This window comes from Pelecanus crispus, chromosome 1 (genome assembly GCF_030463565.1).
Source record: "Pelecanus crispus isolate bPelCri1 chromosome 1, bPelCri1.pri, whole genome shotgun sequence".
Lineage (NCBI taxonomy): Eukaryota > Metazoa > Chordata > Aves > Pelecaniformes > Pelecanidae > Pelecanus > Pelecanus crispus.
In genome coordinates, this window is record NC_134643.1 from 59702581 (window position 1) to 59774669 (window position 72089).

Consider the following 72089-nt stretch of genomic DNA (forward strand, 5'->3'; position numbering starts at 1 on the left):
GCGGGGATTTTGGGGAATGGCTGGGTGGTGCAGACTCTGGATACCAAATTTCAGTTTGGTTGCTAAGCCGTTATATGAGGCTATTAAAGGACCCAGAGAAATTCTAGAACAGACACCAGAATGCCAAAAAGGATTTGACTCTATCACACCTGAACTGATGAGGGCTCCTGCTCTGGGTTTGCTAGATTTAACCAAACCTTTTACCTTGTATGTGCATGAAAGACAACGTGTGGCACTAGGAGTTTTGACCAAGACCTTGGGAAGCAGGAAGAGACCAGTGGCTTACTTCTCTAAACAGTTAGATGAAGTAAGCAAAGGATGGCCTGCATGTTTGAGAGTGGTGGTGGTGGTAGTGTTGTTAATCAAGGAAGCCAGGAAACTAACCCTGGGGCAGCCAATCACAGGTTTGGTGCCACGCACGGTGGCAGCGGTACTTGAACAAAAGGGGCATCATTGGATTTCCCCTAGTACGTTAGCTCAATACCAAGTAGTACTAATTGAATCAGTTGATATTAGTTTAAAAGTGTCTTTGACCCTGAACCCTGCCACTTTAATGCCAATAGATGAAAAAGGAGAGCTGGAGCATGACTGTATGCAAATTATGGAACAAGTATACTCCAGCTGACCCGATTTAAAGGATGTGCCTATAATCAGTCCAGAGACTGAACTTTTCACCATCAGTAGTAGCTTTGTGATGAATGGAGAACGGAAAGCTGGATATGCTGTAGTAACCTTGCAGAAAGAAATTGAAGTACGGGCCCTGCCACCTAATACCTCTGCTCAGAAAGCAGAAATCTTAGCTTTGACTCGAGCCTTAGAGTTATCTAAAGATAGAAGAGTAAACATCTATAAAAATACTAAATATGTGTTTGGAGTGGTCCACGTGCATGGAGCTATTTGGAAAGAGCGTGGGTTACTGTCCTCTCAAGGAACCCGTATTAAATATGGATCAGAAATTTGAAAATTGTTGCAATTTCTTCTGGGGCCAGGAGAAGTTGCAAGTGTATATTGCAAACCTCATCAGAAAGGACAAACAGAAATAATTAAAGGAAATGGAAAGGCAGATGAAACGGGCAAAAGAGTTGAGCAAAGGGGATCACTAATGGGAGCACTGATCCCATCAAGAAAAGTTCAATGGGAACCTCCAAATTGTTTTAAGAAGGAGGATCAGCTTGCCAAGTATTTAAAGTGTACCAAATCAAAGGAAGGATGGTGGATAACCAAAGGTGGGCAAGTATTGATTACTACCCCAATGGTAAGGGAAATACTGAAGAAGACCCACAGTGAATCCCAAATGGGAGCAGATGTTTTGGTTGCAAGTATCAAAAGATAGGCTGTAGGACCAATAATGCAAACTTTTGCAAATTTTATTGTGAAATAGTGCCCAATATGTTGTAAGAACAACCTGAAAATACAGAAAAGACCTCCTCCCGCAGAGGTCAAGAGGGGTCAAACCCCTGGAGAATACCGGCAAATTGATTTTTCTGAGCTACCAAAATGCAATCAGTATCAATATTTGTTGGTGGGGTTAGACACCTTGTCAGGATGGCCTGAAGCTTCCCCATGTCATACCAATAAGGCTAGAGAGGTGGTAAGGATATTGTTAAGGGAGATAATTCCTACATTTGGGGTAGCTGAAGGGATGTCCTCCAATAATGGGCCACATTTTGTAGCTCAAATAGGTCATGAAGTTGTGAAATCTTTACAAATAACATAGGACCTACTTGCTGCTTGGAGACCACAATCAAGTGGCAAAGTTGGCCGGATGAACCAAACTCTGAAAAGACAAATTTCAAAACTTTGTCAGGAAACTCAAAGGAAATGGATAGAAGTGTTACCAATAGCATTGATGATCACTCCTAGAATTAGACAAGGAATTAGTCCTCTTGAGATTTTAGATGGGAAACCATACCCCATAAATAGTTTAACTGGGACAAGTGATCAAATGCGTATTACGGGAAACCAATTGTTATCCAATTAGCTGTTATCTTTGGGACAGGCTCTGTCTTCCCTTCACAGGTATGTGAACGAGAGAGCGCCAATACCCTTAGATACCCCAGCTCATCCTTTCATTGCAGGAGATGAAGTTTACATCCAAACGTGGAAAGATGAACCTTTGAAAGAGCAATGGGAAGGACCTTATCTGGTATTGTTAATTACCAACATGGCTATCAAAGTAAGAGGCATTGGCTCCTGTACTCATCATACGCGGGTAAAAAAAGCACCGGTGGCAGAACAATGGAGCTCTGAGAAGACAGGAGAAACCAAGATAAGACTTTTCAAGAACACATAAACTGGTTTTGCATCCCAAAGCGATTTTTGAACTTGATTGTAAAATATGTTTTTATGTAGAGCTTTTGATACTTTGCCACGTAGAAAGTAGCATGTGTGTGGTGAAAGTTGTGAAAGTTTTAATAATGTACTTCTACATTAATTGCAGTAACACAGAACTTATTCTGAAGCTGGTTTAAGACTCTCTTCAAAACTTGACATCAGTGGCTGCATGTTTACCTACTCCTAAGTCCGCAGAGAATCCCATTCCATGGGGGGTACTAACCAAAATGTAGGAAGACATGTGGAAAAGGGAACCTGATGGGTCCAACACATGGTACAGTAAAGAAGGAAAATACACCCTTATTTAAAAGGACTATATTTAGTCTATAATTTAAACTCTAGTCTATAACACTACATTTAAAAGGACTCTGAAAGACGGTACCATGGATAATTGTAATATCAGTAAGTCTGAAACTCCATGGGCCAAAGCACTAACATAGAGACCATCAGGAGATGAGTGTTCTGATACTCCGTGGGGCTGTCAGATACACCAACTCAGAAATTATGCAACTCCATTCAATCATACCTGGTCACACCTGATCAATAATGGCATTGCAAAACAGCCTGGCTTTAGGTTTGTTATTATTGCACGAGCATGGAGTATGTGGGTACCTGAATCTTTTAAACAATAGCTGTTGTGTCCACCTTCCAACTGTAACTAAGGATCTGGACCATCAACTAAATGATATTAAAGAAGTAGCAAAAGCAAGTAGGGAACTAAGAGCAGGCTTAGACGGAGGCTGATTAAACAAAATCCCAAACGGACTGGGATACTCATTAGCTGCTTGATTAGAAAGTTTATTTCAAAGTAGAATTGTTGTAATAATAATACTGATCATTATTTGTGTTGCTGTTAATTGCTTAAAGAAAATATTGTTACAATCAACTAAAGGACATTCCATTATGTTAACACAAATACGTGGTGAGATGCCTGAAGCTCTTAAAAACCCTTAGAGTCTCAAAGGGGGGAATTGTTGAAGGCTGACCCTGAAACGCAGCTAACATCCTATCAGGCCTAGATGGTTTTGTAAGCTGGCAAGTAAAGGACACTTAATCATCCCTAATCAGAAGAACAAACATTCAGTATCCTTTAACCAAAGACATCCCAGAGCAACTAGACCTCGAAGGAGTACCGAGAGACTGATACAAGGGAACATCCTAGCCCAGAAGGCACCGAAAAACAGTAACTGGGAGAAAGGTAATTCTGGCAGGGGGAGATGTTGCGAATGCAGATTCGTGAATCCTGCTGATTATGTTAATTTGACATGAATGAGTGACTTTACACAGTTTGATTTAGTAGCAGTTTAGAATTCACTTGTGGCAAATTGCGGGATTTGATTGTGATATTTTCATAGCACTCAATCATCAGTGATTAACAAAGTGATTAGACAAAATTAATCAAAACAACGACGTAGTTAAAGATTCGAAGATGGCAAGGTTCACTCTATTACTACGTGGAAGAAATGCACAAAGGAAAATTAAGTTACACTCGAGTTAGAATGATTTGGAGAGATCCTGGCTGCAGGGGATAAGGAGGACCCTCCCGTTGAGTCACGAGGTTCAGAATAGACCCCCTTGCTTTCTAAACTCATTTTCAGAGAGGAGTCTAGGTGCAGCTACATCCAATCTTAGTCTCAGACTTGGTCAACGGTTTATGTGAATAAGGATAATACAGATGTATATGTCTAGCAGCAGTATAAGATTCACTTTGTAATTAAATCATACACCTACAGACTACTTAAACTGATTTACACATGCATACACAGACATGAATATATATATATATTGATTTACACATGCATACACACAGACATGAATATATATATACATATTTATATACACTTATATCTAAAGGTACACCTGTTAAAAATTCCCCTCAAGTTCAGTGAAATACTCACATCGAATGTCTTGGCATTCCTCAGTGCGCAAGGGTTGAGCCTCAAGGAGTGAAGGGTTTCAGCCCAGGCTCCACAATCACTCTTCGGCAATGGACCTCTGATTTTAGCAAACTTTAAGAGTTTGCTAGCTCTGAGAAGCGTCCCACTCAGAGGGAGATGCTGGTGCAGCCTGCCACAGTCCAGGAGAGCTCACAAGGCCTCACTTAGGAGGGCTGTTTTATAGGATCATGCGATGATTGGCTTTAGTCATCAGTAAATTTCCATCCGAGCCACAATCCGGGTCAATAATTACTGGAATTCCAGTAACGATGATACCGCTCCACTCAGTTATGTTTCAAGGCTGCCAGGGGTAACTGATTGTTCTCGCTCCCTGCATCAACCATGCAGGACTTTCTGATGAGGACAGGGCCGCTCTGCGCATCAACCATGTAGGAGTTTCTGGTACAATTAAGGGGCGCCTAACTGACCACCTCACTACACAAAGGCTGCGGTCTGGCAGCAATTCCTGAGGCCATAAAGCTGTCGAAGAAAGAAAAGGGGGGAGGGGCGGGGGATGCACCACCACAGGAGATCACGACCACCCACTCAATTTAGGACCAAAAGGATTTGCCCGCCCCACACTCGTAAGGAGCATGCGTGCTGATTTACATAGCAAGCGAGGCTAATCAGAATATAGTTGACCAATAGCAGATAGGATGGTAATTACTAACCAATCATTGTAAAAAGAATGCTTACTAACTCTGTGAGTTTTGTGTATAAATAAGGCACAGAAAGTCTTGTTTGGTGTGCTAGCACCCATCTCTGCGCAGAAATGAAATAAAATCAGTACCTCGACCCAGTGTGTGAAGTGGATTGTTGCGCACCGGGTAAAGAACTCCCTTTGTGAGACAACACCTTCACGTTTCTTGCCTGTCATTTTCTGTTACCTGCCCCACTCTCACTGCACCTTACGAGTCCTTTGGTTTTCTTTCAGTCATGTATCTTCTTCCCCATGGTTCTCCACAGCCTACTTTATGTATCCTAGCAATGTTTCTTTCTTACCCTTACAATACGCTATGACATGCTGCACCTTAACATTAAGAAAGGCTTCCTGGACTTCAACTATATTTTTCTCATCTTTTGTTTACCCTTCTATTACTGTCTGGGTTTTTTTCACATTAGACAATACCTATTTCATGCCAGTAGTGGAAAGGTAGAGATATGAAAGCTCCTTGCTGACCTTTAGATCTATTTTACACACACACAAACCTTCAACAGAATTGCTCTTGAGAATATAACTTTTCTTCCCAAGGTCTCCAAGCCTGTCTTCTTCTGATAGCATTTCATGCTGTTAAGTCTGCATTTCCTGCCACAAGTTTGGCCTCGGTGTCGTGAATATGGATTTTTTTGCACGGCTTTGGTTTACCAGCAATTTAAGATTTATTAATATTTTTGAGATCAATCACAGAATTTGTGTATAATTCCTAACAGCACTTAAGCATCAGCTAATTTAGCAGAGCAATTCAATGGAATTTGTTGCAATCAAAATAGCGACTTAGTTACAGATTCGGGAATGGCAAGGGTCGCCCGAGACTTACAGCAGGGTTGCAGGCACAGATGGGGTTTAAATCAAATCACACACAGACAGAGTGACAAACAGCTCTAAATCAAATCCTGTGCACACATGCACACAGACAAACAGTTCTGAGTCAAATTGCACACACACACACATCGAGGTTAACCTGTAACTAAAATTTGCCTTTTCGTGAGTTTCATTAACTACTCGCTTTTATGTACCGGCATTCACCAACAGACAGCTGGTGAACCTCGCAAAATCAGGCCTTTGAGTCCTCATGAAATTGTCAACAGATGATCCTTCAATCCATGCAAAATCTACCCTGAGATGCATCCCAGCTCAGGGGGAATATGAGGTCACACAGTTCGCTGCAGTCCCAGAGAGACCAAAGGTCTCCCTTTTGCATCGCTGTTTATAGGATCTCGAGATGATTGACTTTGGTCAGTATTTTACATTCCGGCCACAATTTGTACGGAGTCATTCTGGTGTACAATTCAGGCAGCAGACGGCCCAGGTGTGGGCAGAGACTGCCTGATGCTGAGGCACTGCATTTGTGACCAAGGTAACAGCGCAACAGGGCTTACCCTGGGGTCTCAGGGTGGCCTGGGGGACTGCACCGCCACATTCCACCCACTGACCAAAGTCAATCTATCTCACCACAAAGTAGTGGTGTGGTCACCTCTTGCCTCTGTGCCTATAAATAGACAATACCACATTCCAGTTGTACTTTGAGGGAAATGTTTTCACATTTTGTCAACCTCCATAACTTCTAAAGCTTCATTAAATACGGTTACACGGCATTATATATGCAGTGGAAGGGTCCTTGCGATAGTATAATTTCCTAGCCATTCTCCACACTCTGATGTATAAAACAATGTTTAACAAGAAGCATAACATAGCAAGAGTCAGTAAAATCACGATGGGGTGCAGCATCAGGTTCAGTGATCCAGTTGCCATCGGAGACCATCCAAACAGGACTTCCCCCCATTGATGTTCTGCATCCCTTTTAACTCTTTCCAATACTCGACATACTTCTCTTCCCCATCGTGACGGACTGTAAGGAGAGTTTTCTGTCCCGTTTTCTGTGCTTGTTGCAGGAGATTTATTAAATCAGGATGGTGGAAGAGTCATTTGACTAAAGTCAGATTCATTCCAATAGGAGCTGGTTGCAGCTCGCGATATAGCATGTAATCAAGAGAGAAATTTTTGTGAGTAGTTACGAGTACAGAAAAATTGAAATCACAACCAATGATTACAGAAAAGTTACACACACATAGGTTAGAGTGGTTGGATACATTGTGAGCAAAATCATCTATTAACCAAGATCTACACAAAGTTCTCGTACATACACATCCCTTTCCAATATATATAACTACAGTTTTAGTAACCTGGTTGGGGTGTATTTCAAAGTGGCAAATATTTTGTTCTGTGTCCAAACAGATATCATGAGCTTTAAGAGTATTACTTTTGCAAACAAAACCTTGTGGTTCCCTTACAATGCATGCACTTACATCAATTGTTTGCCACTTTCCCTCCTTTTGATGAGCCCATACCCTGTGTTCTAAGGGATAGAGTATGGTTCCATTGTGATTTAGTCCTAGTGTAATGATTGGGTATATGGTATATACCGAAGCATCACGTATTGTGAGGACAAAGGCACCAATCTTATCACCTTCTGAATGGCAAGTAAAGTTAACTAATTGCCACCGTGATTGAAACTCTTTCTCAAACTCTGAGGCATTGTCCCAAATCCCTTTGATGAACTTCAATAGGTAGTGTTCCCCCTTCTCCTTCTCTAATAATAGCTGCTACTACAGACTGTATCCATAATTGTGCTTGGATACAACTCAAGGCAAGAGAGGTGTTACCCTGGGTTGCTCCGAGGGCATTTACAATTAGTTGATGGTCATTTTCTTCGATTCATTCCCAATGAGGTAGAATGTCTGATAGGAGCCATTGACTTGCTCCTATTGCTGATAAAGACCATTTTAGTGGATGTTCTGATTTGTTTAGGTCGACAGCGGCAGCAGTTACTTTGTTCATTAGGACCTCAGCGTCTATGCTATTCAATACTCCCAGTCCTGTTCCTTAAGATACCAGTCACATTTCTTTTTGGTCGTTTTGGAGAGGCGAGAGTTCATCCATGTAATCATGCTAGCCAGCCAGTGTAAGCTACTCCCAAAAAGGCAGAACAACCGGATCTAATTGCTGACACATTAGTGCCCAGTGTAAGTTCCACCCTTTTCAGGGACCAACTAGGGTTAAAGACAACTTGCTGCTGGCCTGTATTTTTAATTATATAAGGGCCGGTCTTATAAATGTAAGGAGAGAACTTAAGAGGAGGCCAAGTTGGTGAGGACGGTTGCTTGATATCAATTTTGAACTGGAGGCCTAAACTGGAATGAAATTTGGAGTCTGCCCAAAGACACATTATGAGTGTTGGGCAGGATACAGTAAAATTATACCAACATTCGTGTCCAAAAGGACAGCTATGTGTGTTATCAGGACCGCGTCCATGTTTTTCTCCAGCATAGTCCACAATAATGCGTGAAACTCTCTTACACTCAGTGTGGTTTTCAATTCACCATCCTATTGAAATGATGTCTCCTGTTGTTCCCCTTAAAGATGGAATCTCTTGATCCTCATCTTCATTTTTTCATAATCCACTCTTGTCTATGAAAGGTATTGTTATATGTAGTACTACTACAGATAAATTTAAAGATTTAGCGGGGTAAGTGTCAGGTGCAAGTTCATTACAACCTGTATAAGCATTAACCCACAGTCACCCTATTGTACACAAATTCCATATTTTGCACATGTCAATCTTAAATTTAATCATCAGTCCTACTCTACGGTGGGCCTATCCACAAATCACAAAACCAGGTTCCACTAAGGTGAAGTTATACCAGCAACCTAGGTTGCCATAATCGCAAAATTTTGTGTCTTTTCTAGTCCAGGTGGAATCAGCATTATAAACAGTCATTTCTGTTGGTTTCCAATGGGTAGATTCATTGATTACTCAGCATCCTACTTGAATTTCTTCTCCTGGAGTGCCTTGGAGTAGGGGAACAAAATTTTTCCTGTCCCACCTCCATTCCTTTTTAAGTATATCTCATTTCCATGCATAACCAAAGTAGAAAAGTTTAAACCTGCCCTTTCCCTCAATGTTCCCATATTTCCAGTATATCTTACTAGTGCATGATTCCATGGGTTTGTGTTTGAGTGGTGGTGATTATACCTACTCTGATTAACAGGAAAAGACAAGTTGCGGTAGGGCATATAACCATTGCTGTTGTTGCCATCGATATTGAAAGGGGTTACCCCTCTTATGCTACAGGATAAATCAGTTAATTAGACTTTAAGTTGGCCTGTCATAATCCTAAGGTGATTACATCAGTTTGGGTAAGTACAGATATTTGTGCTCCTGTATCTATTAGGAATTTAGTTGGCTTTTGGTGAGGACCTACAGAAAGCATAGTGTAAGGGCCATCATCGCTTATCCATTGATGAATATTGATTTCATCAATATTCAGCAGCAGGTGGCCCAGGTGTGGGCAGAGACTGCCTGATGCCAAGTCACTGCATTTGTGACCAAGGTAAAAGTACAACAGGGCTTACCCTGGGGTCTCAGAGTGGCCCGCGGGGCTGCACCACCACACTCAGGCAATCTGGTATTATTGCAAGATGACTGTGATCTCTCACAGGATCATGAGGAGGCTAAACTGTTCATTGCAGATAAGCCAGAAACTTTGAAAAAACACAAAGGGCAATATCTGGATTGTCTTCCATGCCAAATCTGTGAAGGCCATTGAGAAGGCTATTGAGTTACTTGAAGTCTTTCAACACATTGGACTGGAAGCTGGAAAAGGGCACTGGCGTTTATTTGTTCCTAGGTTTGAGGGTTCATTTTCATCAGATAGTTGCACACTCTTTCAGTTACCTGTAGCTTTGGTATTCATTACTATTTGCCCATTTAACAGACTTCGGTGATCCTCAGAGATTGCTGCCAGGAAAAGTAATCATCCGATTTCAGGTTTTTGAAAAGCTGAATAGCCTGCATTTTTGATACATCCTTTTCCTTGCCAGTGATGGATTCATCATCAGATACAGGCTTCCCAGCTGTTGTCTTGCCTTCAGAAGGTTTCTTGACTTGGTGGTCTTCCTGACTAGCATCCATCTTCACACTGGATTTTAGGCTGTGGAAGCAATAGTCACCAACCTGGCAAAGGAAAACTGGCTCAGTGCTGTCAGGGTTTAACACCACCAAGTTACCCTCTGACGAAGGCTGCTTTCCAGGAGGATCGTTTCCCTTCTGTGAGACAGGCAAAGAAATCTTTGTGGGTTCTGAATGTCCATGGAGACCTACAGGGACAGTAAGATAGTCTCCAAGAGTATCCAGGTGCAATTCAGGAGAAGAGGTTGGTGCTTGACCTGAAACCGGCACTGCGACACCAGTTTTCCCAGGAGAAAAGTCATGGCGAGGGTGGTCACTGGGGGACTGGGGCTCCTGCGAGTCACAAGGTAACTCCCCAGCAGTGACAAGCGGCGGATGGGTGGAGTTGCTGGCTGGTGGCAGTAACAGGCTCTCTGTGGTGATGTACTCCAAGGGGCGCTGCTGAGGAGACGTGATACAGCTAAGAGCCTTTGGAGATTTCTGCTCTTCTCTTCTGTCGTTTGTGCCTTTCCCACAGGCTGGTGGAGCTGCTGAGACTTCTTTGTCATTGTCGAGGTGCTGCATCGTTTCCTTCTGATCTGGGAGCTGGAAGGGCTGTGGAGGACCTGCTCCCGGCTGTTCTTGCTTCTGTGGAGCCTGGGGACAGTCTTCCTTTGGCAGGGTCACATACTGAAGGGAAACTGATTTCTCACGGACTCCCACTGGGTCCACTGCCAAGGTCGGATGCATATCAGGCTGGGAGGACATCACTGGGCTGTACAAGTATGGACCATTGAAAGCAAAGCAAGGGATTGCTGTCTGGGAAGCAATACTTGCACCAGCACCGTTTCTCCTTGAAACAGGAAAGGAATGACCAGCAATCTGACTTGAGCAGAGAGCTGGGGCATTCTCTGGCTCATTTAAAGCATGGTATGAGTTCTGTAGGTCCAGTGTAACACGGGAAACCTCTGCCTTTTTAGCCTGCCCTTCAGGGGACTCTGCCAAAGTCTTCGTCTGCCTGAATGTGGGAAAGTTAAAAGTTGCTCATGAGAGATATTATTGTGGTAAACATTAAATACAAAACAAGCTTAGCTGAAAATGCACATAGCTACACATAGGGTTACAAAACAATTTTCTTGGAGAAGCAGGCTAGCCCAGAGAGCAAAAAATTGTATCCCTTCCTCAAAAGCAACTTGTACAGGCTTTTTTGTGATGGAACATTTGCTTATATCCTGCCATGAGTTAGGGAGCTCTTTGAGACTATCAGCCACAATGTCACTGTAATGTGCTGTTCACTCACCTGTCCACAACTTGAAGGAAGCTCGCCTGCTCCATTTTCTCTGAAAGGTTGCATTTGTTGAAGTCCAGCTGACTGCTTGTTGGCCAGTCTCCTAAATGTACTTTCTGAAAATGAAACAGCAGACATGACAAAAGAGCAGTGTCTCACTGGCAGTGGAATCAAGAACCATACATGGACAAAGAAAACAAATAGGAGAGCCTACAGCATCTGGCAAGGAGATGGTTACTTCAAAATCATATTGCCTTACCACTGACCTAACTATACAAGTACTCAGTGAGCCAACTAGGCAAGGTGCCCTCCTAGGCCTGTTATTTGTGAATAGAGAAGGACTCGTGGGAGATGTGATGGTAGGTGCCTGTCTTGGCTGCAGGCATCACAAAATGGTTGAGTTTAAAATTTTCTGAGTAATAAGGAAACAGGGCAGCAGAGTTGCTACCCTGGATTTCAAGAGAGCAAACTTTAAGCTATTCAGGGAGCTACTTAGCAGTGTCCCCTGGGAATCTGCTCTTGAGGGCTTGGAAGTCCATGCGTGCTGGTCAGTTTTTAAGAGCCACCTTTTAAAAGCACAGGAGCAGGCAATTCCTGTGTGTCGTAAGCCAAGCAAGCGGGGCAGATGACCAGCTTGGCTGAACAGGGAACTCCTCCTGGAGCTCAAGACAAAAAGTAAATTGTATGATCTCCAGAAGCAAGGTCAGGCTTTGCAGGAAGATTACACAGCCATGGCTTGTATATGCAGGGAGAAGACATGGAAGGCCAAAGCTCAGTTAGAGTTGAAGCTGCCCAATGTTGTATCAGACAAAAAGGAGGGCTTTTTTTAAGTACATTGGTAGCAAGAGGAGGTCTAAAGAAAACATTAGAGCAGTATTTGTTGATGATAGTCACCTGACTAATAGGGATGAAGAAAAAGCAGAGGCATTCAAAGCAGAGGCGTTTTTTGCCTCAGTCTTTAATCCTGCTGATAGACCTTGGGCTGCCCAGTCCTCGGAGTCAGAGGACCATGAGCACGGGAACAGTGACTTTCCATTTGTGCACACTGAAATTGTAAGGGACCAGCTGTATCAGCTGAATGTCCATAAGTCCATGGGGCTTGATGGGATTCATCCCAGAGTACTGAAGGAACTAGAGGATGTTACAGCAGGACCCCTCTTGATCACCTGCCAAAGGTCTTGGGAGTCTGAGGAGGTCCCTGCTGCCTGGAAGCTAGTCAGTGCTATTCCAATTTACAAGAAGGGCATGAGGGAGGACCCAGGAAACTACATCCCTGTTAGTCTAACCTCAGTTCCTGGCAAAATTATGGAGAGGATCATACTGGGTGCTATTGAAAGGCATTTAAAGAACAATGCAATCATCAGGCACAGCCAACACAGGTTCACAAAGGGAAAGTCATAGAATCATAGAATCATAGAATGCTTTGGGTTGGAAGGGACCTTTAGAGATCATCTAGCCCTAACCCCCTGCAGTGAGCAGGGACATCTTTACCTAGATCAGGTTGCTCAAGTCCTGTTTAAGTAATTTGATATCCTTCTATGACAAGGTCACCTGCCTAGTGGATGAAGGGAAGGCAGTGGATGTAGGGTTTTTTTATTTTGATAAGGCTTTTGATATTGTCCCTCACAGCATCCTTCTGGACAAGTCATCCAGCTGTGAGATGAGCAGGTACACAGTGTGCTCTGTGAAGAACTGGCTGAAGGGCAGAGCTCCAAGGGTTGTAGTGAATGGGGCTACATCTGGCTGGTGACCAGTCACCAGTGGTGAACCTCAGTGCTCAGTTCTAGGGCTGGTTCAATATTTTTATCAATGATCAGGAGTTGAAGGCACCATTAGCAAGTTTGCAGACAATATCAAACTCGGAGGTGCTGTTGACTCTCTGGAGGGACAGAAGGCCTTGCAGAGGAATCTAGATAGATTGGAGCACTGGGCAATCATCAATTAAATGAAACCTAACAGTCTAAATGCTGGATTCTGCACCTGGGGCAGAGTAACACTGGGCACAAGTATAATCTGGGAGAGGAGTGGCTGGAGAGCAGCCCTGCAGAAAGGGATCTGGGGGTGCTGGTTGACAGCAGGCTCAGTATGAGTTAGCGGTGTGCCCAGGCAGCCAAGAGGGAAAAACCGCACCCTGGGGTGCACCAAATACAGCATAACCAGCAGGTCAAAAGAGGCGATTATCCCTCTGTATTCAGCAATGGTGTGGCCTCACCTTGAGTACTGTGTGCAGTTCTGGGCCCCAAATTTAAGAAGGATTTTAAGGTACTCAAATGCACCCAGAGGAGGGCAACAATGCTGCTGAAAGGGCTGGAAGGCACGTCCTATAAGGAGCAGCTAAGGACTTTGAGTTTATCTAGTTTGGAGAAAAAGAGGCTGAGGGGCGACCTCATTGCTCTCTACAGCTTCCTGAGGAGGGGAAGTGGAGAGGGAGTTGCTGATCTCTTCTCCTGGGTATCCAGTGATAGGATGTGTGGGAATGGTTCAAAGCTGCACCAGCGGAGGTTTAGGCTGGACATTAGGAAGCATTCCTTTACTGAGAGCATGGTCAAACACTGGAACAGGCTTCCTAGAGAGGTGGTCGATGCCCCATCCCTGTCAGTGTTTAAAAGGCATTTGGACAATGCCCTTAATAATACACTTTACCTTTTGGTCAGCCCTGAAGTGGTCAGGCAGTTGGACTAGATGATCATTGTAGGTCCCTTTCAACTGAACTCAGCTGAACTGAACTGTTCTGTTCTATTCTATTCCAGCTTTACATAGCATAAGGGACAGGAGAGCTTGGAGAGCTTGAAGAGCTCACAGAGATGTTGCAGGTTCCTACCACAATAAGCATCAAAGCTACTGCTTTGTGCAGTGTCTGCTCTTTTCCAGCACCATATGGGGACACTCTGGGCAGTATTTAACCTATAGAAGTATCATGACAGTCCTTCTGTACCAGCTGACATGAGAAACAGAATTACTGGGATGTTTACAAAACTTAGGATAAGGTAGTCCAGTGCAGGGATGGAATCTTTCAAAACCAGGAAAATAAGGCAGTGAGCACTTGTGGATGGAGAAACAGGTAGGAGGTAGGAGACAAAGCTATTCAGGTACAAGAGTGGGAAAAAGGTTCCAGTTTTTGCTGCAGAGAGCAGGCAAAAGAAACTCACATGAGGCTTTAGTATAAGCATAACCAGTTTGTCTTCTGGCACGAGAGAGTCTGTGCTTAGTCTTTGCCATCTATTTGAAAATGATATATTCAACCAGGTCATTACGGTGAAAGTCCATCTTACAGCAACGTAACAAATGTGCGATGGTTAACAAACATGTTCACTCCTTCACTCGCACACAAGTGTAGATACTGTAAGTGCTCATTCGCCTCACACAAAGGCCATGTTGTAAATTATACTCATTGGATTGCCCTGTATCTATACTTACTGTAACCTATCCCTTATGAACATAGAATAGAATCAACTGTTACAGAAGAATATGTCTGTGTGTGTGTGTGTGTTGGGGTGGGCACATCATTGAATCACCTATTCTTGCAAGACTGGAAAACTCTTACCACCAAAATGCCTATACCATCCTTTCCAGATGGGTTGGGGTTTTTTGGAAGGGAGGAAGAAGGGAGGGAGGTTCTACTTACACACCTTTGACCAAATGCTGTCTAAGTGTGTTCCTCAATTTCCAATAAAGAATGCTTGTCCTGGTAACAGACAGGCATGTGATAACATTTATTCCAGAAAATCCAGCTCCTTAAAATAAAAGTTTCTTTAATAGGGTTACCACCCCATTCTAAAAAGCTCTGCATTAGTGTTGATTCCTATCTGGAGATGAATGAAAGCACCAGCTGATGAAGTTTGCTAACGACACTAGATTATTTCAGTCAGTTAAAATGTTAAGGTGCTGAAAATGTTCTAGCTTGACTTCAAATCACAGTGATGCTGACAAGCACAACACAAAGAATTCTGCTAGTATGAAGATAAGATCACAGTTATGTTGAACATGACCAGGACTTCTCCGAAAAATAAGGCATAGACTAATGAAGATATCTGTTCATTGTGGACTAGGAGACAAGAAGAGCTCTTAAGACTATTGGAGGTCCTGAAAAAGAGAGAGAAATAATGAACCCTTCAAGGTACAGTTCCCTCTTACCCCCAGGTAGCTCTGGATCAGGAGACTCTTGCTGGGGTTCGGAATCTTTTCCTCCCACCTTTGCTTCTTCCTGCAACAACACCACAGACTTTTCAAGATTTGCTTCTCAACGTGGTTGCAACCAGGAAAGACTGCACCCTGTACACTATGCTGCTTTGCACAGCGAGGCACCACCAAGGCCCCGGCACGCCACCACCCAACTCTCACCCTTGCACAGACATGCACAAGGCTGCCCATTGCACACCAATGCTCATCTCCACATAGACCTCTCCCTCATGGGGGACAAGAAGTGCCTCAGCCTTTATGCCACCCACGTGGCCAACACGCTGCTAAATCTCCTAGTCACAATGCAAGCCTACCTGAGGAAATACTTATAGCTGCAATAAGCAACTATTAGCAAAGTGATGATGAGAGCTGGGAATATTGCTGGCAGAACCACTGGTGACAGAGCTGAAACAGAGAAAAGAGAAATAGGTAACTACCTGCAGAGTGGCTGCTTCCCATAACAGGTTTTCCACTCTGGTCACTCTTCATGCAAGCGGATCAGGGAAATGTAGCTGGCATGTCACGGGATAGGATCATGAGGCCTTCAGACTGCTGGGTTACCCTCCAAAGTGGGACAGACCAAACGTGGCCTGAGCAGCTTACTGATCAAAGGAGCTCATTCTTTCTTTTACTGATTCTTTTTTATTTTTTACTGACACCGGAGTAAAATAATTATGCTGATAAGAAGATGGTTAGGTACCTTACTCCACCATGAGCAACAGGCAAGCCTTCAGGCTTCTTAGGTCTGCCTTATTCAGTACAGTCCTGAAGAGATGGGGTCTCAGAGATTTTCTAAGAGTGAGCTTCCTCTGCCAATGGCCATAACTGATCATCAACAACACACCAATTTCTTCCTGAGTACACTCATCAAACTCTGCCCACGGTCTTACCACTACGAGCTTCCTCAGAACAAATCATCTACGATCATATTAGTTTGGGCACAAGACCATATCGATAGTGGACATTCTGCCTCTAAGTCCAGAAACACCAAAAAACATGTCAAGGTTCCTATCTCCAGGAGACTCTACTGCGTGCTTTATGCAACCCTAGAGTCACTCTGCAAATACAAAAGACTAATGGCTTATATTCTGCCTTCTTGCAGTCTCAGGCTCTTCAGTCACTGAGAGCGGAATGCACTACTGGAATCAGGAAACAAGGAGGATCTTCTGGGCAGGATCTTTGCTTAGTTCTCCATGTGGAAAACTTTATAGTTTGATGTACTCACCTTGTGAAGGGAAGTAGGAAAGAGCTTAAAAGGTGATCCCTGCTCACCTCCTTCATTAGCATTGCAGCTGGACTGCAAGGATGCAGGCAGGACAGCTACCTTGTTAAGCGACCGCAGCTAGCTCCTGGCTGGACTGAACTTCAACCCCAGCTTGGAGAATGTATTTTTCTATAGAGGCATTTCAGCCATTAACAGTCCACAAAATCTTACAGAACTAGCCTACATGAAAAGTACCATGTCCAGTCTTCCAGGTGAACTCCTCACTCCATTCACTCCAAGGCCCCTCATATTCCAGAGGCGTATTCACCCTTGCACGCATTTTCCCCCTGTATTCTGTAGATGGTGCCAGCATCTGCAGGGTGAAGATGAAGGGAGGTTCATCATTGCTGATATTTAGCTTCCGGAGAGTCTGGGGAGAAGAAAGAAGCACAAACGACAGAATTGAGAGGAACGGTCTTTCCCATTTGCCCAGCAAAGAGGAATCCAGGACTCTGGCACTTTCTGAGACTTACCTCTTTATCCTGGTTGGTTTTCCAGTACTTGACTTGGTATCTCTGTTTTATGAAACCATATGCCAAAGTGTGTTTTATCCACCTCAGTTCATACTCTTGGTTCTCTGTCACTGTTACTGACACATTTGCAGGTGGCTGCACCTTAACTGGAACACATGGAATGTCTCAGAGTACTTATCAACATACCAGTCCAGCACTCCCTTTCACCACTGTGAACAGCTTTCAGAGACTGAAAACAATGTTGGTTTATGCAATGTAAGAAGTCTCAGCTTTTTAACACTTCTTAATTCCCTGCATCTTCATTTTCTAGTCAAATACAATAAAACAGTAGAGTCAAATACAATAAAACACTAAACACAGTAAATAACGGAAAATCCATATCCATCAATACTGACAGCACTCCCTGTGTACAGAAAAGCAATATTTGAAACATCTGTACTGGTCCACCACATTTCCAGAGATTTTCAGCTCTCTTAGAGCTACTATCTGATATTTGGTATCAAATATCCCTGATCGCTGCTTGGGGACTGGCTGGGTGTTGGTTGGTGGGCAGTGAGCGGTTGCATCACTTGGGGTTTTTTTATCCTGGGTTTTATTTCTCTCTCTCTCGTTGTTCTCCTTTTCATTATAATTTTTATTACTAGTAGTATTATTATTATTTAATTTCAATTATTAAACAGGAGGTCTCCCAGCTTTAGTCTGTGAAAAGCAGCACCAGTACCTCCAGATACATGCAGGCAGAGGTGATCCACCTGGCGCACCTCACTCAGCAGAGGACTCCTACTGCATCCAGTGCTCCAGGGGCCACTGCACAAACCCCCTGCAAGAGCTCCACTGGCTTCTTGAGAAACCACATAGTGACACACTCCCCTCAAACACCTCTCACCACAGCTCCCTCTCACCTGGGACACTCACAGAGAAGCCAGCAGGGTGGCAATCAATCACTGAGAAGCTCTGCGTCACAACCAGAATTTCTGCACAGCACTTTCCCCGCGCTGCCACCAAGGAACTCCATACCTACAAGCCACCGCTCCCAGACCTCTGACCTGACACAGTGTACACTTCCTTTCTTCATCAGTCTCAGTTTCTTCCTCTGCCCACACACTTTTCCTCCACCACCGCTGTCCTCAGCCCCACTTGCCCAGACAGGCACCTCTCTGAGAAACAACCAGGAGAAGCAAGAAATGACACAGCAACTCACTGTTCTTGTGGGCTTCAATCCGTTTCTCCTCCATCTTGGCCCGGACAGACACATGGTACTGGCTTTGACTGCTGGGCTTGCGAACAGGGATGTCACAGCTCTGCACCACATACGGGATGTGGGGCAAAGCCTTCTCGTGCACAGGAGAGCACTCCTCTTCTCTGAGGGGAGAAAAAGAGGTTGTGCTGAGATCGGGGGAACGGGATAGAGCAGAAGCTCCATGGGAGAGGTGCAGGCACACTGCCATGGGCAGAGCACCTACGCTGATGCTGGAGTGTCCTTGAAGAACAAGCCAAAGAGGACAGAGGTGATGATCGCTTTCTTCACTTCCCAGCTGCATGTCAGACGATCTGCACCATTGAAGAGGCAGCGAAGGTTCCTGGGCTGAAGGCCACCTTCAGAGAAGATGAGAGCAAGCTAAGTGACACGAAAGGTCTGGCTTCTCAGCCAGTGCTTCCACCCCCGCACAGCCCCGCTCCGTCCCACGCTACCTTCAGGGGTCTCCCACGACACCTCCGTGCTCCACTCGCTGTACTGCCCAGGGAAGCCACTGGCCTGCTCTGGTCTGGCTCGCACACGGGCAACGTAGGTGCTCCCCGGGACAAGGTCCTCACGGCTGAGATGGCAACGTGTGGTGTTTGAGAGCAAGAGCGAGGCAGCTTTCTGTTGTTGGGGGAAAGGAAGGAGAGTGGAGAAGGAGGAAATTGGGGAGTGGGGGATATGCACACTTACAAATTAAAAAAAAAAAAAGTGCATCCTCCTGGAAGGGGAAGCCACTGCAAATGTATTTTGCCATTTTCCCACATGAACCCACAGGTTCCTGTTGGAACATGCTTTAATTCCACTTGGGAGGGATTCTGGGCAAAATCAATTCCAATTCAAAACCAAGTGCAGTGCTTTCTTCAGTGAAGAACAGATCTTTGCATTCTGTTCAGGACAAATGGTATTTCACTGGGCAAACAGGAAGAGAGCCCCTTCCACCCAACCTGAAACTACATTTGTTGCATCTCCTCCTAGTGCCTGAGAACAGAAAGGCCAGTTGTTTGCACAACATTTGGCACAGGCTCTCAACCGCCCAAAAGGGTGCTGCCCAAACCAGGGCAGCCTGGCTCCTCCGCTCTTACCTCCCAGGACTCCCACTCCCGCTTGTAAGTGACTTCATAGTCCAGTGCATTGCCCAGCCCTTGGCTTCCCTCAGCTGCTTTCCAGGTCAGCAAGAAACCTCCTGATCTCGTCAAGCTGACTGAGAAGTTTTGAGGTGGGAGGGTCTGAACTGAGAGGTTTTGAGGTGGGAGAGTCTGAACTGGAAGGTGAAGGAACAACCCATGAGAGGAGATAGTGAGGACAGGGACATGAAGAGGAGAAGAAAATGCCTAGCTGATGTTCTCTGAATGACAGAATCTGGATATTTAACAATTTCCCTGGAGTGCTACAAATAATCTATGATTCTTTTTCACCACAAAGTGCAAACTCTACAAGACCTGGGAAATATATTCATGAACAGAAGAGGAAAGCAGAAATAGCAGTGCTGTTGTGCAGCTTCATAGCAACTTTGTGAAAGAATATGTTGTAGAGCATGGTGCTGAAACAGAAGGCTTTTTTGATATCTTCCCCCAATCCCAATCAAGACGTTGGTTAGCTGGCAGGTCTACCCCGATTTATGGTGGACTCATTTTTGTCTATCCCAAATGCACTGAATTTGAAGGTGGTAGTATGGCCTTATAGCCATTTAACTTCACTCTTTCTTACGTTTCAAGTTAAGGGCTGACCTAAGTATCTTTTTAGGATTAGATATTCAATATATTAATCTGAAAAACTTTTAAATACACAAGGATAGAGACAAGAGGTAGTGGTTCATCTTTACCATTCTGAAACAAGTAGACATTTAGCTCTGCATGCAGTGTCAGGTCAAATTTGAAGTTGTAGGTTCTTTGATCGTATCCATCGATTTGACACACCCAGTGCATTGTGAAGTTCTGGCAGTCAGTGTGGTTTTCACCTTTGTGGGACCTGCAGGTCATGTTTTTGTTCCTGGTTACACAGAAAAAAAGCGTGACTATCTGAATAGGATGCCGCTAGATGGCCCAAAGTGTGGTTTCTGAAACCTTCCCCACATGCGATTTTATTCTGTTTCTAAATCAATGTTTATCACTGCATTACATTGGCATACTCCTGTAGTTCATTAAGTGACATGAATAAATTCTCTAATATCAAGGACATCTGCTTTATTCTCTCTTCCTTTCCTCAAAGGAAGATGCACTCACAATACCTATCTTGGGTTGGTAGGTGTCTGGGCTGTGAGCACAACCTCTTTCGCTCCCCGACAAGGAGTTTGGCTACCCATGCTCAAGGCTGTCTAAGATGGAATCAGCCTGACTGAGGGCCTCCCCACCTTCACTCAGAAGCTGCTTTTAATTTCAGGCCCTTGCTTTTGGTCCTTGCCTGAGCTATGACACAGCCATATCTGTGCCTGGTGACACATGTTGCTGATTGTGATCCATGGAATTGACTTCCTAGCTTGCCCTTAAGCCTGGCTGCTGGATAGGGACTTCCTTGGGGATCTGGACTGAAGGCTGATCCTCGTCACTCTCACTGTTCTGTTTTTCTTGTTACTGTGGGATTACGCCATTGTCAATGACATCAATGCCTTGCTGTCATCCTCAGCTCCTAGCTCACCTTCCCTTAGCAAGCAAAGCTTATTGCTTCTATGACAGTAGGGTTGGCAGTTTACATGTGGACATATATATGTTACGCTATGCTTACACTAGAGAAATCAAAGAGGGTAAGCCAAAGAAATGCAGCTAGCAGTTGGAACAGAAATTTTGTGAGGACTATGGTACTGTAGTCCTACTCCTCAAAAAAAAAAAAAAAAAAAAAAAAAATTCCATGCAAACTGTGTAGTCCTTTGTGCCACAGAAACACTTCTGTGGTTTGTAGACTTCAACCCACAGCAAACTGCTAACATTTGGAATGTGATTCAGTACTGCAGAGACTGTAAGGAGCACCTTCTCCATTGACTTCAACAGCTGTCAGATCAACTCATGAATGAATCCTAGAGCTCTTTCTCAAAAATAAAACCAAGGTAACTTCTTCCTATTCTTATTTTGCATGTTTTCTTTCCACCGTCCAATCTCTCTGCTGTTTAGTCCTCCATCTCCTGCTTCTACTATTATTCTCTTTTCTCCTTTCCCCTACCTCTTCCTTCTTCTCTGTCCCTTTCTCTCCCTCATACTCTCCAATTTGACTATTCTGCTTTTTTCTTGAAAGGAAGCAGAAGTAGCACAAAGATAGTGGAAGACGTAGCCTAGTATCTCTGAGAGGAAATCCAATGAGACAAACAAAATTGTACAACATCTGGTTTTCTCACAGTTTCTTTTGCAGAAATTATTTCAACATAGCTATGCTCTTACTGGCATAAGGAAGAAGCAGCCGCCTTTGCCATTCTGATTAGTTATTATTACTACTGCCTCTAGTGTAACACATCCTTCTCCATTCAAGTGCAATAATTAACATGTCCTGCCATATTTGGTGTTTGTGCTTTCACAGCAAAAGCAAGGGAGAGTGATTGGAAAGATAATGAAAATTATTTGATTAGCATGCTCTTCTTCCTGTTCTTCCTCATCCTGTACAGATCCAACATTCTCCCTAGCCTGGACATAACACTGGTGTCTGCAAGCTGGATACTACACTAGCTGCAAGCCCAGTGCACTGTCCTTTTGTCCAGCTCCATCTCTTAGGTTCAGCAGCCAAGCCCCTTCAGACCCTTCACAGAACACCAGCCAGGCACTTACTTTTCAGAGCTGTTGTCAATGTTCAGAGTCACATTCAGGAATTGATGAGCCTCTGAACACTCCATCCATGTGCAAATTGTAAGAGATATGTGGTCGTTATAACACTGTAGGGTCTGCATTGGGATGCTCTCTGAAAAGAGGAAGTAAACAGAAGATGGATGGGGCTAAAGGAAGCAGTGGAAAATGCATAAAATGAACACAAGCTCTGCTACTGTGCTGGAGAAAGCAGAGGCAGAGACAGAGAAGTGAGGAGCTGGGTGATGAGATCTGCTGGGAATATCCCCTATGTTGTTCAGCTCATATTGCATGGATTTCACAAATAAAATTTGGCCCTTTCACAAATAAAATTTCCCTTCATGGGAAAGCCTGAAGGCAAGAAGTCTCCAACAGCAGCTGCTGCTCTTAGAGTAGGCTGGACTGTCATTATGTTGCCATTTATCAGAATTTTATTGTGAGTCTTAGGACTGGGAGAGCCTCAACTTTTTGACTCTGCTTGTTTGTAAATCAAAATGGTCATGCAAGAAAAGTAAGATTCTGGTCTACAACCTCTGAAGAAAAGCTGGAATTGTTTTGTAATAGGTAAAATTAATTTTCAAGAAATATTCTAATTCAAAAGATAAGTCCAAAGGGTTAAGCTTGGTGGTTTTAAGCCTCATTGGACTTCATGCCTTTGAAGCAAAAGGGCCTCGTAGCACTGGCTAAAACCTCAAACACATCTTCCCTTTTCTGTTCCCCACCCCTAGACAGGAATCACAGTGATTCTCATACAGTGAACTATGATATAAGACTTCAGATTGTACCTCTGTTTCTCTTCCTGAACTGCAGAGACCTGATGCTCTATGAAACTCCAACACAGATGGAAGGCTGGTCAAGCAAGTGTAAGTATAACACAGAAAGCCTAAAAGAGCAGCTATCTCCAATGAGAAGCCTGTTGTCTCCTATGAATGAGCTTTTGATATTCCCAGTAGGAGGAAATGAGAGTACCATGATGAACTGGGCAATGTTGAATGGGGATTTATTTAGCTGAGCACTCAAATCAGCATCGGTGTCCTAGGATTAGCATAATTCTGAGTCCCGGTAAATCTCTGCATAGATGTACAATAAACAAGGGTCTAAGCTGAATGGGAGGACCCCCAGGACCTAGGCAGTGTAGTGTTGACTTTTGTACCCCTTAATGACAGAAAGAATCCAGGAGACATTTAGAAAAACAACTTCTAAGAACATAATTATAGATTTTAAAAAAAAAAAAAAAAACAAACCAAATGCTCTCAACAATTCACTGCTCTTCTAGCAGTCAAGAGATGTCTCAGTAGGAAGGCAGTAAGTGCAAGATATGAGTGAGTGATTTATTGTTTAAGGCAAAAAAACAGATGCCTTATTAAGCAGGACATTCAGCTTTGCCTTTGTGGGTTGCTGTCGTGGTGGTGAATACGTTCACATGCCCACCGAATAAGCCCACTTGCCTTACCAAGAGTTATGCCTCTAAGAAGTCATATGCAAAAGTGAGAGACACCCACTCTGGTTAGCTGCAATGACATTTAAGTACAGAAAGGAGAAAGCTTCTTGGCAAGGAAAACATATTAAAAAAATCCATCGTCTGAAAAATTTGTGTCCCTGTATCAGTAAACAAACATACCTTATAGCTGGATTTGCAGAGAACCTGCTTCTCCTTTTTCTTTTTGTGAAAAAGCTCTGTGCAAGAAGGAGCTGTATGAGGAAAGGTCACTGTTAACCTGGGAAAATGAATGTGCCCTTCCCTGAGAATTCAAACTCCAAGAACAGGCACTGGTGTTGTCTCTGCTGTGATGGGAACTACTGACCCAGGGTCAGCTTGGTTGAGAGCTCATTTTTTCAGAAACAGCAGCCAAGAGATGGTGAGGGATGATTTTGCCATTCCTAGCAGGCCTAGGGTAGCTGATGCCTAATCTTGCAAGAAACCCCTGTGCCCAAGTCAAGTCACTTTCAGGTCCAAAAAGTGAAATATACTGCAAAGACAAGGTTGTTGCAGTCATCATAGGGTTGTTCCTTGAGAGACCACAGAGTCCATGGCATTCAGTACTGAGAATCACGTTAGGCAAGAGAGCAGAATCCTCCCAAGTACCAGAGATATGTGTCTATCTCTGGAAAGATAAGTGTGCAACAGGTAAATTTTTCAATACCTTTTATTCAATACCTCAGAGCCTCCAACACTTATGAGTAATGACTAAGTTCCTCACTTACATAGGTGCTGTGCCTCTGCTCTGCCAGCTGTGTTATCAACCAGCTCTCAGCTCCCTGTCTCTTAGGAAGCAGCCAGCCCTCGCTCTAACTGAAGAAAAGGAGAGTATCACTTGGAGGCAGGACACGTCAACAGACATAACAAAGAAACACCTATTATTGAGGAAAAAAGGCAGGTTGGGAAAAAAATTTTCTTTTGGTATAAACCAAAATGATATCTAACAATGGGACAGGCAAAGTCACAGCTCATAGTGGTAATAGGCCTACTCAGATGCGAAACTTCATGACTAGTCAATTTAAGTAAATACACTAACAGGCTTTGAACATAGTCTAGCCCATGAAGTTTGGGGTCTTGCCTAAATACCATTCACAACTTTCTTATTGACATACATCTGGAGTGTTTAGCATAACCTGTAACTACATATGTGTACCCTCACAAAGTCTCCTTCTCTTTCTGTCACCAAGATGAAAGCAGAAAATAAAGGGAGGATGGAGAAATATCAGGCTAAAAGAAAAGGAACAATAATAGAAAAGAAAGGAAGAAAAAATAGAGGCAAAGAGTCTGAAACTCACCTCGAATAGTTTCAACCCCCAAAATGAAGCATGGAGCCAGAAGAAGACTGATGAGCTCCCTCATCTTTACACCTTTGCACACAAGCATGATCTTATGTCAGGCAACAACTCCCTGCATCACTAGCTGTTCTTCTTCAAATGCGTGCTCAACAGCCACTGTTTTTCTTTCTTTGTCACCAGTTGTAGCTGAAAGCAAAACTCATGTGTTTAGCTCGGAGAGTCTTGGGCCCAAACCACCTCTCCCATCAACACTGCCATGATCTCTTGGATTAGCTTCATACGAAGATAATTTATTAATGGGAAAACGTTCTGCCTCTTCACCAGAGGACAAGGACAAAGCTTGCTGTTTAGAACTAATGGTAGGATTTTCCACGTCCTTCCTTCACCCTAAGTTATGAGAAGGAATTAATTATCCATGTTGATTCACCCATCTGATCCATACAAAGTACACCCTGCTGTTCCATTGAATCATGAACCTGTCCAAAAAGAAATACTTCCTTGCCTCTCTTACCAGTCCTACTCACAAAAATGTACTTCTGGTGAATTGAGAGATCCAATCCTCCTGTTTCTTCACTTTAAGACCTGATTCACAGGGCTTTTAAGTCCTTGTTTGTTTGAGGAGAGAGGGCTCCTTGCCAGTTCCTTCCCCACAGTAAAAACACGTTTGCTTTCCTGAATGCTGAGTGGTCTTCAAGGCAGGTGCTTCACAGCAAGCTGTTATTTGACTTTCCCATTTATCACTCACATGGAGTCGGTGCAAATGCAACTACCAATGGGACACCCACAGCCCTACCCCTTCAAATGAGTCTGTGCTCCAGTTCCCTTTCAGTTGTGCTCTGGTAGTCTTCAGCACCAGAGGCGTGTTTGATTTGTTCTCTCTGACCTTCCTGTTTATAGCATAGGTCCAGCAGCTAGGTTCCTGATCAGATGTCATACAGTTAAGAGGAAGGGGGAAGGAAGTACTTTTCACTGTTATATTTTGCTTAAACATTTTCCAAGAAATGCAACTATTTTTTCTGCAAATAAGATGTAATGATCTCTTAACAGAGGCTGAACTTCACTGCTTGTTCTCTTTTCTGTTGATCTGCACTGAAAACCTGTCCTTTAAATCATCATTCTCCTTGTGTGCAATGTTTTCTGAAAGGAAAATTCATTGCCATAAAGTTAAATGTTCATTAAATGAAACATTAGTTTACATTGTGAATGTTGTCTTAAAGACGCATTGCTGTTGCTAAGCCTGACCTGCATAAAACTGTCTCCATCCAAATAGTAACACTAGAAGTGTGGATTCTGCTTAAACCAAACCCACACTGTTAAGGGATTAAAATTCAAGCCACACTCTGATTACATATTTTAATTTAAGTGATAATATCGCTCTGCATCAGTAGAAGCAAGGAAAATACGCTCAAATGGAGGCAGTGTAATTTAACATATATTGAGATCTTCTTTTTAATCTTAGGAAAAAAGGAAGAGGAGTGGTGGCATCTAAAGAAGTGAGAAGCAGTGTAGTTTCTTACTGCTTTCTCTAACCTGGACTGCAGTCTCTGTGAAGAGACTACTATAGTTTTGGGCAGTACCTTTATCAATTGAAAGTACCAGAGTTCAAGCAACTTTGGATTACATCCTCCGCAGTATACACAATTACTGTGGTAGCTGTAAGTGCATCAGAAAAATTTTTAAAAAGCTAAAAGAAAAGCAGATTAAGCCAAAGAGAGGGAGAAGAAGGGAAAGCTACTTTGCAATAATTTTCAGGAAATGCTGTAAAAGTGAACATTACACACAGTGTATGGACATGAGCTTGAGAATGGAGACTTTGTCTTTGCAATCCCCAAAGGATGTGCATGCACTCTCCTTCTCTTCATGCTTCCTTCACAGATAAAAAAGAGGTGTAAGGTTATCCCTTCAGTTTCTTCTTAACAGGCAGAAGAATTATCCCACTTACATGCAGAGACCTCAGTGGAGAAAAATGAGGATTGGTAGTGAATACCCATGCAGTATGTCTCTTGAAACTTCAGTCATTCATAAGTAATAGCTTTTTCTTCTTTTCATGCTTGTTAAGGAATCACTGTGTGTGATTCCAAGCAATACTCTGTTACTCCTCTCACTTAATCTATTCCAATTAAGTTTTGGCATCCATAGACACAAAAGGATCTATCTATCAGATGGAGTGCTTCTGCAATAGAGCAATGCTTGGTGAAAGTGAGATTAAAGTTCCCTCGGATGGAAGAGGCATGCCTCTTCAGTGAAGCTGCTACAGTAGCTTAGCTTGCATGGGAGTGTGACTGGATCAGTGATAGCAAATTCACCATGCTAGTCTCATAGCAGAGTCTGACACCATCAGTTACCTTGTTAGTTCGCACAGAAATCACTGTGCCAAGACATACCTATGCTACAGAGGCCTGAAGAGCTTTGGCTTCAGCAAGCTGAAAGGCAACTTCTAGAAAATCAGGCTGTGAAGTGATGCCTTTCTTTCTAAAGGCTTCACAAAGGGAATTAACTGGCATGTTAATTCCCTATCTAAAGTGAAATCTAGTGACAACCTTTAGCAGTAGTTTAGGGTAAATGTTCAAGAAAACTCTTCTAATAAAAGAAACCAGGTATAAATCCCTGAATTTCCCCTGCTCTGTTTGCTGAGCCACAGTGAAAGCAACCTTCACGGGTGTACATATATAAAGCAGTGAACGGATTGCCATAAATTCAGTGGTAATCTCTTCAGCACTACTGGGATGGGCACTCCAACCAGAAAGGCTTTAAATAATCCTTTCAGAAAACTGAGAATCGTGAATTGACAAGACAGCAAAAGGCCATTTACTAGTCAGTTAAAATCTTTTAACCCAAAATGAGATATAACTTAATGAATGGATGGACAAGTCAAGCCTTTCAGCTCCAAGACAGGACATGAAGAAGCCAAGTAATTCTTCAGACACTGTGTGGGTCTTGTACTATCTGTATAGGCCATTCATAGCCTCTCTTGCACTCAAGGGAAGTTCTCTCCGGCATGTGATGACACAGATTGGTATCACAGTAGCCAGCTATCCTTGGGTGGGCTGAGTGGAGTCGCTGGATTTGGTCTTCACCTCCAGGAGAAGGTCACCCCCAAAAACTGATCCTGGGTGACATGAATGATAGCTAACACTGTGCCGTGAGTTACTCAACAGGTACCATGTACAGCAAAGGCTGATGGGTGTCTTAAGTGGGATGGGCTCCCTTCAGGAGCAGAAAAAAATAAAATATCTCCTGCATTTCTAACAAAATTAAACAAGATCATGACTAAGTCAATAAAAACATGGACAAACATTTTACTAGAAAAGACCCATGCAGTTGAAAAGATGTCACATGCCACGAGGAATCTAGACATTCTCTTAGTAAGTGCTAAGAAGGACCCAATGGTTATGACCTATGTGCACACCACCAACAAAGAAACAGCAGGCAAGAGCTCCAGAAAGCAAAGTTTAAACCAGGAGGCTAAAAACGCGGTCCTACACAGAAGTGTTCTTCAATGGTCCTGGTTTTATACACTGTGTCAGATAATAGAGGCTCAGTCCTGATTGATTAAACTGTGTGGGGGGAAAGAGGCTTATATTTGTTAGTACCTCGTAAATTTGTGAAGCCGATTAAGTTTATATAAGATGGGTTCCTCCTAATCAAAACAGAATCAGTGCTGCTGACATTTAAGATTAAAAAATGCTATGAGGCAATTTTAAAATGAAAACCAAGGAAATCATGCCAGGTGTGGAAAGTAAATTGTTCAGATTGATATATCTTTGTAGTCTGAAATAACAGAAAACGTATGACTTAGAAAAATGGGTAGGATAGAAAGTAAGAAAAAAACAAAGAAAAACTATATCCCAGGTAAGCAGAGCATATAAAAATATGCAACTAGATTAAGACAAAAGCCCAAATATGTCTATACAAATACTTCAATTTTGAAATATGGTTTAAATGGCAGAACCATTGGTGAATGCCTTTTTAAAAAAAAACCACAATGTAACGGGCATTATGGAAGTTTGATGAAAAGAAGATATTCAGTAGAACACTAAGACAAGAATATACATTTTGTACAAGAAAAGTAGTTTGCATTTACACATTAATGCTAAAGAAGGTATAGTGCCGAACAGAGTATGTGTCAACAGTTGTGTTGTACTACAGAATTTCAATGGCTGCAGAATTTCATTCTGCACTAAAAAGAACAGTATGTTGTTAATGCTATGCTATCAATCACCTGACCAAAAGGAGGTGAGTGAAATGCTAGAGATGACCAGAGAGACTGAAGGGCAGACAAACAGTTACAATGGGACAGTCCAATGACACTAGACTAGATAAACATCACAGTGAACCATGATGAGTCTGTCTGTACTAGTAGACTAAACCAGGACAAGGCAAAGGTTTGAGCTCTGGAATGACATCATAGACTCTGGTCAATTGTTAGTGAACTCTTAGACATGGGTTTTGTCCATGTCAATGAGCAAGCCAGGGACAGTTTCCAATATGCAGTGTGAAAGAGGACACCTTCTACTGTTGGGGAAAGAGCTTGGATACACGAATCTTCCATGACCGCTCCATGTCAATTCTCTTACAGCCAGAAATGGACCTTGGTCTGCTTTATTTGCTAATATGGATCTAGTCAGAGATTCTCCTATTTTAGTCACTACAAATGATTGCTTCTTGTAGCTATCTGTGAAAGCTCTCACGAGAAAAGAAACAAACTGATTTAGTCCTGAGTAATATACAAGACCTAGTACAAGTTGAAATGACAAAAGACACAAGTTTACTGTAATAGTATTTTAAGGGCATATATAAAAATAACAAGACTGGCAAAAATAAGCTCAAGACATTATTAAAAGGGTCAAATGTTTCCAGTGCCAAAGGGGCTGTTTAAAGAATCATTTAAAAACTTAAAGTGAGCTTAGACCTTTTGCAAGTCTACCGATGCTATAAAGGTAGGGTTATTGTAGCCTTAATGTTCCGAAGAAGTAAATGAGGCAAAACATAGAGAAAAATGATAACTTATAATGATATTTTCCAACTAAATCTTTCAGTTTAATAAAACATAATTACAAGCCTTGCATAACCTACATTCTTACTCAATTGCTTTCTTGTGATAAAATCTGTAAAGGAACTTAAAATTGCTCAATCGCTGAACAAGTAGTTGTAGTAAATAATCAAAGGCTTTAACAGGCCTCAGTATCAGAGTAAAAGAAGTACCAAATGCAAGTTTTTGAGGAGTACTCAGAGAAGAATCCAGGGAACTACTGACCAATCAGGATGGCTTTTGTACAGGATAGGTGATACAAACTATAATGAAAAAAAGAAATAGTAGAGAGAAAGGTTCTGGGAAAGAGTTAACATAGCTTTTGTAGAAAGTAGTCATGCTTCATAAAACTAGTGAAGTTCTTGGAAGAACTCCAGGAGCAAACAGATACAGGGTTATCCAATTAGTGTATTATACCTAGATGCCTAAAAAGCTTGAAGAAGTCCCACAAAAATGTGATTCCAAGAAACTAAGAGATAAAAGGAAGGTTCTCATGTAGATTAAAGTCAGTTAAAGACAGAAAACAAATGAGAGAAATTAATGGTTAGTTTTCATATTGGAGGAAACCCTTAAGTGAGTTCTTATAATCTTTTATAATCTTCAGCATAATTATAGGTGATCTGGAAGACTGAGTGATGAGAAATCTCTCACCTGAGAGATCTGGGTGACTGAGAAATACAAAATTTTATCTAAGGTACTCCAATCTAACAATGATAGAGAAAATGCTAAGTTATTAGGTATAAATGGGCTATGAAATTAGAATCATAGAACCATGGAATCATAGAATTATTTGGGTCAGAAGGATCCAACCCTTCTGCCATGGGCAGGGACATCTTTCACTATATCAGCTTGCGCAAAGCCCTCTCCAACATGACTTTGAACACTTCCAGTGATGGGGCATCCACAACTTCCTTGGCAACCAGTTTCCATGCCTCACTACCCTCAGTGTAAAAAATTTCTTCCTTATATCCAATCTAAATCTACCCTCTTTCAGTTTGAAACCACTGCCCCTTGTCCTGTTACTACAGGCCCTGGCAAAAAGTCTTTCTCTGTCTTCCTTATAAGTCCCCTTTAGATACCGAAAGGCTGCAATTAGGTCTCCCCGGAGCCTTCTCTTCTCCAGGCTGAACAACCCCTTCTCTCTCAGCCTTTCTTCATAGGAGACATGTTCCGGCCCTCTGATCATTTTCATGGCCCTTCTCTGGACCTGCTCCAACAGGTCCATGTCTTTCTTGTACTGGGGACCCCAGAACTGGGTACAGTACTCCAGGTGGTGTCTCACGAGTGAGGAGTAGAGGGGAAGAATCACCTCCCTCGACCTGCTGGCTGTGCTTCTTTTGATGCAACCCAGGATATGGTTGGCTTTCTGGGCTGCAAGCTCACATTGCTGGCTCACATCTAAGTTTTCATCCACCATTATCCCAAAGTCCTTCTCTGCAGGGCTGCTCTCAATCAATTAATCAATTCAGTGTTAATAAATACATAGAAATTCATGCAACAAAAAAATAATTCTAACTATACAAGATCAAAGAACCTGTGAGAGCAGACAAATAATAATAGTAATGGGAGAGTCCAATTATCATAGACTGGCTAAATAACATGTTTCTTGAATACTGTATTGAGCTCTTGTCATTTCATGTCTGAAGGAAAACTGTAGAATACTCTGTAGAAACAGGAAAGGTACAGAACTGTTATCAGAAATATGGGATCTCTAGGAAGAAAGACTAATTGCTATGGAATTCTTCAACTTGGAAAAATAAACAACCAAGAGATGATTTGACAGAAGTTTGTAGCATCTCAAACAAGAGATGGTGAATAAGGAATGATGGTTTATCAATTCTCCTAGAACAAGAACAAAGGAGTAACTTACCATGCAACTGGCACAAAATTAGTCCAGGAAAATGTGGGCGCTTTTTTTTATACATATATTTTATTTATAAATAAATTGGTTAATGCTTTACTATCAGACATTATGAAGCCAAAAATTAAGTGATTTTAGAAAGGGATTAGTTGAATCTCTAAAGGCTAGAGCCATTAAGTACATATTATCTACAATAGCTTAGATGTAACCTCCAACTCAGGAAGGCTCTGGGCCAGATACCAGGTAAATATATCAGTTAAGGATTTAATTAGTTACTGTATACTTTTCCATGTTTACTACACCCTGGCTTTAAGCATCCAGTGTAAACATTGGCAGAGACAGAATACCAGGCAAGATGGAATGACTGTTTAGACCCAGGGTGTCAGTCTTATATTCCTATATTACAGTCTCTGCTGCAAGTAGAAGGGAAGAAAAGAGTGTCTTTAGATGCTGAAACAGCATCATTAATCCATCGTGAATCTGCAGTGAATAAAATAAACTCAAAAATGTGCATCAACATCCTATGTACCTCTGAATGCAGCAGAAGGACAAACAGGTTAGAAATACACTACAAGGCTACAGCAGATGCAAAAGTACTCATCTCAAAAGTTTGCAATGCATGTGCATGCTGTGAACAAGGAGCTGGAAAATTTTTAAAAAGAGAATAGGAAAAGCCAGCCAATTGTTTCAGATAGCTTTACATCTACTTTTCTAGACAAACTAGCCTTCAACAATGAGGGCCATATGCTCCTCCACCAACAAACTGGAAAGGTCCCAATGAATGTACAAAGCTTTTGACCTGCTGAGCAAGTTTGCAGAGGAGTCTGGGTCCACCAACCAAATGCCATGGTGAAACATCCATCGTGTAATATGAGGAGTTGTTAGGATCAAGGTTAGAGTATACAGAACCCTGGCAGCCACTCAGAAGGACTTAAAAAGGGCCAAAGCAGGCATGAAGTCATTGTGCTACTTATTCCCACATATAGAACATGACATGCAGGGTTTCTTTTCATGGAAATTTCAGCTCTGTAGTGAGAGCAGAGGGAGCATGTAGGGAGTGAGGAGAAGAGGCAGACATCATTCATTGGAGTTGTATGGGAATAAGATTGTGTGTACAAACGTGTTTGAATGAACAAGAAACTACACAATGACTGGCAGGATGGGTTGGGTTTGTTTTCTGTTACTCTGCAGAAATACAGGGTTCTCAGAAATTTTCCAGCTATTGTTCCTTGATGCCTTGGAGAGATTTCCACTGCAGGCTTCCTTTTCCAGCAAACTGTTCAGCCTCATTTTCCTTTCTTACATAAAAGACAACCCCTGGGCTAGCAGAAACAGAACAACAGACTAGTTCAGCATGGATCTTAACTAGAACTATTGAGGTCACAATACACTTACTACCCTAATCTCATGCAAATTCAGGTAATATGTTTCTCTTTGAGGAAGATAATGATAAGGGAATAATAAACATTACTTCAGAACAACAAAGAGAAAATTGCCTGCTGTTAAAACACAGGCAGGTTCTTTGATGTTTGAGCATACAGTAAGGAAGGGGTTGCAATGATTTCATAACTGTATATTCAGTGTAAATAAAGAGTTGTCAAATGTGATTTACAGTATTAATTGAGATGCTTACCTCTCCTTTTCTGACTATATAGGAAACATTGGTGACTCATTGCTCAAATATACAGGCTGAGGGGCTGGAACTAGTTAGTGGGAAGCCCTACAGAGAGGAGCATGTCATAATTGGCTCCTAAATCACAGAAGGATGATTCCTCTCCTGAATATCAGTACCTAGCACTGAGGAAGGTAGCAGCAACCTCCTTTTGCACGGTAACTTTGTGGCTCAAGGTAATGATCAGGAAGGTGAAGACCTGGGACTCACAACAGCTCCTGTCTGGAATCACCAGGCTACAGGACTGTAAAATGCTTTTTACCACCCCCACTGCAGCTGGACCTCATGCAGAAGGGAATGAAAGATTCATAGGATCAGCAACAGATTAAGTTTATGGAAGCTTTGATTCTGTAACCGAGTAAGAATTGGATTCCTCTCGCACAGCAGAGCCGTACATTGTGACCCCTGCTTCCAGTGTTCATTACATATTTTATTTAATGATGCTTAGGTGGATATTGTACGAGTCCCTAGAGCAGAAAATCATTCTGCCCTAAAACAACTATTACAGTGCAAAAGAAAACTGCTGTTCAGCTCCCTTAGCCTGACAATGGCATGTTACTCTGCAAGTTCCAGGCTCCTGAACTGATCTTCAGATCATAACATCTGCTTTGTGGGGTCACATCAAATGTTCGTGTGTCTATAAATCTTGTCTCCAAAAGCAGTCTCTGCAAATGCCCAGTGAAGTGCAGAAGAACAGGAAGAACAGATAGCTCTTAGAGTACTGATCACAATGCAAATGGCTTCATCCAAAAGCCACTGAGCTAAATAAAAGTTCTCCCACTCACTCTTCTTCTTCATTATTAAAACCACAGCAATTCAAGGCCCAGCAAGGCAATGCATATCTAAGATGTGAATCCAAACACCAGATTTGCATATGAATTTAAACATCTCCTTTTAGCACATGCCTAGATAGAGCATAATCATACAGCCTGGAAGAAATTGTTTGTGCATAAAAGGCCAAAGAAGAGACTAACAAAAAAATCTATTGATTAGGAAAGGACTAAATTGAAAATCCCTTAAAGTGTTCATCAATATTCTCTATCAGAGGCTGCAACTGCCTGCCTCTTGCTGTCCAGAACACCAAACTGAATTTGCACACCTTTCAGATTTAAAATGGTATTTATAAGGATTTAAATTCTGAAAAAACAATGCATTTCACTGCAATTTATGAATCAACACTGTCCCATTAACGCAGCAGGAGGAATCAGCTGGCACAAACACAAAAGTCCTTCTCATTACCTCCATCAAATAATGTAGCAAAGTCAGGAGAAAACATCCTACCTCACAGGTGACATAGATGAACCTACAGAATTTTTTGAGGCGTGATCAGATGAGCTAATAGTAATGTTATTGTAACCATAGTGCTCTTAACACATGAAAGGGAAGATCTATAGGAAGAAAGAATATTTTTATTAGTACAAATTTTATATTTGAAAAAAGAAACATGTTTTTGTGGAATGCAAGCCCACCTTCAGGTCTGAAACCAAAGCCTTTTACTGATCACAGAGTGGCAGCTCTGAAAAAATGCTCTTACCTTGAACCCTTTCTTTACAGCAGAACTGGGGAAAAAATGGATACTCTTTCTCAACACAGCTTATTACTCAGAAAAAAAAACCCTAAGAATAAATTACGTAGTTAAGATGATATATATCATCCATAAACAGCCAATGAACTTAAAAGAAAATCATATAGTACTTTAACACTTAGAAATAGAAAAACCCCAGCAGATACAGGCTTGTGCACCTTTGTTGTCTCACAAAGGGAGTTTGTTACCCAGTCTGCAACAATCCAATTCACACACTGAGTCGAGATATCGATGTCATTTCATTTCTGCGCAGAGATGGGTGCTAGCTTTGTGGAATTGCCACTGTCGTGGTTTAGCCCCAGCCAGCAACTAAGCACCACTCACCTGCTCGCTCACTCCCCCTACCCCGATGGGGTGGGGGAGAGAATCAGAGGAGTAAGAGTGAGAAACACTCCTGGGTTGAGATAAGAACAGTTTAATAATTGAAATAAAGTAAAAGAGTAATGATAATAATAACAATATAATAATATACAAAGCAAGTGATGCACAATACAATTGCTCACCACCTGCCAACCGGTACCCAGACAGTTCCCAAGCAGCAATCGCCGCTCCCCGGCCAACCCCCCACAGTTTATATACTGAGCATGACATCATATGGTATGGAATAGCCCTTTGGTCAGTTTGGATCAACTATTCTGGCTGTGCCCCCTCCCAGTTTCTTGTGTACCTGGCAGAGCATGGGAAGTTGAAAAGTCCTTGACTAGCATAAGCAGTACTTAGCAACAACTAAAACATCAGTGTGTTATCAACATTCTTCTCCTACTAAATCCAAAACACAGCACTATGCCTGCTACTAGGAAGAAAATTAACTCTATTCCAGCCGAAAAACCAGGACAGCCACCTAGCATCAATATCTCGACTCAGTGTGTTAATTGGATTGTTGCACACTAGTAACAAACTCCTTTTGTGAAACAACAATTTTGGTGACCCAGATGGGACTGCTGTGAAGCCTTGCCCAGATCATCTTGCCAGCTGCTGGTGGGGAGAAGCTGCTCTCTGGACTCCAAGCGTACAATGACCTATTGTTCAGAGGACTCCATGAGTAATCTCCCCATCTGGAGCAGGTAAGTGACACAACAGTGCAATGCTGCAGAGATATCAATGTAAAAGAGCAGGGGCAATTGGTGAGTAGGAAATCTGTTTACCTGTTTCTGGAATTGCTCTGCATAAGTCACTCCTGTGAGAGGAACACAGCAGGAGCTTAGCCTCCACACATAGAAGCAGAGGAAAGAAAAAAGGGAATATTCTTGTCCTAAGGCTGAATGTGTCAGGTTCTCATTCCGTCTCTGGCTATTCTGTAAGCTTTGTGCATGTTTGGACAGTGATGACTGTGCTGCATGAAAGCATGGCTGGTCCAGACAAAAACCCCAAAATATGGGCTTGGTATCCTCCACTGACACACCCCCTTGCTCTCCTTTAGGATGCATCCTGAAAAATTGGAAAAAAAAGGGGATCCCCTAACTAAACAAAAATTAAAAAGTATTGGAAACAGTGGTGGCCAAGCTATAAGTTCGAGGATGGAGAAAACTGGCTCAGGAATGGGTCACTGAATTATAATACAATTTTGCAATTTATGTTATTTTGTTGCCAAATGATAAATGGGACAAGGAGCCTTATGTTGATTTGTTTTTTACATTGTAAAATGATTATAAAACTAGAACAAAATGTAAACTGGTAGATGATGACCCTTATGGTATATGTGTATTAGCAGAGAGTGTTCAGAAAAAAGACAGAAGAGAAAATGTTGTGCTGGGTGTGAAATTGGTAGAGGATGTGATGGGCAGGAGGAGGAGGAAGATGTACAGTTGTTGGTGGCAAAATCAAAAAATGAAGGAGCTGAATCTGGGAATGAGGATGTTCAAGAATCAAGTTTTGGTCCTGTTTCTGGTAGAACCAGATCACAACAACCAGCAATACAAGCCCCTTTGAGGCAAGCAGTATGACCAGATGGTTTACCAGTACTTGTACATGTGCCCTTTTCAACAACAGTTCTCTTGAACTGGAAGCAATCTGTAGGCTCATATAGAGAAAACCCTGAAAATACGTATGGATTAGGGCAATTATGTTGAATCATAACCCTACATGGGGCGATGTTCAGACATTATTAAATACTCTCTTTATCCCTGAAGAAAAGCAGTTGGTATTGGAAAAAGCAAATGAAGAAAATGAAAGATGGAACGCTAGAGATGACCCTGAGAGGCATATGCCAAAATGAGAGCCAGATTGGAATCCCAACACGGGGGCAGGAAGGGCTCTGATTAAGCAATACCAACAATTAATTTTGTACAGCATCTAGTATGGGGTCCCTAAACAATAGAATCTTTCAAAACTTTATGTAATAAAGCAAGAAAGTAATGAAAATCCCTCAGCATTCTATGAACGGTTATGTGAAGCAGCTAGGAAATGGATGGACTTGAATCCTGAGGAAGATAGCAATAGGATGCTATTTAATATGTTATTTATTAGGCAATCAACATCTGATATTTGGAAGAAGTTGCAAAAGGTAGACAGTGTAGAGGATATGACAGTGGCACAGTTAATCAATATTGCATATAAGGTATACAATAACAGAGAAGAAGTGGAAAAGAAAGATAAACAGAAAGAAAAGCAAAAGGACAGAAGACTGCAAGCAAGTTTGTAGGTGGCAGCAATAGTCAGTGCATCTCAAAAAGGAGGAGGGAATTATCAAGAAGGGGCAAGAAGGGGAAGAGGCCGAGGGCATAGTGGTACAATTGGGATGAACCGATGTGCTTATTGTAAGGAAGAAGGCCACTGGAAAAACAAATGCCCAAAGAAAGGGCTATGGAATCAGAGGATCCAAGGGGGGCCTGCCCCTGCGGCAGACCTAATCATTCCTGGAACTGAAGATTCCAAATGAAGGGGACCGGGGAAAAATATCAAAATCTCCCCAGCTGATCCCCCTGTTCCAGTCAGGCTGGGGAATGAGATAATAGACTTTTTAACAGATACCAGAGCTACACATTCTGCAATTACAGGTTGTAAGGGGCCTTTAAGTAAAATTTATATGCCAATTATTGGAGTCACGGGAAAGCAAGCTTTAAAGCCCTTTTTAAAACCAATGGAATGTACAGTTGGGAATACAACTTTGACTCATGAATTTCTACATATGCCAGAATATCCCCTTCCTGTCCTGGAGTGAGGCATGTTGTGTAAATTAAGGGCACAATTAACTTTCTCCGAATGTTCTATTCAGTTGCACCTACCAAAAGAAACAGCGTGGAAGGCTGAGTTGCATTTATTGACTGAGGAGGAACTGGAAGAAGTGGAAATTCCAGAAGAGATCCTGGACGCTGTGATACCCTTGCTCTGGGCCAATGAGAAACCGAGACGAGCCAAGAATGCTGCACCGGTAAAAATTGAACTGCAACCGAGAACACAACCGGTAAGAAAGAAACAATATCCTATTAAATTAGAAGCCAGAATTGGGCTGGAACCTTTGATAAGTACATTTATGCAGTATGGACTATTGCGGGAGTGTCAATCTGAATACAATACTCCAGTCCTATCTGTAAAGAAACCCCATACCTGGGAGTACCAATTGGTACAAGGCTTGAGGGAAAGAAATCGAATAGTTGTTGATGTGCACCCAGTTGTTCCGAATCCTTATACTCTTTTGTCTTCAGTACCTGAGAATAATACTTATTTTTCAGTATTGGACTTAAGGGATGCCTTTTCTGTATACTGCTGGAGGAAGAAAGCCAGAAGGTGTTTGCCTTTGAGTGGGAAAGCCCAACAACTGGCAGGAAAGTACAACTCTGTTGGACCATACTTCCTCAAGGCTTCAAGAACAGCCCAACCCTTTTTGGTAATGGACTTGCAAAAGAATTAGAAGATTGGCAAGGTAAGAATTCTTCCGTTACTTTACTACAATATGTGGATGACATCATATTAGGAGCTGAGACTAAACAAGAATGCGTGAAAGCTACTCTCAGCCTGCTCAACTGTTTGGGACTGGCTGGGTACAGAGTATCTTGAAAGAAGGCCCAGATAACGTGAACTGCTGTAACCTACTTAGGTTTCAAGGTATCCCGGCGGGCAAGGAAGTTGGGAACAGAAAGGAAAGAGGCTATTTGTTGAATAGCCCCCCACCCCGATCTAAGAACAAACTGCGGGGATTTTGGGGAATGGCTGGGTGGTGCAGACTCTGGATACCAAATTTCAGTTTGGTTGCTAAGCCGTTATATGAGGCTATTAAAGGACCCAGAGAAATTCTAGAACAGACACCAGAATGCCAAAAAGGATTTGACTCTATCACACCTGAACTGATGAGGGCTCCTGCTCTGGGTTTGCTAGATTTAACCAAACCTTTTACCTTGTATGTGCATGAAAGACAACGTGTGGCACTAGGAGTTTTGACCAAGACCTTGGGAAGCAGGAAGAGACCAGTGGCTTACTTCTCTAAACAGTTAGATGAAGTAAGCAAAGGATGGCCTGCATGTTTGAGAGTGGTGGTGGTGGTAGTGTTGTTAATCAAGGAAGCCAGGAAACTAACCCTGGGGCAGCCAATCACAGGTTTGGTGCCACGCACGGTGGCAGCGGTACTTGAACAAAAGGGGCATCATTGGATTTCCCCTAGTACGTTAGCTCAATACCAAGTAGTACTAATTGAATCAGTTGATATTAGTTTAAAAGTGTCTTTGACCCTGAACCCTGCCACTTTAATGCCAATAGATGAAAAAGGAGAGCTGGAGCATGACTGTATGCAAATTATGGAACAAGTATACTCCAGCTGACCCGATTTAAAGGATGTGCCTATAATCAGTCCAGAGACTGAACTTTTCACCATCAGTAGTAGCTTTGTGATGAATGGAGAACGGAAAGCTGGATATGCTGTAGTAACCTTGCAGAAAGAAATTGAAGTACGGGCCCTGCCACCTAATACCTCTGCTCAGAAAGCAGAAATCTTAGCTTTGACTCGAGCCTTAGAGTTATCTAAAGATAGAAGAGTAAACATCTATAAAAATACTAAATATGTGTTTGGAGTGGTCCACGTGCATGGAGCTATTTGGAAAGAGCGTGGGTTACTGTCCTCTCAAGGAACCCGTATTAAATATGGATCAGAAATTTGAAAATTGTTGCAATTTCTTCTGGGGCCAGGAGAAGTTGCAAGTGTATATTGCAAACCTCATCAGAAAGGACAAACAGAAATAATTAAAGGAAATGGAAAGGCAGATGAAACGGGCAAAAGAGTTGAGCAAAGGGGATCACTAATGGGAGCACTGATCCCATCAAGAAAAGTTCAATGGGAACCTCCAAATTGTTTTAAGAAGGAGGATCAGCTTGCCAAGTATTTAAAGTGTACCAAATCAAAGGAAGGATGGTGGATAACCAAAGGTGGGCAAGTATTGATTACTACCCCAATGGTAAGGGAAATACTGAAGAAGACCCACAGTGAATCCCAAATGGGAGCAGATGTTTTGGTTGCAAGTATCAAAAGATAGGCTGTAGGACCAATAATGCAAACTTTTGCAAATTTTATTGTGAAATAGTGCCCAATATGTTGTAAGAACAACCTGAAAATACAGAAAAGACCTCCTCCCGCAGAGGTCAAGAGGGGTCAAACCCCTGGAGAATACCGGCAAATTGATTTTTCTGAGCTACCAAAATGCAATCAGTATCAATATTTGTTGGTGGGGTTAGACACCTTGTCAGGATGGCCTGAAGCTTCCCCATGTCATACCAATAAGGCTAGAGAGGTGGTAAGGATATTGTTAAGGGAGATAATTCCTACATTTGGGGTAGCTGAAGGGATGTCCTCCAATAATGGGCCACATTTTGTAGCTCAAATAGGTCATGAAGTTGTGAAATCTTTACAAATAACATAGGACCTACTTGCTGCTTGGAGACCACAATCAAGTGGCAAAGTTGGCCGGATGAACCAAACTCTGAAAAGACAAATTTCAAAACTTTGTCAGGAAACTCAAAGGAAATGGATAGAAGTGTTACCAATAGCATTGATGATCACTCCTAGAATTAGACAAGGAATTAGTCCTCTTGAGATTTTAGATGGGAAACCATACCCCATAAATAGTTTAACTGGGACAAGTGATCAAATGCGTATTACGGGAAACCAATTGTTATCCAATTAGCTGTTATCTTTGGGACAGGCTCTGTCTTCCCTTCACAGGTATGTGAACGAGAGAGCGCCAATACCCTTAGATACCCCAGCTCATCCTTTCATTGCAGGAGATGAAGTTTACATCCAAACGTGGAAAGATGAACCTTTGAAAGAGCAATGGGAAGGACCTTATCTGGTATTGTTAATTACCAACATGGCTATCAAAGTAAGAGGCATTGGCTCCTGTACTCATCATACGCGGGTAAAAAAAGCACCGGTGGCAGAACAATGGAGCTCTGAGAAGACAGGAGAAACCAAGATAAGACTTTTCAAGAACACATAAACTGGTTTTGCATCCCAAAGCGATTTTTGAACTTGATTGTAAAATATGTTTTTATGTAGAGCTTTTGATACTTTGCCACGTAGAAAGTAGCATGTGTGTGGTGAAAGTTGTGAAAGTTTTAATAATGTACTTCTACATTAATTGCAGTAACACAGAACTTATTCTGAAGCTGGTTTAAGACTCTCTTCAAAACTTGACATCAGTGGCTGCATGTTTACCTACTCCTAAGTCCGCAGAGAATCCCATTCCATGGGGGGTACTAACCAAAATGTAGGAAGACATGTGGAAAAGGGAACCTGATGGGTCCAACACATGGTACAGTAAAGAAGGAAAATACACCCTTATTTAAAAGGACTATATTTAGTCTATAATTTAAACTCTAGTCTATAACACTACATTTAAAAGGACTCTGAAAGACGGTACCATGGATAATTGTAATATCAGTAAGTCTGAAACTCCATGGGCCAAAGCACTAACATAGAGACCATCAGGAGATGAGTGTTCTGATACTCCGTGGGGCTGTCAGATACACCAACTCAGAAATTATGCAACTCCATTCAATCATACCTGGTCACACCTGATCAATAATGGCATTGCAAAACAGCCTGGCTTTAGGTTTGTTATTATTGCACGAGCATGGAGTATGTGGGTACCTGAATCTTTTAAACAATAGCTGTTGTGTCCACCTTCCAACTGTAACTAAGGATCTGGACCATCAACTAAATGATATTAAAGAAGTAGCAAAAGCAAGTAGGGAACTAAGAGCAGGCTTAGACGGAGGCTGATTAAACAAAATCCCAAACGGACTGGGATACTCATTAGCTGCTTGATTAGAAAGTTTATTTCAAAGTAGAATTGTTGTAATAATAATACTGATCATTATTTGTGTTGCTGTTAATTGCTTAAAGAAAATATTGTTACAATCAACTAAAGGACATTCCATTATGTTAACACAAATACGTGGTGAGATGCCTGAAGCTCTTAAAAACCCTTAGAGTCTCAAAGGGGGGAATTGTTGAAGGCTGACCCTGAAACGCAGCTAACATCCTATCAGGCCTAGATGGTTTTGTAAGCTGGCAAGTAAAGGACACTTAATCATCCCTAATCAGAAGAACAAACATTCAGTATCCTTTAACCAAAGACATCCCAGAGCAACTAGACCTCGAAGGAGTACCGAGAGACTGATACAAGGGAACATCCTAGCCCAGAAGGCACCGAAAAACAGTAACTGGGAGAAAGGTAATTCTGGCAGGGGGAGATGTTGCGAATGCAGATTCGTGAATCCTGCTGATTATGTTAATTTGACATGAATGAGTGACTTTACACAGTTTGATTTAGTAGCAGTTTAGAATTCACTTGTGGCAAATTGCGGGATTTGATTGTGATATTTTCATAGCACTCAATCATCAGTGATTAACAAAGTGATTAGACAAAATTAATCAAAACAACGACGTAGTTAAAGATTCGAAGATGGCAAGGTTCACTCTATTACTACGTGGAAGAAATGCACAAAGGAAAATTAAGTTACACTCGAGTTAGAATGATTTGGAGAGATCCTGGCTGCAGGGGATAAGGAGGACCCTCCCGTTGAGTCACGAGGTTCAGAATAGACCCCCTTGCTTTCTAAACTCATTTTCAGAGAGGAGTCTAGGTGCAGCTACATCCAATCTTAGTCTCAGACTTGGTCAACGGTTTATGTGAATAAGGATAATACAGATGTATATGTCTAGCAGCAGTATAAGATTCACTTTGTAATTAAATCATACACCTACAGACTACTTAAACTGATTTACACATGCATACACAGACATGAATATATATATATATTGATTTACACATGCATACACACAGACATGAATATATATATACATATTTATATACACTTATATCTAAAGGTACACCTGTTAAAAATTCCCCTCAAGTTCAGTGAAATACTCACATCGAATGTCTTGGCATTCCTCAGTGCGCAAGGGTTGAGCCTCAAGGAGTGAAGGGTTTCAGCCCAGGCTCCACAATCACTCTTCGGCAATGGACCTCTGATTTTAGCAAACTTTAAGAGTTTGCTAGCTCTGAGAAGCGTCCCACTCAGAGGGAGATGCTGGTGCAGCCTGCCACAGTCCAGGAGAGCTCACAAGGCCTCACTTAGGAGGGCTGTTTTATAGGATCATGCGATGATTGGCTTTAGTCATCAGTAAATTTCCATCCGAGCCACAATCCGGGTCAATAATTACTGGAATTCCAGTAACGATGATACCGCTCCACTCAGTTATGTTTCAAGGCTGCCAGGGGTAACTGATTGTTCTCGCTCCCTGCATCAACCATGCAGGACTTTCTGATGAGGACAGGGCCGCTCTGCGCATCAACCATGTAGGAGTTTCTGGTACAATTAAGGGGCGCCTAACTGACCACCTCACTACACAAAGGCTGCGGTCTGGCAGCAATTCCTGAGGCCATAAAGCTGTCGAAGAAAGAAAAGGGGGGAGGGGCGGGGGATGCACCACCACAGGAGATCACGACCACCCACTCAATTTAGGACCAAAAGGATTTGCCCGCCCCACACTCGTAAGGAGCATGCGTGCTGATTTACATAGCAAGCGAGGCTAATCAGAATATAGTTGACCAATAGCAGATAGGATGGTAATTACTAACCAATCATTGTAAAAAGAATGCTTACTAACTCTGTGAGTTTTGTGTATAAATAAGGCACAGAAAGTCTTGTTTGGTGTGCTAGCACCCATCTCTGCGCAGAAATGAAATAAAATCAGTACCTCGACCCAGTGTGTGAAGTGGATTGTTGCGCACCGGGTAAAGAACTCCCTTTGTGAGACAACACCTTCACGTTTCTTGCCTGTCATTTTCTGTTACCTGCCCCACTCTCACTGCACCTTACGAGTCCTTTGGTTTTCTTTCAGTCATGTATCTTCTTCCCCATGGTTCTCCACAGCCTACTTTATGTATCCTAGCAATGTTTCTTTCTTACCCTTACAATACGCTATGACATGCTGCACCTTAACATTAAGAAAGGCTTCCTGGACTTCAACTATATTTTTCTCATCTTTTGTTTACCCTTCTATTACTGTCTGGGTTTTTTTCACATTAGACAATACCTATTTCATGCCAGTAGTGGAAAGGTAGAGATATGAAAGCTCCTTGCTGACCTTTAGATCTATTTTACACACACACAAACCTTCAACAGAATTGCTCTTGAGAATATAACTTTTCTTCCCAAGGTCTCCAAGCCTGTCTTCTTCTGATAGCATTTCATGCTGTTAAGTCTGCATTTCCTGCCACAAGTTTGGCCTCGGTGTCGTGAATATGGGGTTTTTTGCACGGCTTTGGTTTACCAGCAATTTAAGATTTATTAATATTTTTGAGATCAATCACAGAATTTGTGTATAATTCCTAACAGCACTTAAGCATCAGCTAATTTAGCAGAGCAATTCAATGGAATTTGTTGCAATCAAAATAGCGACTTAGTTACAGATTCGGGAATGGCAAGGGTCGCCCGAGACTTACAGCAGGGTTGCAGGCACAGATGGGGTTTAAATCAAATCACACACAGACAGAGTGACAAACAGCTCTAAATCAAATCCTGTGCACACATGCACACAGACAAACAGTTCTGAGTCAAATTGCACACACACACACATCGAGGTTAACCTGTGACTAAAATTTGCCTTTTCGTGAGTTTCATTAACTACTCGCTTTTATGTACCGGCATTCACCAACAGACAGCTGGTGAACCTCGCAAAATCAGGCCTTTGAGTCCTCATGAAATTGTCAACAGATGATCCTTCAATCCATGCAAAATCTACCCTGAGATGCATCCCAGCTCAGGGGGAATATGAGGTCACACAGTTCGCTGCAGTCCCAGAGAGACCAAAGGTCTCCCTTTTGCATCGCTGTTTATAGGATCTCGAGATGATTGACTTTGGTCAGTATTTTACATTCCGGCCACAATTTGTACGGAGTCATTCTGGTGTACAATTCAGGCAGCAGACGGCCCAGGTGTGGGCAGAGACTGCCTGATGCTGAGGCACTGCATTTGTGACCAAGGTAACAGCGCAACAGGGCTTACCCTGGGGTCTCAGGGTGGCCTGGGGGACTGCACCGCCACATTCCACCCACTGACCAAAGTCAATCTATCTCACCACAAAGTAGTGGTGTGGTCACCTCTTGCCTCTGTGCCTATAAATAGACAATACCACATTCCAGTTGTACTTTGAGGGAAATGTTTTCACATTTTGTCAACCTCCATAACTTCTAAAGCTTCATTAAATACGGTTACACGGCATTATATATGCAGTGGAAGGGTCCTTGCGATAGTATAATTTCCTAGCCATTCTCCACACTCTGATGTATAAAACAATGTTTAACAAGAAGCATAACATAGCAAGAGTCAGTAAAATCACGATGGGGTGCAGCATCAGGTTCAGCGATCCAGTTGCCATCGGAGACCATCCAAACAGGACTTCCCCCCATTGATGTTCTGCATCCCTTTTAACTCTTTCCAATACTCGACATACTTCTCTTCCCCATCGTGACGGACTGTAAGGAGAGTTTTCTGTCCCGTTTTCTGTGCTTGTTGCAGGAGATTTATTAAATCAGGATGGTGGAAGAGTCATTTGACTAAAGTCAGATTCATTCCAATAGGAGCTGGTTGCAGCTCGCGATATAGCATGTAATCAAGAGAGAAATTTTTGTGAGTAGTTACGAGTACAGAAAAATTGAAATCACAACCAATGATTACAGAAAAGTTACACACACATAGGTTAGAGTGGTTGGATACATTGTGAGCAAAATCATCTATTAACCAAGATCTACACAAAGTTCTCGTACATACACATCCCTTTCCAATATATATAACTACAGTTTTAGTAACCTGGTTGGGGTGTATTTCAAAGTGGCAAATATTTTGTTCTGTGTCCAAACAGATATCATGAGCTTTAAGAGTATTACTTTTGCAAACAAAACCTTGTGGTTCCCTTACAATGCATGCACTTACATCAATTGTTTGCCACTTTCCCTCCTTTTGATGAGCCCATACCCTGTGTTCTAAGGGATAGAGTATGGTTCCATTGTGATTTAGTCCTAGTGTAATGATTGGGTATATGGTATATACCGAAGCATCACGTATTGTGAGGACAAAGGCACCAATCTTATCACCTTCTGAATGGCAAGTAAAGTTAACTAATTGCCACCGTGATTGAAACTCTTTCTCAAACTCTGAGGCATTGTCCCAAATCCCTTTGATGAACTTCAATAGGTAGTGTTCCCCCTTCTCCTTCTCTAATAATAGCTGCTACTACAGACTGTATCCATAATTGTGCTTGGATACAACTCAAGGCAAGAGAGGTGTTACCCTGGGTTGCTCCGAGGGCATTTACAATTAGTTGATGGTCATTTTCTTCGATTCATTCCCAATGAGGTAGAATGTCTGATAGGAGCCATTGACTTGCTCCTATTGCTGATAAAGACCATTTTAGTGGATGTTCTGATTTGTTTAGGTCGACAGCGGCAGCAGTTACTTTGTTCATTAGGACCTCAGCGTCTATGCTATTCAATACTCCCAGTCCTGTTCCTTAAGATACCAGTCACATTTCTTTTTGGTCGTTTTGGAGAGGCGAGAGTTCATCCATGTAATCATGCTAGCCAGCCAGTGTAAGCTACTCCCAAAAAGGCAGAACAACCGGATCTAATTGCTGACACATTAGTGCCCAGTGTAAGTTCCACCCTTTTCAGGGACCAACTAGGGTTAAAGACAACTTGCTGCTGGCCTGTATTTTTAATTATATAAGGGCCGGTCTTATAAATGTAAGGAGAGAACTTAAGAGGAGGCCAAGTTGGTGAGGACGGTTGCTTGATATCAATTTTGAACTGGAGGCCTAAACTGGAATGAAATTTGGAGTCTGCCCAAAGACACATTATGAGTGTTGGGCAGGATACAGTAAAATTATACCAACATTCGTGTCCAAAAGGACAGCTATGTGTGTTATCAGGACCGCGTCCATGTTTTTCTCCAGCATAGTCCACAATAATGCGTGAAACTCTCTTACACTCAGTGTGGTTTTCAATTCACCATCCTATTGAAATGATGTCTCCTGTTGTTCCCCTTAAAGATGGAATCTCTTGATCCTCATCTTCATTTTTTCATAATCCACTCTTGTCTATGAAAGGTATTGTTATATGTAGTACTACTACAGATAAATTTAAAGATTTAGCGGGGTAAGTGTCAGGTGCAAGTTCATTACAACCTGTATAAGCATTAACCCACAGTCACCCTATTGTACACAAATTCCATATTTTGCACATGTCAATCTTAAATTTAATCATCAGTCCTACTCTACGGTGGGCCTATCCACAAATCACAAAACCAGGTTCCACTAAGGTGAAGTTATACCAGCAACCTAGGTTGCCATAATCGCAAAATTTTGTGTCTTTTCTAGTCCAGGTGGAATCAGCATTATAAACAGTCATTTCTGTTGGTTTCCAATGGGTAGATTCATTGATTACTCGGCATCCTACTTGAATTTCTTCTCCTGGAGTGCCTTGGAGTAGGGGAACAAAATTTTTCCTGTCCCACCTCCATTCCTTTTTAAGTATATCTCATTTCCATGCATAACCAAAGTAGAAAAGTTTAAACCTGCCCTTTCCCTCAATGTTCCCATATTTCCAGTATATCTTACTAGTGCATGATTCCATGGGTTTGTGTTTGAGTGGTGGTGATTATACCTACTCTGATTAACAGGAAAAGACAAGTTGCGGTAGGGCATATAACCATTGCTGTTGTTGCCATCATATTGAAAGGGGTTACCCCTCTTATGCTACAGGATAAATCAGTTAATTAGACTTTAAGTTGGCCTGTCATAATCCTAAGGTGATTACATCAGTTTGGGTAAGTACAGATATTTGTGCTCCTGTATCTATTAGGAATTTAGTTGGCTTTTGGTGAGGACCTACAGAAAGCATAGTGTAAGGGCCATCATCGCTTATCCATTGATGAATATTGATTTCATCAATATTCAGCAGCAGGTGGCCCAGGTGTGGGCAGAGACTGCCTGATGCCAAGTCACTGCATTTGTGACCAAGGTAAAAGTACAACAGGGCTTACCCTGGGGTCTCAGAGTGGCCCGCGGGGCTGCACCACCACACTCAGGCAATCTGGTATTATTGCAAGATGACTGTGATCTCTCACAGGATCATGAGGAGGCTAAACTGTTCATTGCAGATAAGCCAGAAACTTTGAAAAAACACAAAGGGCAATATCTGGATTGTCTTCCATGCCAAATCTGTGAAGGCCATTGAGAAGGCTATTGAGTTACTTGAAGTCTTTCAACACATTGGACTGGAAGCTGGAAAAGGGCACTGGCGTTTATTTGTTCCTAGGTTTGAGGGTTCATTTTCATCAGATAGTTGCACACTCTTTCAGTTACCTGTAGCTTTGGTATTCATTACTATTTGCCCATTTAACAGACTTCGGTGATCCTCAGAGATTGCTGCCAGGAAAAGTAATCATCCGATTTCAGGTTTTTGAAAAGCTGAATAGCCTGCATTTTTGATACATCCTTTTCCTTGCCAGTGATGGATTCATCATCAGATACAGGCTTCCCAGCTGTTGTCTTGCCTTCAGAAGGTTTCTTGACTTGGTGGTCTTCCTGACTAGCATCCATCTTCACACTGGATTTTAGGCTGTGGAAGCAATAGTCACCAACCTGGCAAAGGAAAACTGGCTCAGTGCTGTCAGGGTTTAACACCACCAAGTTACCCTCTGACGAAGGCTGCTTTCCAGGAGGATCGTTTCCCTTCTGTGAGACAGGCAAAGAAATCTTTGTGGGTTCTGAATGTCCATGGAGACCTATAGGGACAGTAAGATAGTCTCCAAGAGTATCCAGGTGCAATTCAGGAGAAGAGGTTGGTGCTTGACCTGAAACCGGCACTGCGACACCAGTTTTCCCAGGAGAAAAGTCATGGCGAGGGTGGTCACTGGGGGACTGGGGCTCCTGCGAGTCACAAGGTAACTCCCCAGCAGTGACAAGTGGCGGATGGGTGGAGTTGCTGGCTGGTGGCAGTAACAGGCTCTCTGTGGTGATGTACTCCAAGGGGCGCTGCTGAGGAGACGTGATACAGCTAAGAGCCTTTGGAGATTTCTGCTCTTCTCTTCTGTCGTTTGTGCCTTTCCCACAGGCTGGTGGAGCCGGTGAGACTTCTTTGTCATTGTCGAGGTGCTGCATCGTTTCCTTCTGATCTGGGAGCTGGAAGGGCTGTGGAGGAGCTGCTCCCGGCTGTTCTTGCTTCTGTGGAGCCTGGGGACAGTCTTCCTTTGGCAGGGTCACATACTGAAGGGAAACTGATTTCTCACGGACTCCCACTGGGTCCACTGCCAAGGTCGGATGCATATCAGGCTGGGAGGACATCACTGGGCTGTACAAGTATGGACCATTGAAAGCAAAGCAAGGGATTGCTGTCTGGGAAGCAATACTTGCACCAGCACCGTTTCTCCTTGAAACAGGAAAGGAATGACCAGCAATCTGACTTGAGCAGAGAGCTGGGGCATTCTCTGGCTCATTTAAAGCATGGTATGAGTTCTGTAGGTCCAGTGTAACACGGGAAACCTCTGCCTTTTTAGCCTGCCCTTCAGGGGACTCTGCCAAAGTCTTCGTCTGCCTGAATGTGGGAAAGTTAAAAGTTGCTCATGAGAGATATTATTGTGGTAAACATTAAATACAAAACAAGCTTAGCTGAAAATGCACATAGCTACACATAGGGTTAGAAAAAATTTTCTTGGAGAAGCAGGCTAACCCAGAGAGCAAAAAATTGTATCCCTTCCTCAAAAGCAACTTGTACAGGCTTTTTTGTGATGGAACTTTTGCTTATATCCTGCCATGAGTTAGGGAGCTCTTTGAGACTATCAGCCACAATGTCACTGTAATGTGCTGTTCACTCACCTGTCCACAACTTGAAGGAAGCTCGCCTGCTCCATTTTCTCTGAAAGGTTGCATTTGTTGAAGTCCAGCTGACTGCTTGTTGGCCAGTCTCCTAAATGTACTTTCTGAAAATGAAACAGCAGACATGACAAAAGAGCAGTGTCTCACTGGCAGTGGAATCAAGAACCATACATGGACAAAGAAAACAAATAGGAGAGCCTACAGCATCTGGCAAGGAGATGGTTACTTCAAAATCATATTGCCTTACCACTGACCTAACTACAAGTACTCAGTGAGCCAACTAGGCAAGGTGCCCTCCTAGGCCTGTTATTTGTGAATAGAGAAGGACTCGTGGGAGATGTGATGGTAGGTGCCTGTCTTGGCCACAGGCATCACAAAATGGTTGAGTTTAAAATTTTCTGAGTAATAAGGAAAAAGGGCAGCAGAGTTGCTACCCTGGATTTCAAGAGAGCAAACTTTAAGCTATTCAGGGAGCTACTTAGCAGTGTCCCCTGGGAATCTGCTCTTGAGGGCTTGGAAGTCCATGCGTGCTGGTCAGTTTTTAAGAGCCACCTTTTAAAAGCACAGGAGCAGGCAATTCCTGTGTGTCGTAAGCCAAGCAAGCGGGGCAGATGACCAGCTTGGCTGAACAAGGAACTCCTCCTGGAGCTCAAGACAAAAAATAAATTGTATGATCTCCAGAAGCAAGGTCAGGCTTTGCAGGAAGATTACACAGCCATGGCTTGTATATGCAGGGAGAAGACATGGAAGGCCAAAGCTCAGTTAGAGTTGAAGCTGCCCAATGTTGTATCAGACAAAAAGGAGGGCTTTTTTTAAGTACATTGGTAGCAAGAGGAGGTCTAAAGAAAACATTAGAGCAGTATTTGTTGATGATAGTCACCTGACTAATAGGGATGAAGAAAAAGCAGAGGCATTCAAAGCAGAGGCGTTTTTTGCCTCAGTCTTTAATCCTGCTGATAGACCTTGGGCTGCCCAGTCCTCGGAGTCAGAGGACCATGAGCACGGGAACAGTGACTTTCCATTTGTGCACACTGAAATTGTAAGGGACCAGCTGTATCAGCTGAATGTCCATAAGTCCATGGGGCTTGATGGGATTCATCCCAGAGTACTGAAGGAACTAGAGGATGTTACAGCAGGACCCCTCTTGATCACCTGCCAAAGGTCTTGGGAGTCTGAGGAGGTCCCTGCTGCCTGGAAGCTAGTCAGTGCTATTCCAATTTACAAGAAGGGCATGAGGGAGGACCCAGGAAACTACATCCCTGTTAGTCTAACCTCAGTTCCTGGCAAAATTATGGAGAGGATCATACTGGGTGCTATTGAAAGGCATTTAAAGAACAATGCAATCATCAGGCACAGCCAACACAGGTTCACAAAGGGAAAGTCATAGAATCATAGAATCATAGAATGCTTTGGGTTGGAAGGGACCTTTAGAGATCATCTAGCCCTAACCCCCTGCAGTGAGCAGGGACATCTTTACCTAGATCAGGTTGCTCAAGTCCTGTTTAAGTAATTTGATATCCTTCTATGACAAGGTCACCTGCCTAGTGGATGAAGGGAAGGCAGTGGATGTAGGTTTTTTTTATTTTGATAAGGCTTTTGATATTGTCCCTCACAGCATCCTTCTGGACAAGTCATCCAGCTGTGAGATGAGCAGGTACACAGTGTGCTCTGTGAAGAACTGGCTGAAGGGCAGAGCTCCAAGGGTTGTAGTGAATGGGGCTACATCTGGCTGGTGACCAGTCACCAGTGGTGAACCTCAGTGCTCAGTTCTAGGGCTGGTTCAATATTTTTATCAATGATCAGGAGTTGAAGGCACCATTAGCAAGTTTGCAGACAATATCAAACTCGGAGGTGCTGTTGACTCTCTGGAGGGACAGAAGGCCTTGCAGAGGAATCTAGATAGATTGGAGCACTGGGCAATCATCAATTAAATGAAACCTAACAGTCTAAATGCTGGATTCTGCACCTGGGGCAGAGTAACACTGGGCACAAGTATAATCTGGGAGAGGAGTGGCTGGAGAGCAGCCCTGCAGAAAGGGATCTGGGGGTGCTGGTTGACAGCAGGCTCAGTATGAGTTAGCGGTGTGCCCAGGCAGCCAAGAGGGAAAAACCGCACCCTGGGGTGCACCAAATACAGCATAACCAGCAGGTCAAAAGAGGCGATTATCCCTCTGTATTCAGCAATGGTGTGGCCTCACCTTGAGTACTGTGTGCAGTTCTGGGCCCCAAATTTAAGAAGGATTTTAAGGTACTCAAATGCACCCAGAGGAGGGCAACAATGCTGCTGAAAGGGCTGGAAGGCACGTCCTATAAGGAGCAGCTAAGGACTTTGAGTTTATCTAGTTTGGAGAAAAAGAGGCTGAGGGGCGACCTCATTGCTCTCTACAGCTTCCTGAGGAGGGGAAGTGGAGAGGGAGTTGCTGATCTCTTCTCCTGGGTATCCAGTGATAGGATGTGTGGGAATGGTTCAAAGCTGCACCAGCGGAGGTTTAGGCTGGACATTAGGAAGCATTCCTTTACTGAGAGCATGGTCAAACACTGGAACAGGCTTCCTAGAGAGGTGGTCGATGCCCCATCCCTGTCAGTGTTTAAAAGGCATTTGGACAATGCCCTTAATAATACACTTTACCTTTTGGTCAGCCCTGAAGTGGTCAGGCAGTTGGACTAGATGATCATTGTAGGTCCCTTTCAACTGAACTCAGCTGAACTGAACTGTTCTGTTCTATTCTATTCCAGCTTTACATAGCATAAGGGACAGGAGAGCTTGAAGAGCTTGAAGAGCTCACAGAGATGTTGCAGGTTCCTACCACAATAAGCATCAAAGCTACTGCTTTGTGCAGTGTCTGCTCTTTTCCAGCACCATATGGGGACACTCTGGGCAGTATTTAACCTATAGAAGTATCATGACAGTCCTTCTGTACCAGCTGACATGAGAAACAGAATTACTGGGATGTTTACAAAACTTAGGATAAGGTAGTCCAGTGCAGGGATGGAATCTTTCAAAACCAGGAAAATAAGGCAGTGAGCACTTGTGGATGGAGAAACAGGTAGGAGGTAGGAGACAAAGCTATTCAGGTACAAGAGTGGGAAAAAGGTTCCAGTTTTTGCTGCAGAGAGCAGGCAAAAGAAACTCACATGAGGCTTTAGTATAAGCATAACCAGTTTGTCTTCTGGCACGAGAGAGTCTGTGCTTAGTCTTTGCCATCTATTTGAAAATGATATATTCAACCAGGTCATTACGGTGAAAGTCCATCTTACAGCAACGTAACAAATGTGCGATGGTTAACAAACATGTTCACCTCCTTCACTCGCACACAAGTGTAGATACTGTAAGTGCTCATTCGCCTCACACAAAGGCCATGTTGTAAATTATACTCATTGGATTGCCCTGTATCTATACTTACTGTAACCTATCCCTTATGAACATAGAATAGAATCAACTGTTACAGAAGAATATGTCTGTGTGTGTGTGTGTGTTGGGGTGGGCACATCATTGAATCACCTATTCTTGCAAGACTGGAAAACTCTTACCACCAAAATGCCTATACCATCCTTTCCAGATGGGTTGGGGTTTTTTGGAAGGGAGGAAGAAGGGAGGGAGGTTCTACTTACACACCTTTGACCAAATGCTGTCTAAGTGTGTTCCTCAATTTCCAATAAAGAATGCTTGTCCTGGTAACAGACAGGCATGTGATAACATTTATTCCAGAAAATCCAGCTCCTTAAAATAAAAGTTTCTTTAATAGGGTTACCACCCCATTCTAAAAAGCTCTGCATTAGTGTTGATTCCTATCTGGAGATGAATGAAAGCACCAGCTGATGAAGTTTGCTAACGACACTAGATTATTTCAGTCAGTTAAAATGTTAAGGTGCTGAAAATGTTCTAGCTTGACTTCAAATCACAGTGATGCTGACAAGCACAACACAAAGAATTCTGCTAGTATGAAGATAAGATCACAGTTATGTTGAACATGACCAGGACTTCTCCGAAAAATAAGGCATAGACTAATGAAGATATCTGTTCATTGTGGACTAGGAGACAAGAAGAGCTCTTAAGACTATTGGAGGTCCTGAAAAAGAGAGAGAAATAATGAACCCTTCAAGGTACAGTTCCCTCTTACCCCCAGGTAGCTCTGGATCAGGAGACTCTTGCTGGGGTTCGGAATCTTTTCCTCCCACCTTTGCTTCTTCCTGCAACAACACCACAGACTTTTCAAGATTTGCTTCTCAACGTGGTTGCAACCAGGAAAGACTGCACCCTGTACACTATGCTGCTTTGCACAGCGAGGCACCACCAAGGCCCCGGCACGCCACCACCCAACTCTCACCCTTGCACAGACATGCACAAGGCTGCCCATTGCACACCAACGCTCATCTCCACATAGACCTCTCCCTCATGGGGGACAAGAAGTGCCTCAGCCTTTATGCCACCCACGTGGCCAACACGCTGCTAAATCTCCTAGTCACAATGCAAGCCTACCTGAGGAAATACTTATAGCTGCAATAAGCAACTATTAGCAAAGTGATGATGAGAGCTGGGAATATTGCTGGCAGAACCACTGGTGACAGAGCTGAAACAGAGAAAAGAGAAATAGGTAACTACCTGCAGAGTGGCTGCTTCCCATAACAGGTTTTCCACTCTGGTCACTCTTCATGCAAGCGGATCAGGGAAATGTAGCTGGCATGTCACGGGATAGGATCATGAGGCCTTCAGACTGCTGGGTTACCCTCCAAAGTGGGACAGACCAAACGTGGCCTGAGCAGCTTACTGATCAAAGGAGCTCATTCTTTCTTTTACTGATTCTTTTTTATTTTTTACTGACACCGGAGTAAAATAATTATGCTGATAAGAAGATGGTTAGGTACCTTACTCCACCATGAGCAACAGGCAAGCCTTCAGGCTTCTTAGGTCTGCCTTATTCAGTACAGTCCTGAAGAGATGGGGTCTCAGAGATTTTCTAAGAGTGAGCTTCCTCTGCCAATGGCCATAACTGATCATCAACAACACACCAATTTCTTCCTGAGTACACTCATCAAACTCTGCCCACGGTCTTACCACTACGAGCTTCCTCAGAACAAATCATCTACGATCATATTAGTTTGGGCACAAGACCATATCGATAGTGGACATTCTGCCTCTAAGTCCAGAAACACCAAAAAACATGTCAAGGTTCCTATCTCCAGGAGACTCTACTGCGTGCTTTATGCAACCCTAGAGTCACTCTGCAAATACAAAAGACTAATGGCTTATATTCTGCCTTCTTGCAGTCTCAGGCTCTTCAGTCACTGAGAGCGGAATGCACTACTGGAATCAGGAAACAAGGAGGATCTTCTGGGCAGGATCTTTGCTTAGTTCTCCATGTGGAAAACTTTATAGTTTGATGTACTCACCTTGTGAAGGGAAGTAGGAAAGAGCTTAAAAGGTGATCCCTGCTCACCTCCTTCATTAGCATTGCAGCTGGACTGCAAGGATGCAGGCAGGACAGCTACCTTGTTAAGCGACCGCAGCTAGCTCCTGGCTGGACTGAACTTCAACCCCAGCTTGGAGAATGTATTTTTCTATAGAGGCATTTCAGCCATTAACAGTCCACAAAATCTTACAGAACTAGCCTACATGAAAAGTACCATGTCCAGTCTTCCAGGTGAACTCCTCACTCCATTCACTCCAAGGCCCCTCATATTCCAGAGGCGTATTCACCCTTGCACGCATTTTCCCCCTGTATTCTGTAGATGGTGCCAGCATCTGCAGGGTGAAGATGAAGGGAGGTTCATCATTGCTGATATTTAGCTTCCGGAGAGTCTGGGGAGAAGAAAGAAGCACAAACGACAGAATTGAGAGGAACGGTCTTTCCCATTTGCCCAGCAAAGAGGAATCCAGGACTCTGGCACTTTCTGAGACTTACCTCTTTATCCTGGTTGGTTTTCCAGTACTTGACTTGGTATCTCTGTTTTATGAAACCATATGCCAAAGTGTGTTTTATCCACCTCAGTTCATACTCTTGGTTCTCTGTCACTGTTACTGACACATTTGCAGGTGGCTGCACCTTAACTGGAACACATGGAATGTCTCAGAGTACTTATCAACATACCAGTCCAGCACTCCCTTTCACCACTGTGAACAGCTTTCAGAGACTGAAAACAATGTTGGTTTATGCAATGTAAGAAGTCTCAGCTTTTTAACACTTCTTAATTCCCTGCATCTTCATTTTCTAGTCAAATACAATAAAACAGTAGAGTCAAATACAATAAAACACTAAACACAGTAAATAACGGAAAATCCATATCCATCAATACTGACAGCACTCCCTGTGTACAGAAAAGCAATATTTGAAACATCTGTACTGGTCCACCACATTTCCAGAGATTTTCAGCTCTCTTAGAGCTACTATCTGATATTTGGTATCAAATATCCCTGATCGCTGCTTGGGGACTGGCTGGGTGTTGGTTGGTGGGCAGTGAGCGGTTGCATCACTTGGGGTTTTTTTATCCTGGGTTTTATTTCTCTCTCTCTCGTTGTTCTCCTTTTCATTATAATTTTTATTACTAGTAGTATTATTATTATTTAATTTCAATTATTAAACAGGAGGTCTCCCAGCTTTAGTCTGTGAAAAGCAGCACCAGTACCTCCAGATACATGCAGGCAGAGGTGATCCACCTGGCGCACCTCACTCAGCAGAGGACTCCTACTGCATCCAGTGCTCCAGGGGCCACTGCACAAACCCCCTGCAAGAGCTCCACTGGCTTCTTGAGAAACCACATAGTGACACACTCCCCTCAAACACCTCTCACCACAGCTCCCTCTCACCTGGGACACTCACAGAGAAGCCAGCAGGGTGGCAATCAATCACTGAGAAGCTCTGCGTCACAACCAGAATTTCTGCACAGCACTTTCCCCGCGCTGCCACCAAGGAACTCCATACCTACAAGCCACCGCTCCCAGACCTCTGACCTGACACAGTGTACACTTCCTTTCTTCATCAGTCTCAGTTTCTTCCTCTGCCCACACACTTTTCCTCCACCACCGCTGTCCTCAGCCCCACTTGCCCAGACAGGCACCTCTCTGAGAAACAACCAGGAGAAGCAAGAAATGACACAGCAACTCACTGTTCTTGTGGGCTTCAATCCGTTTCTCCTCCATCTTGGCCCGGACAGACACATGGTACTGGCTTTGACTGCTGGGCTTGCGAACAGGGATGTCACAGCTCTGCACCACATACGGGATGTGGGGCAAAGCCTTCTCGTGCACAGGAGAGCACTCCTCTTCTCTGAGGGGAGAAAAAGAGGTTGTGCTGAGATCAGGGGGAACGGGATAGAGCAGAAGCTCCATGGGAGAGGTGCAGGCACACTGCCATGGGCAGAGCACCTACGCTGATGCCGGAGTGTCCTTGAAGAACAAGCCAAAGAGGACAGAGGTGATGATCGCTTTCTTCACTTCCCAGCTGCATGTCAGACGATCTGCACCATTGAAGAGGCAGCGAAGGTTCCTGGGCTGAAGGCCACCTTCAGAGAAGATGAGAGCAAGCTAAGTGACACGAAAGGTCTGGCTTCTCAGCCAGTGCTTCCACCCCCGCACAGCCCCGCTCCGTCCCACGCTACCTTCAGGGGTCTCCCACGACACCTCCGTGCTCCACTCGCTGTACTGCCCAGGGAAGCCACTGGCCTGCTCTGGTCTGGCTCGCACACGGGCAACGTAGGTGCTCCCCGGGACAAGGTCCTCACGGCTGAGATGGCAACGTGTGGTGTTTGAGAGCAAGAGCGAGGCAGCTTTCTGTTGTTGGGGGAAAGGAAGGAGAGTGGAGAAGGAGGAAATTGGGGAGTGGGGGATATGCACACTTACAAATTAAAAAAAAAAAAAGTGCATCCTCCTGGAAGGGGAAGCCACTGCAAATGTATTTTGCCATTTTCCCACATGAACCCACAGGTTCCTGTTGGAACATGCTTTAATTCCACTTGGGAGGGATTCTGGGCAAAATCAATTCCAATTCAAAACCAAGTGCAGTGCTTTCTTCAGTGAAGAACAGATCTTTGCATTCTGTTCAGGACAAATGGTATTTCACTGGGCAAACAGGAAGAGAGCCCCTTCCACCCAACCTGAAACTACATTTGTTGCATCTCCTCCTAGTGCCTGAGAACAGAAAGGCCAGTTGTTTGCACAACATTTGGCACAGGCTCTCAACCGCCCAAAAGGGTGCTGCCCAAACCAGGGCAGCCTGGCTCCTCCGCTCTTACCTCCCAGGACTCCCACTCCCGCTTGTAAGTGACTTCATACTCCAGTGCATTGCCCAGCCCTTGGCTTCCCTCAGCTGCTTTCCAGGTCAGCAAGAAACCTCCTGATCTCGTCAAGCTGACTGAGAAGTTTTGAGGTGGGAGGGTCTGAACTGTAAGGTGAAGGTACAACCCATGAGAGGAGATAGGACAGGGACATGAAGAGGGGAAGAAAACGCCTAGGTAAGTTTCTCCATTTCCAGAGTCTCTTATCCCTGCTGCACCAAGAAGCTGCTGCTTCAATCACCCTTCCAGGTCCAGCTTCTCCCAGAAACTTGCCCTCTCCCCTCCCTGCCCCATCCTCTCAGTGTGGAACTCTTTGGCAATTTTCATAATGGAAGGGCAATTCACGTCCTGACTGAATGGCAAATACATTCTCAAAGATCCCTACTATTCATTGGAAAATGAGAATTTGGTATTTAATCCTTACCATTTTGGAAAAGATCCACATTTAGTTCTGCTTGAAGCATCTTGTTAGGTTTGAAGCTGTAAATATCATCTACCCCTATTCCAAAATACTCTGCAGTGTTGTGACAAACCCAGTGCACATAGGAGTCTGGAGCCTCATGTGAGTCATTTTCTGCCTGGTGTTTGCAAAGCATCTCCTTGTTCTCCCTGTGTATAGAGAAAATGACCTATAAAGATCTGATTTGGTGACCTATAGTTAATGCAAAATTAAATGCCTGAAACCAATTCCATCTCATGCTGTTGTTGTAATTTACTCGGGCCCTTCTATCCTCTTCTCACTGTACTTGTGAGTCCTGTTTTGCATCAGCTAATAGGACAAATATTTTTAACACAAGGAATTTTGTCAAACGCCTTCCCATTTCAAAGTTGTGCAGCAGAAAGTTGTATTTTGGTACCAGTCTATTTTTGATAGCTTTTAGCCTAACTCTATGTAATCTCATAGGTTTTTATATGAGGAAGAGTATGGTGAAAAATAATGTAATGGAAATGCACCTTTTACTCAGAGTGAAAGGCCGTAAAGTTTCTGATGATCCTTAGCTTCTTGAAGACATGCATTCTGCAGTCCCAGAAAGACACTTAAAAAAAAAAAAATTCTCCAACCAGAAGGTACTTCTGTATCCTTGGTAGTTCTGTTCTGTCAAGGGACCTTACGTACTCATTAAAGATTTCATCCAGAATGTTAATCATCCTTTTGATGATTAGATAGCCTTTCTCCAGGCCAAGGAGCATCATGAAAATTAGAAACAATATTTTAAACTAGACAGGAGAGGATAAGCTTTGTGTGCTTGCAGTAGCCTGAGAAGCTGGAGAGCTGTGTTGCTTCTCTTTGTACCCTCTGGAATTTTGTTTGTGTTTATGGCTTCATGCCCAGTATATTACATTGTTCCAGTTCAGATGAGAAATATTAAGCTGTGAGTATCTAAGGCCAAATACTGTCTTCCAGGATAGGATGGAGTCTCCTAGCCAACTATATGTCAGCAAGCATTATTCAGCACTATTGCTATTTTTGAAAGTCGGGTATTAGCAAGGAAACCAGGGATGTTCCTGAAGTATGGGTGGGACTGACCATCCATGTGTGAACCCTTAAACAAAAGGGTCAGCCCAAGGGCTGTGAAGACCTGAAGATGGTTCTCTCTACTCACCAGCATTACCTTACAGTTTGGGATTTAGTCAACTGTTCTTCACCTATGAGCTGACCTTGTTTAATCATTGGCCATTTTGATTTCAGCTGTGTGACTGCCCACACCTAACACCTGCTTGTCTGATTAGTTCACTGCAGTCATGTTTCCTGTGTGATCCACACACTCCATCATGTAACAACGTTCCAGAGAACCCTCCAAAGGTCCAAGTAATTTTATATCCTCTTTTCCCAGAAGCATTAGCTTTAAGGTCCTGTTCCAAAGACCTTCCACTGATTTCTGCTGCTTTTAGGTCTATTCATTCTCTCTTCTTTACAACAAAATCAAGAGTTCTTTTTCCTTTCCTTCCTGTATCTCCAGACTCTAATTCATTTTCTTCTCAGCTTTCCATCTTTGTCTTCCTCCCTCCCTTGACTATTCCTCCCTCTCTGTCCTTTTTTGTCCTCACGATTGATCCAGTCTAGTGATTCAGTTCCCTTTTCATAAGGAAACAGATGTAACAGAGAGATACTGTCGTAAACAGACCAGTATCTCTGGGAGGAAACGTGATAGCACAGACGAACTTACCAATCTTCTCTATCCCACAAACACACAGTCTATACATGTTGCTCAGAAGTGATCAAAACCATACTCTCAGAGACGCTCCTAAACGGGCAAAATAACAGGGGGAGTGTCTCCTCCCTTTCACGTTTATAAACCACACTCAGGCTCACACTTGTTCTGACTCCATCTTCTCCACCCCATTAATAGCAACACATATGCCCCATCTTATTTCATACCTATGATCCCACAACAAAATTATGGGAAAATAATTGAAAAGCTGATAAAAATAACTCCACTAGCACACCCTATTCATTTGTCCCTTCCTAGAAGAGGCCTCAGAAGCAGGCACAGCTTTTATTTTAACCTAATGACAGAAAGAGGTGGCCATGCTTTCTGAAAACCTGACTGCTTGTCCCTGGGATTCCAAATTGTGGCCAAGTTCCCTTTGGACTTTTATCCAGCACAGCACATTTCAGGTACTTACGTTATCATATCAGCCCTTTGGTAAAGAATCATACCAACGAGGGCATGAGCCTCTGAATGCTCCATCCATGTGCAGGTCAGCTGCGAGTTGTAGTCGTTGTAGCAACTCAAGCTCTTCATAGGGATAGTCTCTGAGAAAAGAATTCAGGCCAAAAAGATGCAGTGATTACAAATGTAAATAGTGCGAGGTAGCAGGAGGTACAGTGCTTCTGCCAGCAGAATGGGGAAGGCGCTAATAACCGTGCTGTCCTCACGGCACCAGAAAATGGCTCTTGGCGAAAATACGTACAGAGTTATGGCCACTCTGCACATCTCCACAATACGCAGGTGTCCAAACCAAGCTACAAGTCACAACAATGAGGTGAGAACTCTGTGCTGCACTATCAGGATATGACCTTCAGATGACAGAGATGTCAGCATGCAAACATGAGTGTGCTCTCGCAAATAGTTTTTCTTGATGAGCACTACTATCAGCTTGATTGAGGGGCTTTTTACAGGCAAAAAACATCAGAGAAGTATGATGGCGTCTTAGCTAGCAGGCATAAGAGCGACCTTACTTTGATCTTCTACTGAAAACCAGTGTGTCCTGGTTTTGGTTGGGATAGAGTTAATTTTCTTCCTAGTAGCTGGCATAGTGCTGTGTTTTGGGTTTAGTATGAGAATAATGCTGATAACACACTGATGTTGTAGCTGTGGCTAAGTAGTGCTTACACTAGTCAAGGACCTTTTCAGCTTCCCATGCTCTGCCAGGTGCACAAGAAGCTGGGAGGTGGCACAGCCAAGATAGTTGATCCAAATGCACCAAAGGGATATTCCATGCCGTGTGACGTCATGCTCAGATTATAAAGTAGGGAGAGTTGGCTGAGGGGCAGTGATTGCTGCTCAGGGACTGGCTGGGTGTCAGTCGGTGGGTGGTGAACAGTTGGATCACGTGTTTTCTTTTTCCTGGGTTTTATTTCTCTCTCTCCCGTTGTTCTCCTTTGCATTACAATTTTTGTTACTATTATTCTTCTTATTATTTTATTTCAATTATTAAACTGTTCTTATCTCAAGCCACGAGTTTTCTTACTTTTGCCCTTCCGATTCTCTCCCCCATCCCAGCAGGAGGGGAGGGTGAGCGAGTGTGGTGCTTGGTTGCCGACAGGGGCTAAACCACGACACAGTGCAAAGTTCGTTCTATGGCATTCCTTGCATAACCAGAAAATGGAGCATCCTACCTAGAAAGGGATGGTCTGAATGTAGAGCTAAGGCTCAGAATGCCAAGAGATAATACGATTAATACGTATTACGGATTACGGATTACGTAATACGATTTCCCTCAGAGATCTCAAAGGGAGATGTCCTGCAATTGACAGTGGACCAGGCAGCATAACTCCCCCAGCTATGTGGACATCAGGCATTGGCATCTGTCTTGGAAAAGGTAGATGTCCATGAGGCATACCTTCTCACAACACTTTTATGCTGATATGTTATAGGATGGGTACAGGCTTAGTGTTAAGCAGACATGGTGCACTGGGTGATCCAAGGACATACTTCCCATTCCCAGTTCTGCTAAATCAAATTAGAAGGAAGGGAAGGGAAGGGAAGGGAAGGGAAGGGAAGGGAAGGGAAGGGAAGGGAAGGGAAGGGAAGGGAAGGGAAGGGAAGGGAAGGGAAGGGAAGGGAAGGGAAGGGAAGGGAAGGGAAGGGAAGGGAAGGGAAGGGAAGGGAAGGGAAGGGAAGGGAAGGGAAGGGAAGGGAAGGGAAGGGAAGGGAAGGGAAGGGAAGGGAAGGGAAGGGAAGGGAAGGGAAGGGAAGGGAAGGGAAGGGAAGGGAAGGGAGGGGGAAGGAGAGGAGAGGAGAGGAGAGGAGAGGAGAGGAGAGGAGAGGAGAGGAGAGGAGAGGAGAGGAGAGGAGAGGAGAGGAGAGGAGAGGAGAGGAGAGGAGAGGAGAGGAGAGGAGAGAGGAGAGGAGAGGAGAGGAAAAAGAAAGCAGGAAGACAAGAAAGAAAGTAAGAGAGCAAGAAATCAAGGAAGAGAAGAGAAGAGAGAAGAGAAGAGAAGAGAAGAGAAGAGAAGAGAAGAGAAGAGAAGAGAAGAGAAGAGAAGAGAAGAGAAGAGAAGAAGAGAAGAGAAGAGAAGAGAAGAGAAGAGAAGAGAAGAGAAGAGAAGAGAAGAGAAGAGGAAGAGAAGAGAAGAGAAGAGAAGAGAAGAGAAGAGGAAAAAGAAAGCAGGAAGACAAGAAAGAAAGTAAGAAAGCAAGAAATCACTCAATCAATCAAGCAAGCAAGAAAGCTCTCATTGCATCAGAAGAGGAAAGACATTAAACTCGGAAACGCAAGCAATGGATATGGCAGATGGTCTCTATCTGTCAGCAAATCCACAAGAAGAAAATCAGGTCATCTCGGTGTTGCTGTTGGTAGCATCGCCCCCCCACACACACACACGTCTTGTGTCCACTTGTCTCTACTCCTGGACATTACCATCTGAATCACACAGCCCTTCATTTTCCTATGTTTTCACTAACTATCAGGGTCTATTCTTCCTTCCTATTCACTCAGTTAAGCAGTCCGCTTGTTGATCTCATTCATTTGTCCAGTGCTTCACCTGTCCATACCACCAACCTACAACTGACTTGTCTGCACATGCAGCTGCTACACACTGGTTTTGATGAGGATGTCTGTTGTCCTGCAGCATAGAAGATGGTGGCAGAAGGAAGCAGAAAAGCAAGCAGAAATGAGGAAGAGCATTAGCTGAAAAGAGGAGACAGATACAGAAAGAAAGGCAATAATGGAAGGGTAAAAGAGACTATAAATTAAAAACTCACCTCGAAAGGCTTGGACACTGAAGACCAAATACAGATTCGTCAGAAGGATGAAAATCTCTTTCATGATCATACTGTCCTTTGCGTGCAGGTTTGATCCTAAATCAGAAGATACTTGTTTTCACTGCCCACTGGCCACTCTCTCGCTCTGCTTATTGTGGAGCTTCTTGTTTTAATTTCTCATAAAGAGAAGTAAAACTGAATCAGGGAACTTCTTTAGGCTTCGTGTTGGAGTGACGTTCAGGAGGAACTTCTACCAAGTGTTTATTGTAGGACAAAATCGAGGTCTTCCATGGTGTAAGCTTGCAATATGAGCAAAGAATGAAGAAGTAAATGCACATTTCCAAGGAAGTGCAGGGATCCTTTCAGCTGAGTAGCAACAAGAAACAATCCTAATCTGTGAAGAGAACTCAGCCTTCAAATTCATTCATCCTTCTGCTCTTCATGCTCAAAGCCTTCCTAATGAACCGCAATGGTGTTCCTTTTTTTACCTTTCCTTAAAAGTATGATCCCCAACCACATAGGTCCTGGGAGCTATAGGCATTGAATTGCCATATTCATTCACTTTCAGATTTCTCTTCAAAAATTGATAGTTTTCCAGCTGCTTCCCAAACAAGTTGCAAATTGAACAAAATAATACCAAGGAAACTGTTTCTCTCTCTCTTTTTTTTTTTTTTTTTTTCTTTTTTTTGGTGATTGTTGAGACTGAGAGTAGATTGTGTGGTTCAGAGACCACGGACCGCATTGTTCGATGCTGGAATTCAAGTGCTTTTGGCCATCGCTCATTGCTCTCGCAAAACTATAATAAACTCACCTACTCAAGTATGTTACAGAGCTGAAGCTCTTTTCTACTTTAGGGGAGCATGGAAAAAACTCCTTTTAAATTCCTATTGACTTTCAGATTCCTGAATGCCACTTCCTTACACCAGAAAGAGCTGGCTGAGCCCTTGAATAATCATTACAGCTGAGGAATCCCTTACTGCCTCACAAGCCCTTGTATGAGAGCAGACTCTCTGCCATTTTTCTTTCCCCAGAGAAGAAGCAGTTCCCTTACCTGGATCCAGAGCTGTCTGTGAGGCAGATGATTCAACCCGACGGGTGACTCTCCCTGTCCAGCCTCCCCCCACACTATCAGAATCCTCTGATGCAGAAACCAGCAAAACCACACTTCCCCAGAAGTGGAGACAAAAGGTATAGACTGACCACAGGATTGTCTTGCCGAGTAAGTCTTCAAAATAACTGCTATATCTTCTATGCACCTTAAATGCCACTTTCAAAGCAGCAGACCACACCCTTTCAAGGAAGGTCTGTGTAATTGCCTGTAAAATAGGAAGTCTGTACTTCCTATTCTAGCCCCCAAAGCACGCACTTAGATGGGACTGTTTAACTGGGAAGGGAGGGGAAGGAAGTTTCTCATCGTCAATCAGCATGTTAACAATTACCCAGATCGTGGGACTAATGTATTTTCAGAAAAAGAGGATTAAATGAGGCAGAGGTGAGAAAGACTAAGAAAGAATTCTCTGGTTTTTACTCCAGTGCTGGTTCTTGCTTTACTCTAGGCTGGACAATCTTCAAGGCAGCGATCATTCTGTACTTTATGTTTATTTGTACATATATATATTGGGGGCCACAGGGAGAGAGAACTGCCCTTATCTCTGTAACCTTTAATTTGAGTAATATTTTTAAAAGTAAGTTTTACCAATTTCAACAGCAATTAATAATAAATTATAAGTATTATAGCACATAGAGGAAACAAAACAAAACTGGCGAGAAGAGTTGATCTGAAGTTATCCTACATCCAAGGCAGGCACACTGTTTTAAATCCAGCTTTTAAACTTAGCCCAGTAGCCTTCAATAATAAGATCTATAGGAAAGTTAGGTAGCCATAAGGGAAAGACACACTCAGGTTTGCACTCTCAGGGGTAAACTACGGGGGACTAAGACAAGACCCCAGATACCGAATATAACTGCCAGAGTCTGTCTGTCCTGCACTGCTAGTACACATTCTCTGAATCCCTATAGCACTGACCAAAACCATAGATAGCACAGCTAGGCTCTCACAAGAACTATTACGTCAATATATAAGGAAAAAATGTATTCTGTGAATAAGGGAAACATGCAGAGCAGGAAGGAGAATAGGAGAGTCTCTGAGGAAATTGTGTGTCATTGGGACTATCAGGCAGTGTGCACACAAAACCTGCAGACAAGGAGGGGAATATGTGACTTTGCTGGATGGGCAGGATTTACTTTGCGTTACAGTATAAAGGTAGAAAGGAATTCTCCTGCTCTGATTTTCACAGGCCAGTAAGTTTATGCATGTTCTTCCCCCACCTTTAGAAAAGAAGTTGCTTCTTTCCCAGCAGATATTTTCCCTCCCTTTCCTTCCTCACTCAAACAGCTCCTCCATCTTCAGACAGACTTGCTGAGTTGCTGGTCACACCACAGAATCTAGCTGTCAGTGAAAATCTTCAGATGTTACTTGCTCTGTTGAACTCCAGGAACAGGTAACAGGTAATCCTGCACACCAGAAGCTTTGCAGGCCACGCATGGCAACTAGATTTCAAACTTACAATGCGTTCTTTTATGTATCACAAGGTGTAAGATTACTAACATTATCATTGCATATTGCTTCATCTCCTTCCTAAACCACATTGCTACAATGCCTCTGAAATGGGAAGTTACATTTTGTAACATTTTAGTAAAATAATGTCAACTAAAACCTTCCATCATTAGAAAAAGGAAGACATAACCTGTGGCTCTTCTGAATATATGTTATCTACCTCTGAAATCTAATATGCATGGATTCTTCAGGTGGAACCTTTCTACCTGGAAAGCAGATATGGCTGGTAGCACATCTTACAGCTCTTTGGAGAGTGCATTTTCTTACACAAGTCTGTACAGGGTTGGTATACTGCTAGAACTATGCACTTAATTGTTAAGTATCAAGTAAGAAATTATTTATGGATCCCAATATAGCAAACGATATGCTTATCTTTAAATATAAACTCTTTCCTTTGTTTCCAATACACTTACATGCATAAATGCAGGGCTACGGATAACAGAATAGTAAAGCTTATGAATATAAATAAGTTTATGTGTATACATCAGGAAGAACAAAAAGCAAGTTTAAAGGATAAGTAACCTTAAATACTTTTGTTGCTGTTGGAGATCTTGTTACCTGAGAGCATTACAGGTAACATCTAAGGAAAAGAGAAAACTTACTTTGCCAGTTTGGGGAGGGGCAGTTTAGTTATTCATGCATCATTAGTTAACTGGTTCTTAGTACCTTCAGATACTTGTTAATCTTCCCTTTTGTCTGTACAAATTTTAGCAGCAAGTCAAGGACAAAGATTTTTCAAAGTGAGGAACTGGAGCTTAATGCCTCAGAGACTAACAGTTGAATCCAAAGCACCGTGTTTGAAAACTCTTTTAACTTCTTATTTTTTACTGATTATATTTATACTCGGTGGTATCTTTTTAACACTATGACTGCATGGTGGTTTTAAAATACAGTATTGTAGGTATCAAACAATTTATGTAAAACATATATAACTTGTAATTCTTACAAGCAGCAGTAAATTTGTTCAAGAAGAAAACATTTTAATTGCATGACCATTAAAAAAATTATTGCAAAATATATTTTTTTTCAATAATGAACTCCTCCTTAAGGAAACCTGAATAGGTAACATTCAAACTCTTCTTCAAAATTATTTCACTTTCAAGGAAAAAAAAAAAAAAAGAGCAGAATTATTTCGTGCCCCCCCCCAAAACCCTTTTGAATAGAAACTGATAAAATAAACTCATATGTAACTTTATTTCTTGAGGAATCTGATACAGTAATTTGTTGTTAGTTCTACTTTGCAATGAGGTGTCAAAAAGCAGGAGATAGACAGAGAAGAAATTGCTATTTGAATAGGCATCACACAAATCCTCCCAGAATGTGGAAATAAGTAGCCTGTGCAATTACAAAAAGGTCTATGAGGAACACCACAGGTGTGCTAGGCCAGTGATTTTATTTCTCTATTCCTCACTTTCTCTGGTGTCTGTGTAGATGTCTCTATTACAGAGGAGTGCTAAAAAGCTGAAGAAGCTAACTAACTAGAGATTTCACACTGAAAGGTAATATATTACTAAAAATTACTCTTTTCAAGCTCTCTTCAAAGGCTAGTTAAAGAGAACTGCCTGCAGAGAGGAATTATGGAAGGACTGTATAGCTACCTACTGGAACATGTCTACATAGCACTTATGTTGCTCTTACTGTTTGAGTAGCACCTATTCCTGGACTAGTGTTGTAGACATCCAAGTCATCTTTGTGAGTGATGTGCAACTTCCAAGGAAAGAAATGCTTCTCAGAGGGCCTTCTCCTGCTCTGAGACACCATAAGCTCAACATCCTGATCGGAGAGCAACCGGATCAGATCACCATCAAGGTCCCGGTAATTCAAAACAATGTCATCTTGGTCAAACTCCCGCCTGGTAGAAAAGAAATGGATTGATCCCCAGAAATCAAGGAATGACTGAGAGGTGCTGTGTGATGAACATTCTACTGGCAATCTAATTCATTCTGCTAAAAGCCACACAACGCCTTGGGTGCCTTGGCATGCTTGATACAGCTAGTATGAGAAATCATACAGCCACATTCATGCTGTCCTGTGTTTAAGCTAAGAAATCTGCCAGAATCAAGAACCATTTCCACTAACACCACATCCATGGCACAATTCATCTGTGCATTTGAAAAAATTCCCATACATAAGAGCTGACTGTAGTTACTACCCACTTTTGCCTACTTATGGTTGCTTTTTCTGAAGGGAGGGCAGGTTAAGGAGTGTAAGAATATTAGCACAGGTGTTCTATACTAATATTTGATCTCATAATTTGTTGATGTTCAACATTAGATTAATCTAGTTTAACGCTAATTTAACAGGTGTTAGAAGGTGGTGGCCTGCATCCTGAAGAAGTATATTAGACAAAAGATCCTTGCATGGGGGTATGGCTCTGATCTTAGAACAAGAAATGGAAACTTCTACCCAGCATAATTGAGTTAGAAGTGTGTGGCATTCCATATTTAGTGACAATCCCAAGGCAGACTAGTGTCTGCACAGATGGTGTTGGGCCAAGTCAAAATACAACTTCTTCAGGACACATGAGAAGTATTTCACACCCAAAACATGGTGATGACCAAGAAGGATGTGGAAAGTCTAGTACTGGAAGGAACTTGACAAATATTTAAATGATATTAAACATACAACTAACTGCTTGCATTGTACCTCATCAATTCCATGAGATCTTTGAATGATGGAATGCTGTTCAGATCCTCTTCCACTGAGATATCCCTGTAACAAGAACAAATCTAATCATTAAATATGATGAAAAGAGAATTGTTGGCATTTCTTCAGCAGTAAACCGGAAGACTATTTTCTTATTACCTGATAGTGCTCACAGTCTTATCATAGTAATAACAGCGAACTTTATTAACTGTGTCTTCCTGCTGTGGTAAATCTTTTATGATCTTCACAAAAGCACATGGGAAAATCCCAGTGACATCATTAGCTGTTCCCTGGAATGACAGGAATTGTTAGAATGAAGAAAAACATGCCACTTTGGCCACATACAATAAATTCTGGAATTCACTTATTTTCCATGGAAACAACAGTAAGTATTTTTCTACTATAATCAAGAAAAAAAAAGGCTATTTAAGTGACCTGATGGCATCCCTACAAAAAGATTATACAATTGCGTAGTCAAATACAAGGCAGGGGAGTGAAACAGTGTGTAAAAAGGAAAGTCAGATGGTTACCAAGGAAGGCTGTGGTGTTTGTGCAAGCACAGATATCATTATCAGCAAACACACAGTATGTTCTCCTTATCCTTTTTCAGAACACTGCTGCATTGCCGAAGTTCTTTCTAATCAGGCTGACGTATTGTGGTATGAAGCACGAAATATATAGCAACTCACCCTGAGGCAAGAAACAAATTAATCACTGAAATGGAGTTTCCATCTCCTTTCTGTGGCCTTTTTGTGTTCTAATCACTTCCAAAGAATTTAAAAACATCCCAGCAGAAGCAAATGCAAATGAAAACTGAAGTCTAGAGGGCAGAAAATTTGTAAACTAAAAATCATCAAGGAAGGAAACAATTTCAAATTTGGAGTCAAGGATTTATTCTTGACAGTAAGACCTGATGATGACACAGTTTCTCCTTGAAAGGAGAAGACAGGTCCCAAGGACTAGGAGAGCCCTTTCTACTCATATATTTCAAGGTATGCTAATAATTCAGTACTGCTATTGCAGTCTTACCTCCAACCAGTCTTTGTTTACTCTGCTGAGTAGATAGATCAAGTCTCCCTTCTTGAAGCTGAGCTCCAGTTTATTGGTTCCAGAAAAATCAAACAGTGCCTATGGAAAGTAATAACACTGAAATTGTTAATTCACAGAATTACAAAAGTGAGTCCTTCTGTTCTTGGGGGGAGAGCATAAAGCAAAATTATAGTATGCACTGTGTCATCACAGATGTATTTCTGGGGTAAGGTCATATATATGACTGTAGTCTGCAGTTCTCACAATTTCTTCTCCTACTCAGCACACACAAAAATGCTTTGAAGAAGTAGTGAAAACACTAGGATAAACATGGTATTAAGAGGGCTACGTGCTAGGATTCTTAAAGTGACAGGACCCTGACCACCAGAGAAATAAATATAAAGAAGTTGAAAACATTTAAGAGCGAGTAAGTCAACAGAGCTGAAGATACTTGACAACTTGAAAACTTTAAATCCAGAGAACTGAAAAAATATAAATTATTTGTGGTTGCAGTTTTACAGTTTTCAGATTTGCTGCAAAATATCACAAAGAGCCTTAAAAAATTGCAGAAGTGTTGTGTCCTAATTTAAGGGTAACTAACTGGTTTTTTTACGTCTAGCTTTCAGGCCTCTATACTGAACTGAGAGATTTGGGGAAGTTTGGGAAATTGACATGTAGTTAAAATGGAACTGAGATCCCCCCTTCAGAGGAACAAAAAAAAAAAAAAAAAGGAGGCAAACACATGCTACCACCCTAACAAGCTGTTCTTCAATAATTAAAGTGGCCAAGTTATCAAAAATGCACATCTGCCCCATTGTCCTTAGAGAACATGGTAGCCTTTTAAATGCTCTTAGAGGAGCAAAAATGAAAAGGTGTTCTTAATTCTGTGTTAAGATGGTTATTTTGGTCTTGTTAATGCCAAGAGTTCTCCTAATAAAAAAAAGACAATGGCTGCTGTTGTGCTAGTATTTTATATGTCTACTTAATAGCTCTTTCAAAAGCCTTTTTTCATCTATTGAAAAGTTTTGGTAGGTATTTCAATATTAATAAATTAATAGATAAAACCCAAGAGTTGTGACTGATCCAAGATCTGCCATACTCAGTGTAAAAAACAAAACCAACAAACCTCAAAGCACTTGCATGGTTGGTTTTTTTTTTAATATTACATGGTAAAGTCACATGTTCCAGGAAGCAAGACCATGCTCAGACAAGTACTGGTTACAAAGCAGTTCCATGGGCTTAATGCCAAGACAATACACAGCGAAGTACAGCATAGGCACTTTTCCGTAGAACACTTATGTTACAGAAAATACTAAGATGCCTCACCTGCAAAGCTTTTAAACATATGCTGAAGTCAATGAGACTGAAGCTTGTGCTTGTTTTAAATTTAATTTGTGGGTAGCACTATGTAAATGTGGACCATTTGGCAGTAAGCTGTACACGTCTCTCAATTTTGAACCTCCTTAAGTGTTCAAAAAACGGGTAGATGTGGCACTTCGGGACATGGTTTAGTCTAGTCTACCCTTGATTGGTTTAGAGTGGACTTGGTAGTGTAGGTTAATGGTTGGACTGGATGATCTTAAAGTCTTTCCCAACCTAAACGATTCTATGATTCCTGTCATTCTGACTTCAAAACAGGCCTTCTTATTAC

The 72089-nt window shown here is 42.6% G+C and overlaps 3 protein-coding genes across 3 annotated transcripts in view; all 3 read right to left on the bottom strand.

Moving 5' to 3' along the window:
- Positions 1–9611: 9611 nt before the first annotated feature.
- On the bottom strand, positions 9612–25014 carry LOC142594811 (cytokine receptor common subunit beta-like). The gene is given in 13 exon segments (XM_075720443.1): positions 9612–10958; positions 11241–11344; positions 15363–15432; positions 15722–15812; positions 16867–17041; positions 17145–17290; positions 18346–18537; positions 18540–18740; positions 18837–19008; positions 19470–19618; positions 20210–20376; positions 22137–22266; positions 24927–25014. Coding segments are annotated over 13 exon segments (2883 nt in total). The 3' UTR covers positions 9612–9760.
- A 23801-nt stretch (positions 25015–48815) lies between these two features.
- On the bottom strand, positions 48816–65238 carry LOC142594440 (cytokine receptor common subunit beta-like). Its single transcript, XM_075717290.1, has 14 exons — positions 65198–65238; positions 64147–64445; positions 61343–61472; positions 59139–59323; positions 58673–58821; positions 58040–58211; positions 57811–57943; positions 57548–57708; positions 56347–56492; positions 56069–56243; positions 54924–55014; positions 54565–54634; positions 50444–50547; positions 48816–50162 (listed from the first exon to the last, which is right to left on the bottom strand). The coding sequence occupies exons 2-14, from the start codon at positions 64214–64216 to the stop codon at positions 48965–48967; spliced, it is 2784 nt and encodes a 927-aa protein (XP_075573405.1). The 5' UTR covers positions 64217–64445; positions 65198–65238; the 3' UTR covers positions 48816–48964.
- Positions 65239–68386: 3148 nt separating this feature from the next.
- The window catches only part of NCF4 (neutrophil cytosolic factor 4), a 9559-nt gene continuing 5856 nt past the window's right edge, over positions 68387–72089 (bottom strand). The window contains exons 7-10 of the mRNA XM_075727253.1: positions 70439–70537; positions 69569–69699; positions 69410–69475; positions 68387–68615 (exon numbers count right to left, since the gene is read on the bottom strand). Of these exons, the coding sequence (XP_075583368.1) occupies positions 68387–68615; positions 69410–69475; positions 69569–69699; positions 70439–70537 (525 nt within the window). The remainder of the gene's footprint in view (positions 68616–69409; positions 69476–69568; positions 69700–70438; positions 70538–72089) is intronic.

Bases quoted from the DNA above. Each gene is read 5' to 3' on its own strand.
- LOC142594440 (XM_075717290.1), bottom strand. From the start codon at position 64,216: ATGATCATGAAAGAGATTTTCATCCTTCTGACGAATCTGTATTTGGTC. The intron at 56,244-56,346 runs GTAAGTCTCAGA...TCTTCTCCCCAG, and splicing joins AAACCAACCAGGATAAAGAG to ACTCTCCGGAAGCTAAATAT. The intron at 50,548-54,564 runs GTAAGAGGGAAC...TTTCATTTTCAG, and splicing joins TGATCCAGAGCTACCTGGGG to AAAGTACATTTAGGAGACTG.